This window comes from Mytilus edulis, chromosome 14, assembly GCF_963676685.1.
Source record: "Mytilus edulis chromosome 14, xbMytEdul2.2, whole genome shotgun sequence".
Classification (NCBI taxonomy): domain Eukaryota; kingdom Metazoa; phylum Mollusca; class Bivalvia; order Mytilida; family Mytilidae; genus Mytilus; species Mytilus edulis.
Genome location: NC_092357.1, coordinates 32,917,168 through 32,989,256, shown reverse-complemented (window position 1 = coordinate 32,989,256; position 72,089 = coordinate 32,917,168). Strand labels below are relative to the sequence as shown.

At 31.7% G+C, this 72,089-nt stretch overlaps 1 protein-coding gene across 1 annotated transcript; it reads left to right on the top strand.

The window, feature by feature from the left end:
* Positions 1 to 19,381: 19,381 nt before the first annotated feature.
* Positions 19,382 to 43,853, top strand: LOC139503093 (uncharacterized). The gene is made up of 8 exons (XM_071292770.1): positions 19,382 to 19,532; positions 26,950 to 27,296; positions 29,556 to 29,678; positions 33,197 to 33,415; positions 34,401 to 34,685; positions 37,081 to 37,647; positions 40,117 to 40,314; positions 43,295 to 43,853. Exons 1-8 carry the CDS (start codon positions 19,495 to 19,497, stop codon positions 43,585 to 43,587), a joined length of 2,070 nt encoding a protein of 689 aa, XP_071148871.1. The 5' UTR covers positions 19,382 to 19,494; the 3' UTR covers positions 43,588 to 43,853.
* The last annotated feature ends 28,236 nt before the right edge of the window (positions 43,854 to 72,089 follow it).

The following is a 72,089-nucleotide window of genomic DNA, read 5'->3' as shown; positions in this document are numbered from 1 at the left end:
TGATAGTGGTACTTTCAATGACAAATGCTTCTTACAATGTAATCATGGTACTTTCAATGACAGATTACCATACAATGTAAAAATGGTACTGTGAATGACAAATGTTTTCACAATGTAATGATATTTTTCAATGGAAATGTTTTTACAACGTAATCATGTTAGTTTCAATGACAAATGTTCTTCACAATATATAATCATCATACTTTTAATGACGTATGCTTTTACAATGGAATCATGGTACTTTCGATGACAATGTTTTTTTACAATTTAACCATGGTACTTTAAATTACAAATGTTCTCACAATGAAATCATGGTACTTTCAATGACAATTTTTTTATAATGTAATCATGGTACATTCAATGACAAATGTTCTCACAACGAAATCATGGTACATTCAATGACAAATGATCTCACAACGAAATCAAGGTACTTTCAATGACAAATGTTTTCACAATGTAATCATGATACTATCAATCACAAATATGCTCACAATGTTGTCATAATACTTTCAATGACAAATGTTCTTAACATGTAAGTATGGTATTTTAAATGACAAAATTTCATACGATCTAATTATGGTACTCCCAATGACAGATGTTCACACAGGTAGTTTCAATCGCACGACGAACTTTAGAATAATCTAACACCATAAAGTGTTGTTATGCTAACATACAATTACAATGTTCAATGGATTACACACAACATTTTTGTCATATGTCATTGTGTTGTCAAGATTCAAAATTATAAAACAATTAGCTCAGGCCTACACTCAGTGACAAACCATCATCCTGCTTTCATTCAATGATTAAGAGTTCTGAGGCTTTTATTGACCAAAGTTCAAACCTGCATATCAATGTTTTCAGTCTGAATGAATTCAGTTACGTTTAAATGTTTTCATAAAAGTTTTCCGAAATTGTGTACTCATTCCACAGTAAATAAAAAAGTTAATTGGAAAACTTAAAAAAATAAAGAAATTTGCTAGTATTGACACAAGTACAGTTTCTTTTGCATTAATCAAGGAAATATTTTCAAATGTATTTTGGATAAAATGAAGTATAAACATTATCCCAGTCGGTAATTCAGCCATCAGAAAAACTGCTACAACAATAATCAGCATTTGGTTAGTCCTGTTATTGGACTCACTGCTTCGATTCTGTGACACCATTTGTCTTCTTCTTCTATTGGCCTTTCGTATTTTTAATGTAAGCAGAACATTCATAACAAGTAAAACCGTACATGGTATGAACTGTATGAAAATAGCCCGGAACAAAATCTTTAATCTATAATAAATGTCAACATACCCATACAACCATGGTTTCACACTTACAATACATGTTATTATAGTGTCATTCGGGTTGATGTTAGACGGGGCATCTACTTGAATAATGTCGTCTTCTACGAAACTTAAACAATTACATATTATAGACATGCAAAAGACTATCAGAATGACAATAGCAATGTTTCGTATCGTGCACTTTTGTTTGACTTTTGAAGAACTACAAATATACAGATACCTGTGAATAGCCAGTGTCACTGTCAGCCATACGGAAGTTGTGTGGAAAATGACTGGAATATTTAGTCCAAAATGAAAGTAAATGCCACACCAGTCTATCGGTACCTTCTCTAAATAGTTGTCGAAAAAGAAAAAATAGATGTACAAAGGCAAAAGGAATATCCCAGTGCACATGTCAGATATAGCCAGTCCGGTGAGAATCATATTCGTCGGAGAGCGCATGTTTTTCTGCATGAGGACAACACAAGCCAATGAATTTGTAATCACAGTCAAGCTAATGACAATTGGTGACAAATACCCATATATAGGACCGGCATAGTCAATCGGATATAAGTTTCTGAGATCCAAGAATGGAGGAGTTCCTGTTTCGTTGTTACTTGTTGTATTGTCCACTGCCATTGCTATAATCAAAATAGTAAAAGTCGTAATTCCAATGTTTAAACGGGTTCACAAACAGTCTTTATTCAAATCTGTTAAAACATCCAATTATTTCTAGATCCACGTACAACTATATATGAGTAGTTATCAATGCTGTTTTACGATTAAATGTCAAATTGTGCGCATGCGTTCAACTTATGGTACGACATTTTAATGTCAGGATAATTAAATTATGTTTGCCAACAATAATTGTCAGTTGTATAAAGTAAAATAACAAAAATACCGAACTACTAGGAAAATTTAAAACGGAAAGTCCCTTATGAAATGGCAAATCCAAAAGCCCGAAACATCAAACGAATGGAATACAACTGTCATATTCCTGACCTGGTACATACATTTCCTTATGAAGAACATATTGGATTAAACCTTGTGTTATAGCTAGCGAAACCTCTCACTTGTATGACAGTCGCATATAAGTCCTTTATATTGACAACAATGTGTGAGCAAAACAAACAGACATAATAGGTAAACATGTCAACATTTGGGTTACAGCAGTCAGCATTGTAATAAAATCTTAATCACTCTAACACAAACAATTGTTTTAACAAAGAAAAAGAAAATTGCATATAAACACCCTATAAACAAAGTGTATAGCAAAAGTAAAAGACAAAAATACAAAATTGACCATAGCACAATAAAACACAATTGACAATAGCACAATAATACTAATATAAAAAAGCAAATATGATATGATTGCCAATGAGACAAATCTCCTTCAGAGAACAAATGACGTAGAATTGAACAACTATAGGTCACTGTACGGCCTTCATCAATGAGCAAAACCCATACCACATAGCAAGCTATAAAAAGCCCTAATATTCCACACGTTATAATGAATAATCTGAAATAGAAGTGTTTTATTTGGATTTTTTAAAGATTTATTTTAAACGAGTTTTCTTTTTTGTCCTCAAACAACACAAAGACACTAGAAAGACATAATTAAAAATTATACATCAATGATCAAACAAATAAATTAATTTCTCGCACATTGAATGAAAAATCATAACTTTCTTACTGCTTTCAATATTACCATTTATCGTATTTTTCAACATATATATATTATTCTTCTCGGCACTTCAGCAAATCTTTTATTACGGTATTATGACGTCAGAAAATATTTGACCAAAAAATATCATGTTTGACTTAAAAGACAGCTGTATTGTATTTCAAGGTTTGCCAACTGTTTCAAATTTATTTTAGCGGTGATAGGTCAACATATATGTACGACAGTAAAACAATGTTTTACGAACACAAAGCTTAAAATACAATATGGTTATCACCATTCTAATACAAAATAAGCAAAATATTACATTTTAATCATATGTTTGATTTAAAAAAAAATGATCTTTAAGAAGCTTGATTTCTCTATACTTATACATGTCAAAGTATGTGATTGAAACGTTCAGCTGATTATTAAGGAGTTATCTCCGTTATGTGTTCTATAAACCCATGATTGAATTCAAGACGGAATCCAGAAATGGTTGGAATCATGATGGGTTTTTAACCTTTATTGTTTTAACTGATGACAGGGAAGAATTAAAAAAATACTTTCAGTTTGCATGGAATGCCATTTAAGACTCATCTAAAAACTGTATTTGACCTGGTACTAATGTAGGAGTATGATGTATTGATCATAAAGCATTATAAGTATATATTCTTCATACAAGAAGAAAAAAAATAATCTTTAACATGTTATATTTAAGTAAAATGAATGTTATCAATATTTATTTGATTTTATAATAATACGGTAATGTCAATGAATCAGTGTGATGACGTGAAAAATTAAGAATCTTCGTTGAAAGTCCATACAGTTTAAGGTAAAAATAAGAATCTTCGTTGAAAGTCTATACAGTTTAAGGTTAAAATAAAGAATAATCGTTGAAAGTCTATACAGTTTAAGGTAAAAATTAAGAATCTTGAAGTTCGTTGAAAGTCTATATATATTCAGGGAAAAATCAAGAATCTTTGTTGAAAGTCTATACATATTAAGGGAAAAATCAAGAATCTTGAAGTTCGTTGAAAATCTGTATAATTTAAGGGGAAAATCAAGAATCTTGGTTGAAAGTCTATACATATTAAAGGGAAAATCAAGAATCTTGGTTGAAAGTTTATACATATGAATGGAAAAATCAAAAAACTTGGTTGAAAGTCTATACATATTAAGGTGAAATTCAAGAATCTCCGTTGGAGGTCTATACATTTTTGCCGTCATTTAATGACAAGTAAAACAAATTTTCGGCGGAGATTTTTTGTTTTATTACAATTTTAATCATTTTATCTAATGGTTCGTAGTGTATGAAAAAATGGTTCTATGTAATCAGCAAAACCGAAGAAAGAAATGTGGGGATATGCATCAAACAATTTTTTTCTTGATTACTTTTATTGAACCATCTGATTAAATGGTTTGAAATATAGAACGACTAATTAGTTAAATAACATAGACTACAGTGGTATATACCTTGAAAATTATCCATTTTGCACTAAATATTTTATCTAATTTTTTTTTTATACATTCAGTATTTATCTATCAGAAAAACATATTATCCATAAACCTAGATGCATGCATGAAATGATGTTTTTGAAACACTGGGAAAATTAAATACAAGAAAAACGTTCTTATCTTATGACTTATTGAATAGATCTGGATGCACTTTATTCAAAATCTTTTTATTGTGTTTATACTACTGTTCATTTAGAAAATATATCAAAGTGCTCCCGACCAATGAAATTGGTAGAATTTGATTTTCCTCAGAGCTGATAGCATAATGCTTGCAGAGTAAAACGGTGAAGTTAAACAAGTATACATTATATTTTAATTCCCAGCATCCAATCAAATTTACAGGTTTAACTCCGCTCGACAGACAACACACTGACCAGACACTATATTTAAAGTAAATGTACAGCTCAAGAGACAAGACTTTGCCATTATTGTGAATAATTTTGATGCGTTTGACACTTTATGGAACGTGTATAACTAGTTCATCATCAGAGGAGTCATGGTTTTCTGTTATAGAAGCTACATTCGTATTAATACAGGCCGATGATTGTTCGTTTTCCTTATTTTCTTCAACCTTCACTTCACTGCGAGATAAAGGCGGCTGTAAAGATTTGCTTATTCTATTATTCATTTCAAAACTCTGTCTTTTGTAAGTTTCAACAGCACTATATCTATGGCCACTTCTTGACATTATAGCAGCATTATCAAAACCCTTGTCGTATTAAGTTGTCACACAAGTTACCTTACCAGAGTGGTTTGATATATTACGGTCAGTGTGGTCTATACTTGCTAAATCAAACATGGTTGTATATATGTGGGAATTTCGTTCACACTAAGAACTTGTGCAGAGAACTTCGGTTTTCCAGAGGTTTTCAATACTAATTTTGAATCAGGTCTAAGGAAGAATAGACATGCTTTCGGGATAAGAGAAAGATCAGCAGAAAACAAATTTACAATATCCCGAGGATTATTTTCGTCTTCCCATTGTATAACTTTTTTGAGTTCTATCTTTCTATGAAAAAACACTCCCTGATGATTTTTACTAACACGGCCATATAATGTAAGGCATTTTTTCTTTTGAACTGAATACGTTACTATTTCAAATTGTGTAGCATCAAGGTCTCGATGTTCATCCATGTCCCGAAAATCAAACAGTTTACAGATATAATAGAATACGCCATAGCGTAAGCCCTGTGCAGAATCTACGCTCTTTACTGCTTTACACCATAACGTGTCCTCATCCTGTAGTGAAACGGCATCTGCTGTTTTTTTTTGTGAAATAAAATTTGTTTACAGAGATGTTGGGTATACGTAAATGAAACAGCAACCAAACAACAAAATTCAAATGGTCACATAGGGGTAACATACTTTCTGCAACAATAGACATGAATACACACTGTCCCAGGTTAGGGGGATGGGTCGCCCGCTAACATTTTTAACCCTGCTACATTCTTTATGTGCCTGTCCCATGTCAGGAACCTGTAATTCAGTTGTTGTCGTTTGTTGCTGTATATCATATTTGTTTTTCGTTCATTATTTTGTACATAAATCAGGCCGTTAGTTTTTTCTCATTTGAATTATTTTACATTTGTCATTTCGGGGCCTATTATAGCTGACTGTGCGGTATGGGTTTTACTCATTGTTGAAGCCCGTACGGTGACCTATAGTTGATTAAAACAAAAGCAATAATTTAAAAAAATAAAAACAAATAAAACATTAAACGTTTCGAGTGAAATGATGGCGTGTGCTTCTTAACTAATAAATTAAATTGAAAGTGAGGAAGCCAACCTTTCCAAGTTACTGGAAGGCAGTGGTGGTCTCCTGGATATACTTGTTAACTCACAGCGGAGTAGTTTGATTCATTGATTCATGTACGAGATCGAATGGATGAAGGTGAGTCAGGGAATGAGCTACCAAGAGTGGGTGAACGAGGTAGCAAGACTGTGTTAAAAACGAAGCAAGAGTCAGTGAACGAGCGAGAGTGAGTGACTGCGGGATAGTGAGCGACTGAATGTGCGATATGAAGTGAATGAGCAAGAGTAAGTGTATAAGCGAGTGTACGAGCGAGAGAGGTGTATTCGCGAGATTGGTGTATGCACGAGAGTAAGTGAATGCGCGCGAGTGAGTGAATGAGCGAGAGGGATAGAAAGAGCGTGGGTGAGTGAATAAGAGTGAGTTAATGGATGAATGTGCGTGAATCAGCAAGCGAGAGAGATTACATCACCGAGAGTGAGTGAGTGAATGATCGAAAAAGATTGAATGAGCGAGAGTGAGAAAAATAAACGAGTGACTGATCTGCTACTGATTGAATTATAAATAATTAAAACCAATCAAATGATTTTTTTCCAAATCTCATTGAATATAGTCGTATGTGGTTTGAGTAGTGTCAATATAATTATCTCTCAATAAAAAAACGTTATTTTGTCAAGGTTTTGGAGGGGTACTTGATGTCCCAGATGCATGAGTTAACACAATTTTTCTGTACGTGTGCATTCATATGTAACACTCAGAGACGTGTCCTCCCCCTCAAACGTGTTCTATTCCCCAAAACGTTTCTACATCGACGTCACTGAACTGCAAAACATGTCTAGTTGTAAAATAGCGCCAAAGCTTCTCATTTGTATAAATGCCCAAAACGTGTCCATTTAAAAAAAAACATCCAAACGTGTCCAATCCCCAAATGTGTCCCTATTTTTTTTTACTGGAATGATCATTCGTGTCAATATCATTAATACGTGAAGATAATAAATCAGACACCTCGTGAAGGAAGCATGTCCCATTTTCTGCGCGTTTCTTACTGAAGTCATAAAAAGTTTTTACTAACTCTTATTTTTTTTAGATTAAAATCCCAACTAGTGTTAATACCGATTAACCGTTAAAATTAAGGTCTTATTTAAAATTCCCGGTATGATAAAAGAACCTATCTACAGTATAGATAAGAAGATGTGGTATGATTACAAATGACACAGAAATTAACAGCTACTAGTATAGGTCATCGTACGACATTCAACAATGAACAAAGCCGTTTCCGCATATTCAGCTATAAAAGGCCCCGAACTGACATATGTATTTTATTGCTAACATGATATCTTTCAAATAATTCATTAAATATTTGGCACTGGACTTTATGTCTCTTGTTCGTGTGTCTTTATTGATTTTCGAAACTTAAAATTTATTGAAAAACCTGATTCCCAGCTGTTTATGATCTAAACTATCAGAAATGTTGAAAGAAAGGAAGTCAATTCTGCTGAATTAATATAAAATGCATCAACGGAGTTAACTAGTACAAAATAATTTACATATTAAACGACTAATTCAATTGTACAAGAATTAATTGTATGTTCGCTCTAAATGAGCATGAAATACTTGCAACTGGACAATAATCAATTTCAGTCATAAGTCAATTCATATGTTACAGATTAAATTTGCAATATTTTTTATGCTAATCATTAACAACTGGCATTGAACAAACTAATGCTAATAAATTCCCACTTCATCAACTTTGTCCCCCATCACATAATTGTGGTAAACGTTATTGATTTGGGACATGCATGCATCAGCGCTAAGAGACGTGAGGTGTTCTGGCGTGTAATAATGGACACGTTTTGGCGAAAAAAATTATCGGACACGTTTGGGAAATATTGAATATTACGGACACGTTTGGGGAGAAAAGACACGTTTGGGGAAATCGGACACGTTTGGGGGGAAGGACAAGTTTGGGAGCGTTACACATATATTAAAGATTTTTTACTTTTTCGAAAGTTATGTAATGGAAATCTCTCTGGCGACAATACATCGGAATTTTTCACGGTCATCGGGATGTAATAATTAAAACATTATGCTATGAAACATCTGCCAGCAACTCTCATTGTTTCCTGAATAATTTCGATTTCTAGCATTATTTCGTATTGCTTTCGGTTTGTGTATGGTAGCACATAAGGAAATATCACTTAGATCAAAATTTAAATAGTGCACAGCTTTATGTCTTGGAGGGATACAATGTTTTGTTAAAATGTGCTTGAATTTAATTCAAGAGTTTTCAAGGTGTTGCGGGTAACCAAAGAATGAAACGTTTCCAGAAAAAGATGATATCAAAACGGGTGGTTAGTTTAGTCAAACAATTCCTTTAACCTTTGGTTAAGCCAGGAAGCAGATTCTGCTCTATATGTGGCACCCGTCGTGTTGCCCATAAAAGAAAGGATTCGTGGACAGTTCTTGTTCGGCAACGTCAAATTAACGATAGCATGATACTATAAGAATCTTTGTTATGAAAATTGGAACAAATCCGTCGCCATCTGTGAAACGAATTTTCCAAAATGGTCAACCAACTCCAGCTGGCTTGCATCTGTTAATTTGTGAATAACCGGTTCAATCAAGTCCATTTAATCCTTTCTAACCTTAAAATATTATATCGTTCAAATGTATGAAGACGATGATGTTGATGATTTCGGATTGGTGTTTAATGGCCAGTGGCGAATATTGCATGCATGTCAGGACGGAAGCATGTTGATTTGATATGAATATTACCCCTCCTTTTTACTATACTAACACACACAATCGGATAATAAGGTACTATTTCACAAAGTTTACGTAACAGTCCACAGGAAAACCAGTCGACCTGTCTGCCTTACACTTAAATACCACGTGCTTAGAAGCAGCACATACGAGTTTTGAAGTCCATGGTTTAACCGGGCGGAAGATCAAACCAACGACCTCCTGTAGTTGAGACAAGCATGCTCACATGAGGAGATACAACATAAAAGGAAGCCAGGTAACGCCTATCAATTGTTTCAAAAATAGAAATAATACATATAGGAAGATGTGGTGTGAGTGCTAATGAGACAACTCTCCATCCAAATAACAATTTTAAAAAAGTAAACCATTATAGGTCAATGTACGGCATTCCACACGGAGCCTTGGCTCACACCGAACAACAAGCTATAAAGGGCCCAAAAATTACTAGTATAAAACCATTTAAACGGAAAACCAACGGTCTAATCTATATAAAAAATAAAAAAACGAGAAACGAGAAACACGTATAAATTACATAAACACACGACAACTACTGTACATCAGATTCCTGACTTAGGACAGGTGCAAACATTTGCAGCGGGATTAAACGTTTTAATGGATCCAAACCTTCTCCCTTTTTCTGAAACAATAGCATAACATCACAAAACAGAAAAACACACGATAAAATATCAATTGTCAGGCTTAACTCAATCAAAAAACGTACATGAATACATTATGAACGAATAAATTTGATCTGCGATATGTGAATGCAAATGCACAGTTAATAGAATATTAGTGAAAAACATTCAAGGCCAAGAAGCAAACAAACAAGTTTAAATAAAGCCATGTCAAGACACCACTGCGAAATTTTTAACCCTTCGAAAATATTCACTTTAGAAATAAAACCGGTTTTAAAGAAAATACAGGTAAATCTTGAAGTTTATACAAATGTAGTAAGAAGAAGTAAAACTCAGAAAATATTCCAAATAATCAAAGCTGATATATAGACAAGATCCATATAGAATAACAAAAAAGAATTATAAACAGTATCAATAGATCGAATTAACAAAAAAATCTGATTTGAGAGTACTTGCAGTTACTGACAGCTAGTTAAAAGCCAAACACAATTAGTAATAAAAAAAATCATGCATCAGAGATTAAAATCAACTAAAACACATCCCAGGAATTTAGTATTTTAACGTCATGAACAGTCAGAGAAGACATGACTTGTGCAATGCCAAAAATAAATGTATCGACAGGTAGTAGGATAGTGAGGAGCGACTTCTATTGAGATAAATTTTAACGTGTCTGAGTCTCTATACATCCCGCCGTTATTCCAAATTTCACCTGTGAATAATTTAAATAGTTTTTGTCATATACAGTACTTGCTTTCAATTGCAATTCATAATGCTTTTTCTACTTCAGACAATTGACTGGTGAAATTTAAAGTTTAATATTTTTTTAAAGGGTTAGATTTCATGTATGTTTGGAAAATAACTCTGTGAATCATTCGTTATTGATTCATGTCTTTTAAACATTATATGAATACAAATTATATGTTATTTGAAGTGTATGTAATTATTCAAATAAAGACAACAGTAGTATACCGCAGTGAGATGTTTAACAATTTCAGGAAAACAACAATATATATAACAAAAATCCGCTAATTACAATTAATATTCATATATATTTATGTATTGTATAGTTCATGATGTTCAAACTGTATGTATACTAGACTAGACTATTGTTGTTCCTTTTTGTTATTGTCTTATTTATGACTTATTGTACTTTGCTCCTTGTGAGCCCATTTAATGGAAATAAACTTCTGCTTCTATACACAGGTATATGAGAATAATTTTGTTGTCAGGTATACAGGTTAAATGGAGAAAGGAAATATTTAAAAAAAAAATTGTGTTGTTTATAGTTCGAAGAAATAAAAATTTATAGTCATATCAAACCCTTATCAAAGCTGGTATATAGACGGGATATAACCCTGAATGAGTAAACATTAAATAACAAAAAAAGCTCTACAAATAGAATCAACAGGTCAAATTAACAAGAAAGTACGATTTGAGAGTAGACTTCTCGCAGTTACTGACAGCAAGTTAAAAGCCAAAAACAATTAATAATAATAAAAAAATAATTTATTTAAAGTTTTAAGTAATTAATGGTAACGAAATCGCTGACTTAATAATTTACCAGTGATGCATCGGTTACGTTCGTTAAAATCTATGAGATCACTACACACATGGGCATAACGCATTCGGCAATTCTCGGTAGAATCCGCTACTCTCCTTCTATCCGATGTGTGTAGTGATTTCGTTCGTTAGATGAGAGTACGGAATCGGCCGAGTTGAGACGAATGGGGCATTACGAACGTGTTAGGATAAATAAACACCGTACAATGGTGCCAAAGGAACATAGCCGTCTCAAAAAATAAACTATAAGGAATGAAAAATCGTCTTTTTTGCCGTAAATTTTAGTATGAAGTTTCCCCTTTAGAAATTGAAATGGGTAAATCTAGAAAAGGACAACTACTGCTGTTTATGTTAGATTTAGTTTAAGTTAGTTCTTTGGGTAAATTTCGGTAGTATATTTAGTGAACTCTAGATTATTTAACAAAATAATATCATCCAGATAACGGTAGGTATTGTTGAATGTATCAAACAAATGTAACAATGACATGTCATAAACTGAGATTCATAGCAATGCAGGAATAAATCTGCTATTAAAGGAGCGCAGATAGTGCCCATTGGAATACCTACTACTTGTCGCTACACTTTATCGCCGAAACGTTTATATAAATTATGCTGTCCAGGAGAAAATTTAAAGCTTCAATCATATCTTTATATTTCCAGTAAGTGTATGTAGCATACCCACCCTTTTCTTTTCTGTCTAAATGTGGTTAACATCTTTTTCTTTCTTTTTGGAGAGTAACTGGAAAATCATTGTAAAAGAAAACCTGGAAATAGATCGTACCGTTTTACTTTCTTACACATATATTCATCAAATAGAAACTTTCACCTCTTGAGACATTCTAAATAATATACGAGGCGTCATAAGAACCTTGCTCCACCTACACTTTTTTTGTATTTTGATATTTTGCCATTATAATATTAAAAATGAAAGAAGTATAATGGAAAGAAACAACATTTAAACATGTACACACTTCTGGTCGAGTTACGTCAGTATCCTGGGACTAACCATTATAAGTATAACACTGACATTATTTGATTTGCAATTTAGATTTTCTTTATATTGACGTATAAATAATTTACAAATATCCTATATTATCGAAGTGAAACATCATAAATCGAATACACAAGTGGTAACTCTGGACATAATTGTTTTAAAATTGATCTGAATATAAAACTGCTTGTGAATCCCTTCAAATTTGATATTTCATCGAGTTTGCTATTTATTGGTTCCAGCAATGGCGGTCAAAAATATAACAAGGGACATTGCCAATATAAGACTACCAATTTTGGATCTTAGAAACTTAGAACCACTTGACTTCGCCGTACCTGTATATGGATATTTATCACCAATTGTTATTTGTTTGACTGTTTTTACAAATTTGTTTGCTTGTTTTGTTCTTCTGCAGAAAAACATGCGCTCTCCAACAAATATACTCTTCGCTGGAATGGCTATTTCGGACATGTGCACCGGTTTATGTCCCGTGCCATTGTACATTTATTTTTTCTCCTTCGGAAATTATGTGGAAAAGGTACCAATAAACTGGTGTGTTATCTATTTCTATTTTGGACAATATTTTCCAGCAATTTTCCATACCATTTCCATTTGACTTACAACGACACTGGTTATTCAAAGATATATTCATGTGTGTAGACCTTTTACAGCTCGAGTCGGAGAAAAGAATACGATGCGTAAAATTGTCTTTTTCATGGTCTTGATTTTTATCGTGGCTTTTATTAGCCATTTGATACGTTTCATAGAAGTCGACGATCGACTTTACTGACTCGGAGGTAGATGCTCCGTCTAATATTCATCCGAACAGTACTATCAAAACGTGTAGCGTAGCTATAAACCAATGGTTGTTGGATTATCAAGACATTTACTATAACGTATATATTTGGTTTCGGGCTATATTCATCCAGATAACTCCATGCATAGTTTTACTTGTATTGAATATTTTACTTATAATCAAAATCCAAAAATCTAATAACAGAAGAAGACAAATGACATCACAACACAAAAGCAATGAGTCCAATACTGGTACAAGAACAAACATAATGCTTGTTATCATTGTACATGTAGTAATGTTTTTTGTGGCTGAATTACCATCGTGTATTTTCATGATGCTGAATATTTTTCAATATACATTCGAACATATTTCAATTTTGAGTAAAAGGGAAACAAACTTCTTTCTTCTTTTAAGTTTTCCAGTTAACGGAATGAGCAAACAATTTCGGGAAACATTCAAAAGAACAATCAAATGTCATGTAGATTGAACAGAGACTGTAAGTGGACTTTTAAAACCCATTATCTTATCATGGGAAAGTTATACCGTGAGTCAAAGTCTGATAATACGAGTCATTGAATGTAAACGTGATAATACAATGGCAATGGATGGAAACTTTAAAGAATTTTGTCACTGAATGTCAACACTAGAAGTCAATGTGAAACCCGAACCAGTATGACACTGCATGCAATTCTGTGCACTTTATGTAATTTTGAAAATCATATCATGTGTAGTAATCATGTACAGCAAAATTATGTCGTATACTAAATCGAAGCAGAAACTTTAACAAAACAACATAGGTAAAATTGAATCATTATAATACGTTTTGAATAAAAGAAAGTGAGTCGCAGTTATCACCCATTAATATTAGTTATTTGCAATTTTACCTAAGCCAGTCAACGTATGAGTGGTGTACCTCCTGCTGGTCTCTACAAAGCAGTGGAAGATGTCCACGGAAAGGAGAATGATCTTGCAAGAGTGGGTGAGTAAATGAGCGAGTAAGAGTGCGTGAGCGGTTAAGAGTGAGTGAATGAGCAAATAAAAGGAAGTGAAAGAGCGAGGATGTGTGAGTGAACGACCGAGTATGAATGAGAGAGTGAGTGAACGATTGAGTATGTATGAATGAGTGAACGAGCGAGTATGAGTGAGTGAACGAGCCAGTTGGAGAGAGTGAGCGAGTATGAATGAGTGAAGAAGCAAGTATAAGTGGTTGAACGAGTATGAATGAGCGAGGTTGCGTGGTCGAATGAACGAGCAAGTTAACAAGCAATTAAGTGAGTGAACGAGTGAGTGAATGAGTATGAGTGAGTGAATAAGTAGGAATGAGTGAGTAAACGAGTAGGATGAGTGAGTGAAAGAGCAAATAAGAGGGAGTGAACAAGCGAGTATAAGTGAGTGAACGAGTATAAATGAGCGCGGTTGTGTGGGCGAATGAACGAGTGAGTGAACAAGCAATTAAGTGAGTGAACGAGTGGGAGAATGAGTAGGAATGAGTGAGAAAACGAGTAGGAGTGAGTGAGGGAACGAGCAAATAAAAGGGAGTGAACGAGCGATTATGAGTGAGTGAACGAGTATGAGTGGGTGCGTGGGCTAATGAACGAATGAGTGAATATTAAGTGAGTGAACGAGTTGGTGAATGAGTAGGAATGAGTGAGTGAACGAGAAGGAGTGAATAAGTGAACGAGCGAGTAAAAGGATGGGAGTGAATGAGCGAGTAAAACTGACCGAACGAGTGGGTTAGACCGAGTGAACAATTAAGTTATCATGATTCAGCATTTGTGAATAAACAAGCGAGTAAGAGTGAGTAAAAGCCCTGAACATGTATCAGAAAATTTACTAACTTCGGATTTGATTGACCTGTTAACAAAAATAGAATGATTTTTGCCATAGCAAATCTATTTTCTGCAACTCATATATAACTTTCTTCTGAACTAAAAAAGATGCATACGATAGATATTAATTGCGTTTTTATTTTAAAGGCGACTGAGGATATTAATTTTTTCATATCATTGTAATATTCCCCATGGATTGCCCTTTTATAGTTTCAAAGTTTTAATTTATATCTAAAGTAAACACAACATTTTAATATATTAAGAGGATAAGGAAACATGTACGGGTTAATAGTTTGATTTAGAGACATTATGTTAATTAGTTGCAATGGTTCTGAACTAGATTATAGAAACGACGAGTACACTCAGACCTGTTATTTGAGTCTTTTGTGATTTTGTTGTGTTTGTATTTTTTATTGCACGAGGCAAATCTTTTAAAAAAACTAACTTTGTTTGAATAACTGAATAATTTCAAATGTCTATGTAAAGTTATTTAAGCTCGTACATGCACGGGCAAAATCTGTTGTGTTAGTTCATGTAATCATGTACTAAGTTACCGTTAGTTGTTACCTTCGTCCATGCCTGCATGTTATAAGTTTGTTTTCAAGTTTTTATGTTAAAACAATATAAAAAGGTTCAGTCATACTATCAAGTGTTTCTTATTCATTGAATAAGCTAAGTAATAATGCACAATATGCCTTTAAATATTTAAATCTAGCGATTTCACTGCCGCCCTTGCAGCATCGGATCCAGAAATTGTCATGATGGGGATTGGCATGGACTGCCCAAGAGGGGTCCCATTTATTCCGTGATTCCCTACATAATCGACAACATGTTCCGCCTCCTTTCAACTAACGATGATGGTCTTAACACGTGCACTGTCAGTATCATTTCCTGTTTGATCTTGTCGGTCTTTTTGACTGTATTTACATTTAATAATTTTCTCAAACGTTTCACGAAATTGTTTGCTCATTCCGCAGTAAATGAAAAGTAAAGGTGAAAACTTAAAAGAAGAAAAGAATTTGTTAGCAGAGAAATAACAGCATATTCCTTGTTACTCAAAAAGGAAATATGATCCAATGAATTTTGAAAAACATGCAAAATTATTATTATAAAAAATGGTAATTCAGCTACAAGAAATATGCCTACAACAATAACAAGCATAAGGTTTGTTCTGCTATTGAGATCCTTGATTCTGTGCTGTGATGTCATTTGTCTCCTTCTGCTATTAGCCTTTCGGATTTTTATTATAAGTAGAACATTTACAAAAAGTAGAATTAAACATGAAATTAAATGAATAAATATAGCTCGAAACCAAAAATATAAATTATAGTATATTTTAAAATTATCCAACAGCCATGGGATTCGTTCGTTTTTAAAACACTTTCTTTCTAAATAAAACAAATTATGAAAAATGTAGGTTGAGTAAGGGCCTTATTTTGTCACTAATATTAACATGATAAGTTGAATAATTCGAATGAAAAATGTTTTGCAATTTTCTATCAATGTTCGCATAGTGACACTTCTTGATTGCAATAGGCTACCAATTTGTCAAATTTAGATCAATGAATAACATCGGAGAAAAAATTCAACAGAATTAGTGAAAACCTACATTAACCTATGTTTTATACCTTTCATTTATGGATTTTAACAAACCATATATAGATATAAGAAGATAAGGTATGAGTGCCAATGAGACAACTCTCCATCAAACTCACAATTGTCTTTCTATATAAAGTAAAGCAGATACGATAAACACTTTAAAACCACATCAACAAACGACAACTACTGAACATCAGGTTCCTGACTAAGGACATATGCAAACAAATGCAGCGGGGTTAAACATTTTAATAGATACAAACATTCACCCTTCCAAGAAACAATAGTTGAATATCACAACATTGAAAGACACAACGTTTACTTTTTATTTGCAATTCAGAAAAAATAGTTGATATGTCATATCCATGCACACTAGTACTACAAAAGTAAAACAAATCAGTAGATAGTATGTAGGAACAAATCAAATTAATATAGAAGTATTCACACCAATGAATCCAAATTATTTTAATTCAGTGTTTGATCGATTTGTTGCACGTACATATTTACTGATTTGGACTGACATTTTCGTTAAACCTAGTGCTTTTTTCCAAATTTCGTTCTAAAGTGGAACCTATTTATTACCGACTCGTACCTTTACCAAGTTGTACTTTTATTAAATCGAGCACAGTTTTCTAATCATGAGCAGCATACCATTCTCTCTAATTTAAAATGCTATACAACCAGGTTTAATCCACCATTTTGTACATTTGAGATGTACCAAATCAGTAATATGACAGTTGTTGTCAATTCGTTTGATGTGTTTTATCATTGATTTTGCCATTGGATTAGGAACTTTCCGTTTTGAAATTTCCTCGGAGTTCAGAATGTTTTGTTCCTCTTATTTCGTGGGTACTAATTTTCGTTGATTGAGACAATTTTCGTGGATATTTGATTTGTTGGTTCATGCAAATGTCTGCATACAACATTTTAGAAAATTTGTAATTCGTTGAAAGTTTTAATTTGTGGTTTATCTGTACCCACGAAACTCATGAAAATTGATGAATCCACAGTATTTAACTTTCTTTGTATATCTGTCCCGGTCTGTCCAATATAATTTTCGTGACAACCAGGACATGTGACGCAGTAAATAAGATTTGTTGTCTTACAAGTCATATTGGCGTTTACATGAAAATTTCTTATTTCAATGGAGTTGGGATCAAACTGTTTGATATCCCTGCAGCTTCATCTTGTTTATTTAGTAGGAACCAGATCATTTGAAATATCAATATCATTATCAATGGGTAGATAGGTGGTTTGAAGGGCTTAATGTGGTTCTTTTTGTGAATCATGAGGTGGCGGTTGTATTTTAGCCCCTGTTGTAATTAGCTGTATGTTTAATTTTAAAACGGAATGTTTTAGGCGTCAATTTGTATTAATGTGTCCTGCAAATCTTCGTCCATGTGGACATCCTCGAGACATTCTGAGAGAGACCAGTCCAATGCAAAATATGGAAGATATTCAGACTTAGATATATAAATTAGAAGATGTGGTATGAATGCCAATGAAACAACTCACTCATCCAAGTCACATTTTTTAAAAGTAAATCATCTTAAGTCAATGTTCATTCTTCAACACGGAGCCTTGTTTGCTTTGCGTCTTAGCTTGCAGGTGGCAGACAATAATCACAAACAGACGAATATAATTAGGTCTTTCAACCTTTCAGGTGAAAGACCTATAGGGTTTGTTCTGATTATTATTATTATTATTATTTTTTTTATTTTTTCTTCCGCCAACTTTTTTTTCCTTCGCTGTTTTTTTGTTTCACAAGATATCGCTTAGATATAAGGTAAATGATATCGAACAGTTAATACGCTTCTGAAACTGACACCGCGTAACAAAAAACTTTACCTTGTAAGAGTTATCTCCCCGAACACTGTTTTTCTTGTGGCCACTACTCCTTCGCAACCGTATAAGAAACTGACAATTTTTTTTTCCAAATTGCTCGTTATATCCTTAGGATGTTCTGTTTCATTTCAACCGAAGCTATCCGGAGACTCCATATGAGAGTTATCCCCCCTTTTATATATGATATCAGTGATATGCATTTCTAACTGGTAAACTATAAGTGATAGAGACCAAGTGTCTTTGATTTAAGAACCTTGGTCCAAAAAAATGAAAATTAGGTCAAGGTCAAAGGTCAAGGTCAAATTCTAAATTTTGGTTTATTTTCACTTATTCTCATTAACTTTATAAGATTTCGACAAATTCTTTTTACTAAATTGTTAGTTGCGACATGTCGTAACTTAAAATTTTTGATTGGAAGGGTGCGTAGACAATAAACGGGAGTTTTCGCCCCTCTTATATTTAGAATTATGCGTAAAGTGATATTACTCATAAACCATTCATACTACTGACCTAGGGTCTTTTGATTTGGGATCCTTGGTTTATGACCTTGAAATTGGAGTCAAGGTCATAGGTTAATTGGACGTTCTAGATTTTGACCTTTGCTCGAAATTCATATTTTCATATCATAAAGCCATAGCAACTGACATTTTCAACTGAATCTTAATATTTTCATATCAAAATAGATCCTTATTGGTTGAAAGACCTTCAATTGTTCTTTGAACAATTGGTTTTTAATTATATATGAGTTTTAAAAGATTTGGAATAAATATTTCAGAAACATCAATGAACCAAACACAAAGTAAATTCCAAGACAAATTTCAGAACATTTTATCTTAATAAATAGTTCACGTTAATAGCGAGTTAACGTTGGAAATACATTTGTTTACATTGGAAATAAAAGCAAGGTTGATGAAGTCGTCATGAATCATTAAAAAGTAGTTGCGGCAACTAATATTTAAATATTCAGGAAGGAAACTAATATCGGGACAGTGACTGCATATGAAATAGAAAAATACATCAATTTTTCGAAAGATCAGTTAATAATCGAAAGCTCTTTTGCAAAGCTATTACTTGTAAATTTTTGAATTCCTCTATTGATTGATTATATATAAATAGAAATTGTGTAATTGTTATCCTTTATTATGCATCAGTAATTCTATTTTGTAAGACCATTCTTTTGTCACGTGACATCAATGGGCGCTAAGTAACTTCCGTATAGCAGTATAAGGTTATAATTTCCCAAATGGAATAGTAGCGAGTAAAGGAGTTTACAGCTGTATGGTTATATATTTGAAGTTGGAATTTGTGGAATTCAGGTACGAAACAAAACGTAAAACGTTCGTTTTAACAGCTTACTTTCTATTTCCCCTGAGCAAACCCATAGTCGTGTATATGATTTGTATGTACATATCTAATTGTTGGTCCCATAGATAGAAATCCCCAGTGGCCCCAGGGGGAGACAATTTTTCTACGCCCAATCCGTGAAAATAACTGCTTTGATATCTATCATGTGTTACAGTTATGTGATAAAGGACGACCCTATAGATATAGATAAAATAGACGTCAAATACTGCCCGTATTAAGTTTTATTTTTATTCAGCTAGAACATAAAACAAAATGTATATACATTGTACCTTCATTTGCTTGTTTCTGTTTACTGGTAATCTCAAATATCGGATTTTCAACAACAAAATTTTACAAAAGATATATATTTTTTTAAATGACTCATGTTTAAAAACTGACAAATATATATTTATTAAAACCCACAGGTATTCAATGAACGGATGACTGGCGTTGAAAACCAACATTTCAAAGTAGAATGAGGTTAAGATATTTATAATTAATATCTAATTATATAATTTTATCTATATAAATACAGTACTTTTATTCCTTTGTTTTGATTTTGGTTTGCTATTTGATAAGAGAAGTGTACTTTTATTTTCAAATTTACAAAAATATCATCTCATACATGTAGATAGTTATCTAAATAGTAAAATATATAATATGACTATATGATATGAAAGTGTGTTGACTTTGAATTTTGTATGTTTGTAAATAATGTAATGTGTGTCTTGGTAACATTCCGACACGAAGCTCACAGTTGCTTTGGTACAGGATTTGGAAAATAATTTTCATTGTTTACACTGAATTTATAATTTTTTATTTTGACCGCAGAAGAAAAGCTGATAAGTACATTGTAGTGATCAGTAAGTGGTATAGAATTAGAAATATGAAAATTTAGTGCAAACAAAAAAATAACTTAATAGACAAAGAAATCAAATAAATGAAATAAATGAAACAAATGAAATAAATGAAATAAATGAAACAAATGAAATGAATGAATAAATGAAGAGAATAAATGAAATAAATAAAATAAATAAAAAATGTAAAATGAATAAAATAAATCAAATAAATAAAAAATGTAAATGAATAAATAAATAAAAAAAAGTATATAAAGTAGAATAAAGAAATAAAAATAAATCAATCAAATAATGAAATAAATAAATAAATAAAATAAATAGAATAAATAAATAAAATAAAATAAATAAAATAAAATAAAAAAATAAATAAAGTAAATGAAAGAAATAAAAGACATTAAGAAATAAATAGAATAAAGAAAATAAAGAAATAAATAAATGCCATTAATACAATAAATAGAACAAATAAGATAAATAAATAAAGAAAATAAAATAGATCAAGTAAATAAAATAAGGAAAATAAAGAAAATAAAGAAAATAAAGAGAACAAAGAAAATAAAAGAAAATCAAGAAAATAAATAAAGAAATAAATAAAGAGGATAAAGAAAATTAACAAAATTAATAAAATTAATTAAAAAAAAAAAAAAAAATAAATTAAATAAAATAAAAAAATAAATAAATAAATAGAATAAATAAAATGAATAGAATAAACAGAATAAAATAAATAAAATAGATAAAATAAATAAAATAAATAAAATAAATAAAATAAATAAAATAAATAAAATACATAAAATAAATAGAACAAATAAAATTAATAAAATAAATAAATTAATAAAATAAATAAAATTAATAATTAATAGATAAATAAATAGATGGTTAGGTAGATAAATTAATAAATAGATTAAAAAAGTCATAAAAGTGAAATGCAGGTGTTTATACTGAAATGTAGGACAAACCCTCCTTTGTCTCCCTGTTCATGTTTGTACTGTTAAATATGTATCGAAAAGGATTAAACTTTAATATGGAGGCTGATGGGCTATTTTGCCAAACATTTACTCTTAAAATAATCAGTTATGGATCGGAATTTCTTTTTGGAAAGCAATTACACAAGGTACAAGATTATTTATTCAATTACGAAATTCGTGGTTGAAGTTTGCATCGTCCATCGGCCAATATTACGTGATATAAAGGACGATGTTGTGTAATTAATTTTTTTTATCTTTCCTGTATCTTCGTCTTTTTCATAAAGCCCATTAGGTTATGAAGTAAGAAGTTGGTGAATCCAAAAGATTTCTTTTCTCCTTTTCGCCGTTGTGTTTTACTCAGTATTCACTTCTTTAATTTGGAAAGTAAACATATCAAATGATGTTTCTTTAAGCGAATATGACTTATGAGGGAGACAGTTCCTTTTGGTTTTGCACCATGATCGATGATTATAATAGCCGAATATCAAATTGGCCCATCGTTTCTCCCACATACTGAATGCCACAGGTGTCACATGATAATATATAAATTGATTTCTCCGTTTTAAAGTTGAAATTAGTGTATTGATATAACCTTCTTTTGTAAAGGAGCTGATGAAAGATCTGCTAGTATTGGCAGCTTGATTTAAAACATAAGCATTTCCTTCTCCAACATCGTATGTAGCAACAAGAGTTTGAGTGGATTGCTTTGTTAATACAGTTGTCACTAATTTGTCATGGATATATTTAGGTCTTCTAAAGGTCATGACTGGTGATGAGGAAAACATTTCTTTTTTAAATTGGAATCATTCTCCATAGTTTTCCGATGCTTTTGAACAACGGATGACACATTTTTAAATCAGGATGGTAATTGCGAACAAGAGGTGATCTGTTCTGTTTTTTGCGGCTAGTTCTGTTTGCTTTTTCGAAAACTGTATCAAAGTTATTGCTGTTGTATTATCGAACAACCAGTTTACGTAGTATAAGAAACAAGAGGCCCAATTTATACACTCCTGTGAAAAAATTGTTCACGTTCTTGGCAATTCATGCAACAAATATTTCAATAGTACTTCAATTTTTAGTTTCTATATTTTATTTTATCAAGCATATATGATATTTCATTTTCTACTGTTTGAAAGGACTTTTGTTTGAAATGAATACTCCAAAGGGACATAATTCCGTTTTTTTCGTAGATTAATACAGGTACCAAAGGCAACTTAACAGCTGAGTATTTTGCATATTTAATGTTTCGATCACAAGCCCAGTAGTCAACACTTCGGTGTTGACATGAATATCAATAATGTGGTCATTTTTATAAATTTCCTGTTTACAAAACTTTGATTTTTTTCGAAAAACTAAGGATTGTCTTATCCCAGGCATAGATTACCTTAGTCGCATTTGGCACAACGTTTTGGAATTTTGGATCCTCAATGCTCTTCAACTTTGTACTAGTTTGACTTTATAAATATTTTGATATGAGCGTCACTGATGAGTCGTATGTAGACGAAACGCGCGTCTGGCGTACTAAATTATAATCCTGGTACCTTTGATAACTATTCGAGTAGATTATATCTTTGTTTTTTATCATCACGACAAAACAATGGATTGTATAACAAGCTCATAAATTTTGAACCACAATATGAAATATACTAAAGCATGGAATGGTGATTAGTGTAAACATTCTTAAATATGTTCTTCTGTTGAAATATTCTAAACAAATGAATACAAATTGAATGGAATTGTGATTTTTTCTGTTTAAATGAAACAGTTTATTATTCTGTTTAAATAAGACAACAAATGATTGGAAACATGTCGTTTATTCAGCCGTATCTGAAAGAAGTACAGAAGGAGGTAAACCAGCATGTAGATTTGGGGAATCGGATCTCTGTTTCTTTAAATAATAGGGTTATATAATATTTATTTTAGCCGAGGTTCTGTCATTAACCCAGTATTGCATTAATGGTGTCATAAGAATTCTTTCTATCTTCATGTCACAGTATAGGGAAAACGGTAGTATAATATTGCCAGCATTAGGTTGGTTTTATGTGTACCCAAGGCAGGCGAAGCAAGACAACTAATGAACGTTGTTACAGGATGTAAGGGTGCAATATATAAATTTTCATTTATCTATGAATAACTGCAGGTTGAAAATATACAATATAAATTTGAAACATATTGCAATATTTTCTAGAGAATTATTCGAAAAGACTTCTAATTTCATAAATTTGGTGTAAAATGACGGTGGGCATGGATGAAATAAACAAGCAACATTGGAAGTTGGTCATGATGCTATTTGGACTCTTTTTTTAACAGAATAATACAGTACTAACACTACACATAACTATTTTATCCAGGTTTTTATCATAAAAAGTGGTAAATTTAGAAAATGTTAGTACTAAAGTACCGTTTTCCCTATAATTTTCCGAATGGAATAATAGACATTAGGGAGTGTAATAGTGTATGATTATTATACCTGTTTGTCGAGTTTGTGGAATGATTAAAATTCTACTTTGACATGATAATGTATGAAGCAAAACGTAAAATTTCTCTTTATTGTAATTCTGAATAAATTACTTTTTATTTCCCACGTATGAAACCTTGGTCGTCTAAATAATTTCTGAGTACATATTATATAGATGAAAATACATAGCGGGAAACATTTTGCCACATAGAATCCGTGATTTACTTGATCAATACATGTGCTTGTAAGAAGAAACGATTATCTTCAAATACTGCGCAGCACATATCAAGATTTAATAAATCATTCAAGGATTTGTTTAATCTCCAACATCAAATTTTTAACCATAAAAAATCACAAAACATATATATTTAGAAACTAATTTGTATTAAAAAACTTACACAGATATTGATAAAAAAAACCCACAGGAATTCAATGAACGAATCACTGGCGTCGAAAATCAACAGTGTAAAGTAGAATGAATATAAGATATTTATAACTTATATGCAACATCTATAGTAAAAAAATAGGACAATCGGAAAGACACTATTATGGCAAAGGCAATTCACGCCAGAAGGTAGACACACCGTAATATTTTGAATGATTAATGATTTTTATAAACAGTTCATTTAATTAAAAATAACACATTAATGATAGTTCTTGTCAACACAAAAGTTATATACTTTTTAGTAGACATGTTACGAAAAGGTATATATTCTCTACGCTGAGGTTGACAATTTAGACTTTAAATTTGGGGACGGTGTCAAAACATTGATTATAGATTTAAACAGGTAAAATTTAAATTCTGCACGTCTTGGTTACTTCAAATCACATTTATTTATTCTCATTAAGTAACATCCTATATGACAATTTCTTTTGTGTTATCATTTCTGGCAGGGACGGATCTAGCCATTTGAAAAAGGGGTATTCAAACCATATGTCCCCATTCAAATGCATTGATCTTCCAAAAAAAGGGGGGTTCCAACCCCCAGACCCCCACCCCTTTGATCCGCCACTGTCCAGCCTATCGTGACATGAAAGGTGTACGCGTGCAGGAATAGGCGGGCTAGAAATGGGAGGGCTGATAGTTATACAAGTTCATTCGATTCCAGATTGATAACATTAACATAGTAAGCTGGTTAGATATTAGTCAGTTTTATTTTGTTGTATTACAGTTCCTGACAAAGTTCAACCTGTCGCTCCACCAATCCCGCACAGAGCTCTACAGTCTGATTGATTCGTCAGTCTGGTGTTTCCATAAGCTTCCAATGACTCTGAAAGTTTTTAAGCGCCTTGTAGCGTGTTCGACATATACCCGATACTCTGATATACGCAAATTCATTTTTTTTTAATATTTTCTTCTTTCTGCTCGTGGTTTAGCTCTTAGTTGATGGCGCCTGTAGCGGATAAAGAGGGGCGATCGACATGGATGATTTTTTTCCCGCTAAGATGACAAAATTCTAGGGGAAATCGAACTCCAAACCTAGTCCAATTAAAGGCAATAAATTATACTGTTGGGCATATTTTTGGTGTCCTATATATGAAACCACTTCGAATAAATCTAATATGATTTCTGTTGTCCCCAATCACCTATGTATGAATGCAATGTCCGCAAAAGATGAAGTTAAGATGTAAATGCAAAGTCATCTACTGCTGCATTTACATGACCGTGCCCCTCCCCCCCACCATTTTTTTGCATTATAGTTTCTTAAAGAATATTATGGAATTTATTAATATCAATTTCCTATATTTCTTATGGTACAAATGTCATTGAATATTCGTTCCATACGAATTGCCTCAAAAAGGAGTAATGCAGTTTTAAAATTATATTCAATGTATACAGGTAATATATTTTGTGTTTTGATACAGTCCCCACATTTAAAATGTAATTTGTCAACCTCAGCGTCGTGAATATACCTTTTCGTAACATGTCTAGTGAAAATATATTTATGTATGAAACAACTGTTAAATAACTTGAAATGAATAATCATTACTGTATTTAAATGATTTAGTATTAACTATTGTATTACATATAACAAAGGTGTCGAGTTTTCAGATAAGATAACTACACAAATACAGAAACAACCGAGATATATAATATATTTTACCAAATTGGAACATATTTAACGTCGATCATAACAATCTAATGCGTTCTGTGACCGTCAGCTGATGTACACAGCGGTCGCTGTTAGTATTTTTGTTTATTTATCTCTCAACGTTTTAAACAGTCTGAAACCGAAAACAGTAAAAATTACTTATTTGCAGTTGAACAAAAAGCTTCGATATACAAAATACCATTAATCAACTTCATATCAATATAGTTATATAACTTAGACGACATTTGATTACTATGTTCACCTTTCCATCTTTTTTTGGAATGAACTGTTGTCGATGAATAAAAACTTTCTTCTTCAAAATCGATCCATACTATAAAATTTATAAATTAAACGTACTGTTGACTGAAACCATATTTACACTTTACACGTGTGTATGATTGCTTTCAATCCATTTTTTGACATTTAAAATATTAACCAATACATTGATTAAACAAAACATGCAAAAGTAGTACTTAGTAATCAGCCAAAATAATCAAGAATGATTATAATTGTTATTGGAGTTTTACAATTTACCTGATCACAAAATGAATATATTAAAAGGATACTGACATTCATTTTGATCCTAAAATTTGAGATTAAAGATATTGTAACATTATAAGTGACATTTATACACTTTCTTAATGTATGAACAGTTTTTTATTAGGTTGCTAGATTTAATCCTGTGTCAATCGTACGCATTTAAAAAAATGAATGTTCGAAACTATTTTGCAACATAATTATTAAAAGTGTATTTTGACGCAAATGAAATATGGTTTGTAGTGCAAAAAAAAATGTTATGGTAAAATGTGGAGCTGTTTTATTAAAATAAAATGCCAATGTTGAATACACATCGGATAATTTATAATCCGGTATAACCGAATATAGCGTATCATCTTTGGGTAGGCACAGTTATTGGTATTCCATTTGGTAAAATGATAATTTTTAGTTGAAGTATTAGGAGTAGATTTCAAGAAAATTTTATTTCAAACTGTTACCGTCACACTTTCTTTGTTTCTTAGAAAAATGGCTTCCATACAGGACATCCATAGAAGACTGCTTACTAAATTAGCGTCCTATATAGATCCTACAATAGATAAATCTGATTTCGAAAGTTTGAAAAAACTATTGACACAAACTCCAAAGGAAAGAAAAGATGCTTATGATATGTCATCTCTGCTGACCATATTAGAAAGGAATGATACTATAGCACCTGGAAAATATACAAAATTAAAAGACGCAGTATCAACCATTGATGTTACAATAAATAGAGAGGTAATAATACCAGCTGAAGCTGAAATCGAAAGTTTAGAATCAAGCATGTTAACTTCTCAAGGACAAACAGAGATTCTACCACGTACTTCTCAGGGTAAGTTTCCTCACTAAATTTAAACTCAACCTACTCTTAAGGGTTGTTTTAACTAAAACCATCACTTGGCGTTCACTGTCGTCCGTTGTAAAAATTTCAAAAACAAATTTTTTTCTTGAATATACTTGTGTCAAAGTATACAAAAACCCTCCACGACTACCAGGAAATATACCACAAAAATGAAATGGTTGCCAATGAGACCAACGTTATTCCCCCAAAGACCAAATAAGGTAGAAGTAAATAGATATAAGTAGCCATAATCCCTTTAACAATGAAACAAACTTTTAACATATCGAAATGAATGACAAATGTAAAACAATTCAAGCAAGTAATCTATCGGCCTAATGTATGAATCAAACAATAAATGAAAAGCACATATGGTATACGACAACCACTGAATTAGAGGCTGCTGACTTTGCAGAGACACAGACATATTGTGGGGATGTTAAAAGTTAGTAGGCGCATATTATCCCACTAACCTGGGACAGTGGTGAAACATCAAATCATAAAAAAACAAACTTTAGCGCAAATACCGTAAAGCGGGTAATTTTCGCGTGATGTTTATTTCCGTTTATTTTGGCGGGTCTGAGGAAATCGCGTAAATGAATTCCATGAATTTTTTTTGCATACGTTCGATACTTTCTGATAGCTAAAGCGTTTTGTAACCTATCAATGTTTTCCCATTCGACGGATCAATAACGGTTTAAGTTCATTCAAACAACATCAGGCAACTGTGCACTGACCATCAGGTGTTAATTAGTTTATTGGTTACAGAATAGAATAAATAATGATATAAGATTGTAAAGGTGGGGCTAAAAATACTAGAGGGATAGTTTAATCGTTTCTAAATATATTGTCATAAACAACACAGTAAAAAATAGGATGTGCCATAATAAGTTTCCAATAGATACAGACAATCTTCAACACCAAATCTTTGTATTAATGAAAGAATTTTGTAAAGGTTTCAAATGAATTGTGGTTACACAATCCTTGACTTAATATTTTAGCAGCAATACATAAATAAATTTCACAAAAACATAAAACGTCACTTCATACACAACCATAGCGAAAGCGTTGGGATATGATGATAATATGTCAAGGTCTACCTTCTTTTAGATGTTCAGTAAGATCATAAAATGATTCCTAAAAAGTGTTACGTGTATTGCACATATATGATAAATTTGTTTTTTCCGCTTTTGACATGAAAATCATTGTAGAATAGAGAAAAGCACTAATCAGAAAATGTCAACAGCAAATAACTGTATCAAAATTGACAATATGACAGGTATCATCTATTGTTCTTTAAAAATAAATAAATAAAATATTTTGATACATTTTAGCGTTTTTGGTTTTATTTGTAACATATTATCAACTATGAACAGAAACTAAATACAACATAAATGGTTAGCAATACATGTTCTGCAAATATGTCAATATCTTTACAAACCAGGAAACACATCTGGCTGGCATTGTATTTGGTTTAATGATTGATCTACATTTCAAGAACACTATACATTGTTATATAGTTCGAATCTGTAGATATTTCCCGATTGCAAATCGGATACGTTTCCTGATATTAGAACTAAAAACAAACACACTTGATTTTAAATATCTAGTATGGCTTCGTTGTAAAAGGAAACGTTCAAATAATTAAGTGATTTACCTTTACCTTTGCATTTGTTTGAATTTTCCACTTCCGCAATATTGTGAAAAACAATTTAAAAGAAATTGTAAATCTGTTCTGCATTAAACAGGTAAAATTGCAGTGTCAGCATACATTTAGATAAATATCTTAAAAGAAACTTCAATTCATGTTTTACATTATATGTATTATATGTAAATCTGACCATCAATACTCTCCACGAATCTTTAAAAGTATACAGAACATAGTACAGTAAGATCTGCAATTTTGTAAACATTTCAGACGTTTGTTTATTGCATGTATGTGTAGTTTGAGGTGTAAGAACTTCAAATCAACTATAATCAATTCTTAAAAAAAGTAACATTTATTTGACTCAAGACAAATTTATATTTTGAACTTCTTTGAAGATTATAAAAGGCTTTTTCGTAGTCCCCATGTGCACTGATTGATCAAACATTTTCCTCTCCTTTGTGGTACATTTAATTTTAATCTGCTGTTAACGAATCATGCCATCAAGTGAAGACTTAATCTATGTTTGACCTCTAGATCAAAGTTTTTGCATAGCTTCTCTTACCGTATTTGTGATCTAACGTTAGTCCGTACAATTTTTTTTTCAGAAACAGTTCCTTATTACAGTTTGGAGCATCCAGGTCTAGATTATCAACTCAATATTGTTTTAACAAAAATTGCGAGAGAACTGGTTTCAGATGATTTGGAAATTATGAAATTTCTTCTTAGAGGTAATTCTAAACATTAGATGTGGAGATCGTGAAGACAAACGTTGTACAGTTTGTGTTTGATAATTTAGAAGCCCGATCTATTTTCTTGTTGTCTAGTTTACTGTTATTGTAGAGTGCTTACCCTTTTTAGCCACCACCGTCGCGGCGAGGGCATTACATTTTACCCTTGCCCGTCTGTACTTCCGTCCGTCCATACGTCAATTGTACGTCTGATTTATGCCCCTTTATGAAAATAAGAATTGCTGAATTTTTCGTTTCCGTTCTCTTATTTAAGTGTGCCTCAACCAAATGTTATAAAACTTATACAATGCTATGCTCCTCATAACTCAGATCAAGTTCGAAATTGGGTGGCATCACTTTACTGTTCTATAATTGTGCACCTTTATCAACATAGAAAAAGGTGATTTTTCGTTCTCGTTTTTTTAACTTTAGTTTACCTCAACCAAATGTTATGAAACTTACACACAAAGTTTATTATCAAAACTTACATATCAAGTTTGAATTTAGGTACCGTACTAGAGTTATGCCCCTTAACACATTGATAAATTGCTGAATGTCTTGTTTCCATTCTCTAACTTTAGTTTGCCTATACCAAATGTTATGAAACTTAAACACAATGCTTATTGCTATATAACACAGATTAAGTTTGGATTTTGAGGGCGTCTCTTTTACCGTTCTACAGTTATGTCTCTTTAAAAATGAAAAAAATGCAGAATTTTTGTTTTTTTCCGTTTTTCTTACTTTGGTTTGACATTACCAAATGCAGTGAAAGTTAAACACTATGCTTATTTCCACATAACACAGATCAAGTTATAAATTTTGGTGGCGTCACTCTAACCGTTCTAGAGGTTTACCCCTTTACAAATGGAAAAATTGCTGATTTTGTAGTTTCCGTTCTATTATTCTATTTTGTTTCAACCAAATGTTATGATATGATTGCCAATGAGACGAAACTGCAAAATGTGTTTTCCCACATAACTCAAATCAAGAACAAGTTTTGGTAGTATCACTTTTACTGTTCTTGATTTATGTTTCTTTATAACGATTTATGCAAGGGGGGGCATCCTTTGTTTCCAATGGACACCGTCCAAATCCCCCTTCCCAAAACACAACGGTTATAACATCGACATTGTATAAGAATCTAAGCATGGTATTTTCTTCAACATAAATACAAGCATTTAAGGCAGACCTGCAGTGAAAACAATGTTGTTGCAACTTACTAAGTAACTATGTTTGACACTAAAACAAATATGTGTCTTATTCTTGAATAGTTTGTCGCTACATAAATTTAAAAATGTTTAAGAAAAAGAAATAATACTGGCACATTAAATAAATGCTGATAAATTTGCACTTCGAAAATATAAATCTTAAACAATCAATCAAGTAATAAACACTCGCAATTATTATGACTGGACATAAATTCAATGAAAAAGAAGACATGTTGGTACTTTTAGCGTTGTCAATAAAGGTTGGAAAATGTAGACTTGTATAGCTCAAAATTTGTGTATGTGAAATGTAAATAAGAGTAATATTGATTTATCCTCTGAATCTAAATGTATCTAAAACTGAAATATAAATCAATACAAATCCAGCACATTGGGAATTTATATAAATATTTAAAGAATACGTCTTATTTCACTTTACTATAGGTAGCTGACTATCATATGTGCTTTTGAGTATAGTTTTTTTCCCATTTTTGGGCCGTCGATTGTTCGTTTTCATAGTTTAGCATTGTATAAAGATGGGATATCTTAAATCGATTAGAGATATGGTTTTTGGTCATTGTTGAATCAGTACGTTGATGTTTGGTTGCTTTAATCTGCTTCATCTGAACTATGTTGGATGGCTGTCTCGTTGTGACAAAGCCTCCTTGTTTTTAAACTTAGAAAAGGATAATGTGTTATATAAAACAAAACCATTCCGATTCCAACAAATAATTTTCCGAAAATGAAATTTTCAAGACGCTTCTTTACTTTTTGACAACATTTACACATTTGTTACGAATATATGTTAATTAAATAGCAATCGACACTAACTTTGAATCAATCTGTATTCTTCTTATACAATTGTTCCTGCTCAAGAGATGCGAGATTTTTTAAAAGAACAAAAAGAGGGACGACAGATACCAAGGGACATTCAAATTTATAAATCGAAAATAAACTGAAATCGCCATTGCAAAAAAAACCAAAAAAAACCCAACAGTACATAAATAACTGTGGGTAATCACATGTGCAGCGGAAGGATAAGAAAATTGTGCACCTTACATGTCTCCTGTCGTGTTGCAAATGTTGACACAATTCCGAAATGTGATTGCGCAATCGTTTCACGTACTATGTTGTACTTTGCAATATGAACAATACGGATACGACTTTAAAGATGATGTCTGTACACTATATAATTAAAAGTTTACTATTTTGGACACTTCTATCCATTATAAAGTGAAATAAAGGATACAGTTAAAACTGCCTCATATCTGACTTTTATCTAGAAATTGACAATGAGAGCTGATTGAAAACTAACTTTATGAACTAAGGGGTTATATCATCTTCTCAGTAGTGAACATTCCAGCAGCACATACATGTAGAGGACATTTCTTAATGTTGATATTATGTCTATTATATTCAAAACTTCGCGCTTTGTTCCTGATTTCCTTGAACGCGTGAAGGTGTCTACAGAGATACTATTGCATGTGTATTGGTTAAGTTGAAGTCATCTCTTTGAATGCTATAAACCACTTGCTTGACCGTCATTGAACATGTTGAATTTCTGTGTCAAAAATGACTCCAGGTATATTCCAATTAACATCACTACTATCCCTTCCTCTTGTCCTCTATGCAAAAAGGTTAAATCACAAAAATACTGACCTCCGATGAAAATTCAAAACGGAAAGTCACTAATCAAATGGCAAAATCAAAAGCACAAACACGTCAAACGAATGGACAACAACTGTCAACTTCAAGATGTTTATCTAGTGTTGTATAGCAACATAGTGGGTGTCACTAATGAAACAGGGTTTGATTACTCTTCGTGAGCGCCTGTGATCAATCCCAGGTTTTGGTAGGGGTTTGCTATGTTATGTTTTGTGGACTGGTTTGTTCTTTCCTTTTTTTGTGATGGAATTGTTAGTTTCGCTTATAAGTTTCGAATGTTCCAATGGAAACTATCACATGTTGTTTTATAATCAGAAACTATCAACACTTTCAATGTTCATTAAATTAACAAAAATGGCAAAAACAGTAGACTGACCCCAAAGTTTCAGTTTTTACATTTAGTGGACAGTTTTATAATCTTTTTTCTTTCAATATTCTCTTGAAAGCAATAGTTCACACTTTGGTTATGTAACACCTTAACTATGTATTGTCTATAACATAAATCTGTCGCAGAAGATCCATCAAACTTATGTTTGTTGATTTAATTAAAGAACACTTGATAAACTAAATACTTGAAATTTATGAAAACATTCTTCTGTAAATATAAAGTATAAAAAGTTGCATCTTGTTTCTATTTACTTTCAACAGGAGAAGGTGGAACTGCAAGGTCAGTTTTAGAACAACTTTCAACGCCACTGAAGCTTTTTGACCATTTGATAAATGAAGGTAAATTGTCACGGGATAATATTTTATTCCTGCAAGCCATGTTATACCATGCTAGGAGGATCGATCTATTTAAACAGCTGATAGACTACGGAAAACAGAATAGAAATACTTTGCATTTTTATGAACCTATTGGTAATCCAGGTGAGGAAAATACATAGATATGTGTTAACTTTTTGGAATATAAGTCAACTCAACATTGTCAGAACTTCATTTCTGCAATTCAATTTTTTACTCAAGCATAATTCAAAAATGAGAAGTTTAATCATCAACGGCAACACTGTAGATATCTCCCTAAACTCAGCTATATACTACCAAAATGCTTTTTTTTTTTACATATTTCGTTTCCGTTTTATATAACAGTATAGTTCATAACAACAGTGGCATACATATAGTTTACCCAATCAATTAAATATGAAGATTATTGTTTAATAATGACATTATTAATGTCAAAAATATGTAAAATAACCGTACAAATCACCAAAACATAGAAAACGTGATTTATTGTATCACTCGAAATATGTGCATTGCAGACAATTTATACAAGTATTTTGTGTAAGGAAGGGTTAAATCCTAATTTAGAAAAAAATCCCTCTGAATCAAACAAATTCTCTGAAACTGAAATTATCAAGATGCTAGAGTTCTTGATTGACAACATACACAACGTTTAGAATGGCGGACGTGTTTGTCAATAAACTATCGGTCTTCCTATTGGAAGCAACTGTGTCCCTCCTCTTGTCAAGTTGTTTCCGAATTTTTATGAGGCTGACTTCATACAGGAACTTCTTAAAAAGAATGAAAAGAAGTTAACAATATCCTTTAACTGTACTTTGCTCTATAAAGATGATCTTCTCTCACTAAATAATTCAAAATTTGGTGACTATGTGGAACGCATCTATCCCATCGAAATAAAGATAAAGGATACAACAGATACAGTAAAGTTTGTTTACTATCTTTACTTAAAATTAGAAATTAACAATGATGGGCGGTTATAAACAAAACGTCACGACAAGACAAAAGAGATGATGTCACTTTCCCATTGTAAACTTTCAATTTTTATGTAGCAACATTCCAGAGCGCTGCATACGGAGTAGGATTAACTATAATAGCGATTACTTATCTATTTCAGCAAACGGGTACCGAGATGTCAAATTTCATGTTGCTTTTAAAGAAAATCTATGTACAAATGATGTGGAAGACATAAGGACCACGGCTGCTAAATACCTTGGTGTGGGAGTACATTTAGTATTTATCAGAAGTTGTGTGCTGACAAATAGCTTTTTAATTACATTAATGGTTCCTGAAGTATGTTTAGAGTTCCTGTTGAATTTAGATTCTTCTGCAAAACAGTCATTCTTGTCTCTTGGAATAGACTTTCTCGTGATCGATGACGAAACAGTTTTCATGAAAGAAGGTAGGTCCTTTAAATTGAGGCGAATTTGACTAGCATATTTCCATTTCATTTTATAGAATCCGGCACTCAACAAACTGACATATTTTTTTATCATACTGTTTGTTACCAAGTAAATGCTTTGTGTTTCTCAAATTGTTCTCATACATTTAAAATATTGAAAAAGATTGACTTTTTTTATTTTTTTGCATATACTTGAAATGCCTATTTCATAGATTTTATCTCCCTTGTCATTTCATTTAGTTTATCGACACAATAACCTCAACCCTAAAGTGGCAGATTGTTTTATGTTATCAGTATCCTTATGTTTCTTTACTTCACTTTCAACATTTTCAGTTTTCCATATGGTCGTTTTGTCGCACCATATGAGTATTAATCTTGTGTGTTTATGAACGGACCGGACCATATTTGGTTCAAACTCACTTAGCAGACGGCTCATTAACCGACCCAATCGAACCGATTCCTTTATTTTTATAAAATTGTCTGAATCTTGGCGTATCTGTGATTTATCCTTCGAAAGAATCATTTAACAGTGTTTCACCTAGTCTGCTTTTCGTCTGAAATTTAATCCTTATGCGTTTTGAACATGCACCTGTTTTTTCGTCTTTTTTCAAAGAGTTTAACTTATTATTTCAGAGAAACAAAAATGTTCTTATTTCAACGTGCTTTCAATCAGTTATTGGTTTCTTCCTCTTATTTTTACGTTTTATTTATGTTATTGTAAGATCGTATAAACTAGATCAAGAATAACTTAGATAAGTAAAAACATTTAAATATCTTAGAATTCTAATTCAATAAAAACACGAAAATAACTGTTGAATGAAACAGTGTCTCATCGGCACTCATACAACATCTTCTTATATCTATTGGCTGTCAAATTAATGATCATCGATTTAACTCAAATTTCTATATTCTATTTATAAAATATTAAAACGTATATCCAACTTATTAAACAGTCTAAAATACATAATTTACAAGACATGGGCTTTAAATATGTATCATCGTTTCATGTATATTTTAGTCTACTCATAAACTATGGAGTTGACCTACGAAGTGTGTCGACAATCTTATATGCGGTGTAAACATAAACATAAATATGAATAGATAACGAACTCATGCAATAAATTGTGTAAATCTGTTTAATTTCATATTATAGATTAAAAATAAATGTTAATCATCGTTTATACCTGTATAAGAATGCTAAGTTGGATCGAATCAGTCAATCAAATGATACACCTTTGTTTAATTTTCAATATTGAAATTATTTTCCTTTTAATACTCATAATTTATGCGTAATCGATCTCTAGCTACGGGGTTAAAGCGAAGGTCACATAACTACGGATTCATTGAGGTCAATTTATTTACTTGCAAGTGAATAATTCATCATAGATGGTTAGAAGCTTATTTTGACAAAATTAAACCATAACTTATGTAATTTTCGACCTATTGCGCTCGTATAAATTTAAGGACAAATCAATAATGACCATTTAAATTTTTTTTTTTACTATAATTCATACCTGAAAATAAAATTAAGAAATAATTCATGGGGGCTTAAATATATCGTGATTTTACCACGGGTTGGCCCTTTATGATAATTTTTTTACCCTGAGCGATAGCGTGGGGTAAAATATCGACATAAAGGGACAAATCGTGGTAAAATCACGATATGTTCAAGCCCCCATCAATTAATTTCGATTCTAATAGGACGAATACGACAATTGTTTTGGATCGAAGCGCTCTAGGTGAAGGCATTATTTGCTGTTCCCATAAATAAACGCACTATTAAATTGACGTAAAAGAACGGAGCAAACTGAGTAAGTGACATGCTCAAACTATTTACAATAATATATTTAGATATGTTTAGGTGAATCTAAATGACAATTGTTCTTATATGTCTTATAAGTATAAAAAAAATGGTTTATATGACACATTTTAACATCGTTTGTTTACGTTTCCTTGTTTGTGATGATTTTCGGTTTCACAAGCGTGTATTTTCATGTAAAATGCTTATATTCAGACGTCATACAAGTCATAGTATCTCATTCATAAAAAAAGCATATGACGTGGGAGTACGATCGGAACAGCCCTAACAATATATTCATATTTTACCACAGGTGTGTACTCAAAGTGTTTGAAGGACGTCATGTAAGAATTCACTTTATTTCAGTAATCGTATGTTACAATTATTGCAATCTGATTAACTAAATAATTGTTTCATTTATAGGCAACTTTTTCAACCGTCATATTGTCAACTTATCAGACACATGAACAGTTAGCATAACTGTATATAAGTCATTTTAACTTTGAATATTACATTTATCAACTGAGATTGTACACCATCTATATTCTTTATACATTTGTAATTGGTTTTTAATGTGTATACACAACTATTTTTTAGGCTTAATTGTAAAGGAGGAGCTAGCTTCTGACAATCAAATCGCCGTAGATCTTAAGCACTACATGGAGCAAACTGCATCGCTACGAAAAAAAATAGAAAAATACCAGCTGAAAGAAATGGAAAGACATGTACCGCATTGTTCTGCTTATTCCAGTATATCATGGACTGTAACAGCAGCGATGTTTTACCTCATTTTACAAGATCAACGAAAAGGTCCTTTGGAGTCTGATAGTATTAGTTCTAGCAACGTATATTTCAAGTTGATGGAAAAGATCAAATCCCTTAAATATGATATGAATTTAATTGAAAGTCTGCTTGAGGCAAGGAGTTTAGTTGAACGAAAATTAAACTCGAAAAGTTATCGACTACTAATTATGCAGCAGACGGCTCATATGCAAATGCTGGAACACATGTTAGAACGGGCCAAATTCAAAGAAAATAAGCTAAAATTTCTACTGCAAAGAGGATTAACTGATCCAATTCTATCAGAGAAAGATGAAATGATATTTCATCTGAAACAGCTGCAGCCATTTTTGCCTGAAAAGATACAAATTGAAGTTGGAGTGGGTAAGCTTAAAATAAATGTCTTTGTAATCTCCTTTTACTATATGTGATGTTTATTTGCTGCTATATAATCTCAATATCAGTCTCATAATGTGAATATCATTACATTCTTAATATTGGTAAAACATAAAATCAAATAAAATAATTTAGGGAATCGATGTTAGGTTATTCTGCATTAATTGTGTTATCATGAACGTGTTAGTCCTTTCAAAGATGTCACTTAATGTGACATAATCTGTATCATAGTCGAAAACTTTCTGGATAGTTTTCTTATGATAATGAGTTTAACTAACATACGGTGGGAATGATTGATGTCATTAAAATTACAATCTACTATGACAGAGTTATTGTCCTGAATTACTGTTTATTCATCTTTGAATACTAATATGTTCGTACATTGATAACTTCTTGTCTTTGATAACATTTATTTGTTTGTTTTTTATATATAAATAAAATACATTTAATGAGTACTGTTGCAACACTGTAGGAAACCAGGCATGGGGTAATGTAACTTTGTAATTGTAATGCATGATAATGCATTACATTTATCCAAGTAATTGTATAAATGTGTAATGCAGCAATTTTGGCATTACATTGTACATGTAATTGTAATTTAATGCATTACTTGATAAAATAAAAGTTGTGTAATTTGCATTACATGGCATTACTTTTGTTCACATACTACATATTTTTGACAGATTGTTGGACATTCAAGCTAAGCAGGATTTAAAATTTCTGGATTAATGAAGATCATAATCATTTGGATATTGCATTTTTTTATCTGAAAAACATAACTATTAAAGTGTTTTATTGTTGTGAAAACATCAATGAATTAATTTGATCATGATTAAATAAAAGAAAATTGACCATTGTCATAAACAATAATTAGTGTGTTTGACAATCAATCTATTCACCATTTTGACACTTGGTCATAAATTAAGCTCTTTGTTTATTATATAATTAGGAAAGAAATTCTCAATAAACATTTTTGATTGGAATAAATAAAACAAAAAGTATATTTATAAAAGTGAAGTTTGCATTAGTTAAAATAAACATTAAACTTCATCTCTGTAATTTCTGTTTAGAGAAAACACAGAGATGTATGTATTGAATAGACTTTTTACTTGTTACTTAAATTTAATAGGTATACGGAACAGTTATTGGACATTCTAGAATCTTTTGTGACTTCTTGTTGTTTTTCAAAATCTTTGATTTTTTTTTTCACTTAATAATAACATTTTCAAATGTAATGTGTAATTCAATGCATGACTTTGATAAATGCATGAAATTGTAATTGTAATTTAATGCATGTTTTTGTCAAAGTATTTGTAATATAATGCATTACATTGCAATGTAATTCGCCCAATGCCTGTAGGAAACCGATAGAAACTAACTATACAATACTGACGCATTTTAGTAATTTTAAGATACTTATATATTGTGTCTAAAGACAGAGGTAAACGAGGCTTAACTGTCAACTAGATAATAGTAATCGTAGCAATAACAGAAGGCGCGCTCGAGTAAACAAGTAAAATGATAATACTTTGTTTGACAACCATACTAAAACGTAAAGTGATTTGATTAGCTTAACTAAATGTTGCTGTCTTTCGAGATATTCTGAGGATTTAAAAAAACAAATACTAAGTCTTAAACTTAAGATTTGAAGTTGATAAAAGGTAAATCAATACAAAGTAGATTCTCCAAGAGGCCTGTGTCGCTCACCTGATATTTTAATTTACAGTTGGTGCATGAAATAATGCAACCGTTATACTTTTGCTTTAGTTTCAGAGATATAGGTAAAAAAAACTGCATTTTCTCCTATGTTCCATTTTTATTCATGGTGGTTGGCAAACAGGGTCGTCGGACACAATTGTTTTAACTAGATACCCTAATGCTTATTGTGGCCAAATTTGGTAAAATGTGATCCAGTTGTTATTGAAGAAAATTTTTGTAAAAGATCACGAAAATTTTCGAAAAATTGTTTAATTTGACTTTAAAGGGCAATAATTTCTTATTGTGTTGATTGACCATTTTGGTCAGTGACCATTATTGCTGTTTACAGTTTATCGCTACATGTATCTATAATAATATTCAAGGTGATAATCAAAAACGGCAAAATTTTCTTAAAAATACTAATTCTAGGAAAGCAACACAACAACGGCTTGTCTGATGCGTCTGAAAATTTCAGGACAGATAGATCTTAACCTAATGAACATTTTTACCCATTGTCATATTTGCTCTTAATGCTTTAGGTCCAGATATATTTGTTTGCTCAAATTACTTCATCATTTGTTAATCTTTAACCTCGCGGTGTATTCAGTAGTAACCAAATATGTATAAGTATTCTCAATGACAATGTATTCGTATAAACAAAATTAATAATACAATTGGATACTTATCAAATGTAAAACTAATATTCAATGAATTATCAGTGGGCAATTACATAGAATAATTGTATTGTATTCTTTTTAGGGCAGAGTATGGACAGAGATCAAATAGAACACATTTTTACGAAAATGAGTTCCGAACTTCAAGAAAAAGATATGCAAAGGCTACGAAAAAAATTTCTGGTTACTCCAGATGAAGAAATTATACTTAGGAATCTTAATCATTGTTTCATTAAAATCTTAGCTATTTCTGAAGCAAATCGAGATGGAATGGTTGATATAGGTGAGTGGAGTTATAAAAGTTTCCAAAACGATAACACATGATTTATTTCTTCTGTTTAGAAGGATTTAAATATCAAAACAAAATGTCTTAAGAGTAAAACAAATATAAAAGATGTGGCAGAATGCTGAACAAAAGGTTGGTTAATCGTAATATAGCTTTGATTTTTTTCTAAATCAATTATAGTGTTAGGTAAATTATATATATATGAATCCATCAGTTTTTATGGACCTCCCCTTTTTCAATTTACCATGCAGTTTAATTTTTTTGTTATTCTTTTTTACCAATTTTTTTCGGTCATATAATGTTATGGCGTTGTCAGCGTCGTCGTCGTCGTCAACCGAAGACATTTGGAATCCAGATGTTAACTTTACAATGAGTGCACGGATCTGTATGAAATTGTATCACAAGGTTCATACAACAAATGTAACATGTATATTTGGATTTAGATTTTGGGGGTTATGACCTAAATCATCTATAAAGAAGAGGCATAATAGGGGCCAAAAAATATACTTTTCAGGTTTCCGGTCAATTACTGGTCATAAATATAAGTCTATGAAATTGTACCATAAGGTTAAAAACCGAGGAATGTCAAGTTGGGATTGATCAGTGTAGGAAAACAGCTCTTGTATGATTACTTATTTTTTTAACTAGTTTCAATGGAGTTTAATTCAAAATCATGAATTCGTGGGGTTCTTAATACGCTGAATCTAACGGTATATTTAGAATTTGTAATTATGGCATTTTTTAATCAGTTCAACATGAGATCCAAAGGGTCTAGAAATAAACTATGTTTGATTTCTTCAATTATCGAATTATTGGGGTTCTTTAATATGTTGCATCTTTCTATGTATTTGAAAAAGTAGATGTTGGTCTCGTTTTTAAATTGGTTCACATTAAGGTTAAAATGATCCAAAATTAAACTTTGTTTTAAAAAAGAATCTTGGGGATCTTTGATATGTTGAATCTAATCCTGTATTAAGAATTTGTATGTTTGGACCGGTTGTCAATCGGGTCTTAAATAAGTTCCAAAGGGTTGAAAATTTATTTGCTTTTAACAAAATAATAATTCAAGGGTTCTTTGGTATTCTGAATCAATCATGTATTTAGATTTTTGATGTTTGGGCCCGGTTTTTAAGTTGATATACATCGGGGTCTAATCTTTTTTATATGTTTCAACCAAAAAAACAGTATATTAGATTATTTGTTATGCCAAATCTAACGGTGATAAATTTTGGATAGTGAGCCCTGTTATCAAATTGGTTCGCATTGAGTACCCAAGAGTCTATTACTAAACTTCATTAAAAACTCGATATGCTGATTCCTACCATATTTTAGACTTTATGTATTGAACTATAATAGGTAAATGTATAATTTCAAATCATTTAAGTACTTATATCAGATTCACTCTATGTCAGAGACTTTGCTCTGTCAAATATTTAATCAGACTCCAAATTCAGAGATGGACTATAAAATAAATAGAAGTTGAGTCATAGATATAACACCAGCAAATATAATCTAGAGAAGAAGTTTTCAACTGATATAGCTTGCAATTTACTGTTCAATATAATATATTTTGAAAAGTGATTAAAAGTAAGTTTGATACATTCCTTAAAAACTATATTAGTGAGGAAAATCATTTTTACCTGAATTTTGTTGATAATTTTTTGTTGTAGCGTTGTGTGTTATTCTGTAAAAATCAATTTCATATATTTTGTTTATGAAGCAAACCCCTTTAAAACCTTAGCTATTATTTTCCATTAATAAATAGATAAACAAAATTCGTCTTGTACTTGAATATACTAAATCTAACCATATATTTAGATTTTGGACTGTGGTCCATAATTAGAACAAGTCCAATTAAAGATTGTGTAGTTCTTTCATCAAATTCATAATGTTCATTTTGTGTCAAAACATAAACTGTCTCTAATACTTAATCACAATAAAAATTAATAGATGAACAATCTTGAATCTAGTGTCGTCAACTGTTCATGGTTCGACCTCTGCGGTCGTACCAAGCTGCGCCTTCAACTGCAGTTCAAAGCACAAGGTTATACAAAGATGATCACCAATATACCTGTAATATGTTAAATCAAATAGTCTAGCTCTTTCGATGTTCTCTTTTTGTAACAAGAGTCTTAATTAACACCAACTAATATGAAAATAAGAAAATGTCGGTCAGCAGAGGTGGATACTTGGTTCAAATAGGAATGCCGATAACCGGCTGGAAAATGTTATCTCCAAATCTAAAATATGCCGTAAATTCATACTGAACACTTGTTCGTCAGTGTATATATATAAGAAGATGTGGTATGCGTGTCAATGAGACAACTTTCCATCAAAGTGATAGTTTGTGAAAATTGAATCATTATAGGTCAATGTACGGTCTTAAACACGGAGCCTTGGCTCACACCGAAAAGCAAGTTATAAAGGGCCCCAAAAATGACTAGTGTAAAACCATTCAAAACAGGAAAACCAGCGGTCTAATCTGTATGAAAAACAAGAAACGAGAAACACTTATAAACCTCAACAAACGACAACTACTAAACAATGCATGTTATTTGGACTAATTTTAAACAAAATGTGTTGAATAAGATCCCAAAACAATACATTTGCAGCTTTTTTTCCGGAGAACTGCATGGTTGATTGTTGCTTTTATACGTGTGTTTAATTTCAATTGTTACACAGAAATGCAATCAGAAGAATTCATAGCTTATTTTGGTAAATTTGATAGGGTTGTAAAAGCCTTAATCTTAATCACTTATCTAGTATTTTACCACGGTATAATTCAAGTAAAATATTTGCATTCCAATATTGATCATACTGCTAGGCACATACATTATACTACATATGAACAAAACTCTACATATTAGTTTCATTATGACAAGGACAGTCTAAAGAAATAGATATTGCAACAAAGAAGAGCAAATTGTTATGTGTCGTTGTCGTTATGAAATCATTAAAAATAATGTTCATTTTCTAGGGAAATTTGGTGAAAAAATAATATCTGCTGTCGATCGGAAAGACTTTGAGGAAAAATGGAAAGCAAGTATGGAAGGTATTACAGAAGGTCAGAAGCAAAAAGGGACAGAAGTAATAAGGGATACAGAAAGTGAGGTTTTTCACCAGCTTGCGTCAGTGAATAAGAAAATGGCTAATGTCGAAAATCTAATAAGAAAGTCAAAAACATCATTCCAATTCGATGATAACGAGGACAATACTATAGAATTGATAAACTACCTATCTCGTAAGCCAACAACAGAACCTTGGGCATAATTCTGTCAATTTTTTATATTTCAGTTTCGTATTTACTAGTGTAATTCGTATAACATAGATAGATTATTGTACTGTAATGTTATTTATAGAAAAAAAACTCAAATATAACAAAATCTCTACGACCGAAATCTAAAAAGAAGCAAGTGCACATCAGTTCTATAATTCCTTTAGATACATACATGCACATTTGTATCCAGTGTGATTCTTTATTTTATATACATCATATGTATTGTGCTCATTTAAATCATTAAATGATTGTATTCAAATTTTTTTTATTTCACATAAGAAAGGGTTTTTTTTATTGTCCATTGCCATACATAAGTATAAATGATTTGTACATTATAATCCATTCAACCATTGCGAGACTTGTTTGAACAATATGTATCAAAGCAATAAATGTAAACACAAAGCGATATGATCTGATATTTAATTTCATAATTATTCAACAATAGGTACCAGGATTATAATTTAGTACGCCAGACGCGCGTTTCGTCTACATAAGACTCATCAGTGACGCTCAAATCAAAATTATTTATAAACCCAAACTAGTACAAAGTTGAAGAGCATTGAGGATCCAAAATTCCAAAAAGTTGTGCCAAATACGGCTAAGGTAATCTATGCCTGGGATAAGAAAATCCTTAGTTTTTCAAAAAGTTCAAAGTTTTTTATACGGGAAATTTATAAAAATTACCACATTATTGATATTCATGTCAACACCGAAGTGTTGACTACTGGGCTGGTGATACCCTCGGCACTTACTTGCCACTAACTAATGCAGGAAAGAAGTTAACAAAGCGTTCCAATCCTGAAAAAAATATTGAAAAACGATGTTTCACTGGTAAAACTAAAACAGTCAATTGTAATTTTTACCTTGTACACATTTATTTTCCCCAGTTTCCTTATTTTTCAAGGCCTTTGACCATTTCCGCCATTTTTAATTTCTATTTATTATAGATTTTTCTTGAAATAAAGAAAATCTGCTAATGTTTTTTCCTTCAAACTTCTGCATAAGTTGCAGCTTCAGGGGAGATTTTAAAAGCATAAATAAAACTTGGGGGTCACTGATATTTTAAATCCGCTAAAACGGAAATAATCTTATAATCGAATTGTGGCGGGAACTATAACTAACGTTATAGAACGACGTTGCTAGCATAGGAGCATTTATTGCAATGCTTGGAACTATTGGGTTGAATTAAACCTTTTCACTACAAAATATAATAACATTTTTTCAAGATATTTCGATTATTCATTGATATTTTTATCAATCTATCGAAACGTTAAACATTAAATACAGTAACAGTTTGTTAAAAGAATTGCCAAAGTTGAAGTCATCTTAATTTTTAAAAGGCATTTGTTGTAAAAGGAAAACGAATGTCTACCTTGTGCTATATTTTAAAACTTGCAGATTAAAAATCTTCTACTTCGGAAGACTGAGGGTATCCGGACTGAAAAGTAACACGTTCTATTTAGAATACAGACAGAATAAATTCATTACCTTGTCCATTCGCACCGGGAAGATATACCCTAAAATGCCGTGTTTAAAAATCCCCAAACTTGGCTCTTTAAAAAAAGGCCCTTAAAGACACCATTTTCGGAAAAAATCTAAAATTGGATAACATTTCCGTAATTACACAACGCTCCATAATCGAACCAAAATTAAGTTCCACTTCCAGTTAAATTTTGAGTTCACGATTTTTATTTTTATTTCGAACATTTATTCCAGTAAAGCCTCGGTCACACCTAACCGGATAGCACGAACGGACGCCTAACGGATGAAAATAGAAGTTATCCGTTGACAAAATTGTGATCCGTTGAGAGTCCGTTGAAATATTGAACGAATAAAACGGACGTGTTACGAATGCATAACGGACACACACCGGATATGCAACGTACGAGAAACGGAAACGTACCGGACAAAACGGATGTCGAACGTACATCCAACGGACGAATACTGCATAAAACGGACACCTAACGGAAGCGTACCGGATAAAACGGATGAACAAGATATACGGAAAAATTAAAGGTTTCAATAATAATACATGTACATCGCATAAATATTCAAATGTTTCTGTGTAACTCGTTTTGGTTCTTCAATATGCCACCAAAGGGCAGTGTCTGGCTTGAATAAGAGCTGCTTGATTGTGAAGACGTGCCTTACTCTATAAGATTGATTATGAATAATAAGAATTCATGAACTTTAAGAAATCTGACATACCAATAATTGGCATTTCTGACGCAAAATTTTCAATTAGCATTTATCCGTTTCAAATCCGTTCATCATCCGTTTTATCCGTTATACGTCCGGTAGAAGTCCGTTTCTCATTCTTTCAACATCCTTTTTATCCGTTAAACGTCCGGTAGAAGTCCGTTGGTGAATTTATCCTCCCGACCTTCAACGGATGTATAACGGATACAAAACGGAAACGAAACGGACGAGTACCGTACAAAACGGACACCTAACGGACGTTCAACGGACATTTTATCCGTTGGACGTCCGTTCAAAGTTTCCACCGGACAGAACGGACGTCATCGGATAAAACGTACGCTTAACGGACATGCAACGGATATGGACGAACTTCTAACGGATAAGAACGGATGTCTAACGGACATGAACGGATTGAAAAAAAAGTTATCCGTTAGGCGTCCGTTCGAGCTATCCGGTAAGGTGTGAACGAGGCTTAAGAGTTCTAGTCAAAGCTCAAGTTACACTAAGAAACTTCCGAGTTATACTGTTGGATAGTGTAAAAATTCTGGAAAGAGTTAACATTTTGAGATTCGATGAAATTAAGAATAAGATTGCAGTTTCTATTGTCTGTTGATGCATCTCTTTTTCTTGGAATGTATATTATTTTATCATATTTATCTTTCATCGCGGTATATGTACTTTTTCCCCCAAAAAACTGATTAATTTTAATGATAGTTAATTTGAAAATAACTGATTGAATCTCTGCTATATCATATTGTCCATTTTTTTTAAAGAACCAAAGAATCAAGAGTTAATCAGCTTAGCAGTACTCTGTGAGACATGTAACTCTACATGTGTGTGTGTTGGATATTTCTCTTGATGGAGACTTTTGTAGCCAAATGTATAGTACGTGTTAAATTTTTATACGCCCGTTTACGGGACGTCTATTATCATTTATTATTGTATACCGCTGTCCGTCCGTCCGTCGTCAAAATGTCGGACGCTTTAACCAGTTGGCATTAAACGTTGGTGATATCCCTTTTGTTGTTTATAAATTTAGATTTTATGTTTCCGAGTTGTAGTTTCCGAGGGTTTTATTCATTAAAAGAAGGGGTATTTTCAGTTTTCGTACAATAACTCAATTATGCTTTCAGCAGTTCTCATGAAACTTTGGTTAATTGTTCATATCTACTTATGTAAGCATTCGTAAATATAGCTCAACATGCAGACTTCTTATACGTTCAGGTATTTCACATCCAATTTTTTATGGAAATATTCTTTATAAAGGACAAAGGTGTCAGTATTCACCTCAAAAACTAACAAAACCTTTGAATAGACTTATTAAGATAGATTATCGCCCCTGATACCAAGGTCTCTCGTGGTGAGAACTCTCATATAAATATTGAACTTTTATGCTACAAAAAACCAACAAAATGTCTAAAGACTGGGAAAATGAATGGAAAAGTGACATATGCAGCAGACAATCAATGCAAACCAACCCATATTACGATGATAAACACTTAAAACCGAGTCGAAATGTATCTGACTCGACAGAAAACGTAAACAATATGGCGCCAACATATGCAAAAGTAACTGCTGGTAACCTTACAATCAATACAGGTACAAACGGAACAAAAACAAATGATACAAACGGTGTCAAACCTATATTTATCAAAGAAACAGACGTTTTTGGAGCCTCAAACCCACCCAAAGAACTTTGGCTCACCCACTTAGAAATATTCAGAGGAATGTCAATGTCAATAAAAAGAGAACATATAAAAGGAATTCAGAGAATAGGAAGAATGTGGAGGTTATACTTAGACGCAGAAGAAGACAGGCTTAAACTCCTAAGTGAAGGAGTAGTCCTCAGAGGAAAGACCATCCCCCTCCTTCCACATAACCCAAACAACCCCAACTATAAAAGCAATTTAAAAAAAGTTAGAGTAAAGAATGTGCCATTATCTGCAGATGATGGACAGATACAAAGAGAATTAGAGAAGAGAAATATCAAAGTTATATCCATAAACAGAGACAGATTAAGAGTAGATAATCAAATGACAGATTGTGAAACAGGAGACAGAGTGGTTTTCTGTGAGAAATTTGAGGAACAACTGCCAAAAACTATGCAATTTGGAAAATATCTTGCTAGAGTCTCACACTTTGGTCAAATAGACATAAACACTCATTTCATCTGCAGTAAATGCCTCCAACATGGCCACTTTAAAAGTGACTGTCCCAATGAATGGATGTGTAGAGGCTGCAACAAGTCAGGTCACAAATTAATAAACTGTCAAACATTTTTTGAAAATATGGGACAAACAGAAACAAAAGACCAACAAGAGAAGGAAAATCAAATAACAGAACCCGACAACATAATGCAAGAAACAACACAAAAAGAACACACAGAAGATATCACACATCAACACAATCAAGAAGTGGACAAAACAGATGGATGTACAGATCTTTCAATTCAATTAAGTGCTAATTTGGAACAGAACATAACAGTTACCACAGATGACAAACAAAATCTAACCCCAGAGAAGAAAAAAGAAAAAAAAAAGAAAAACATACCAGAAAAAAATGAAAGCCTTTCGCATAGTGCAGTCTCAAAAACCAACAATTCAGGTAAACAAACAAGTCAGAAACAATTGGACATAAACAGATTTACCACTCCAAATAGAAGACAAGAAAATCTAAAAGGAAGAACACCACCAACTCCACCAAGCCAAGACAAAGAAAACAAGGCTGCAAAGACTTAATCGAAAACTTTAATTATATCTTTTATCTTAATACAAAAAAAAAATTTAAAAAATGATGTCATTGTATATAATGTATATAATCTTTTCCATACTTAGTTATCCTTTATTACAAAAGAGTGATAACACAAATGAAATCTATATGTCATACATTCAGTATCAACATAAAATCAAATGCTATCTGAAGTATTCAACAGTGATGATGATACTAGTACTTTTGTATTTTATCAACAAACTTACTTGTAAGAAATGTATAAAATCAAATACATTTTCAAAAATGGGCTTTCCCATGTCTATTTTTAGTAACAATTCAAACCTTATTAACAACAGATATAATGCAACAAGATCGCAACAAAAAATATTAAAAGAAAAGAAAACAACAGTAATACTTACATTATCTGTTCTGACAAGTACCGACTGTCAAATCTTATCTAATAAACCTAAAAATAAATCAATAAAATTAAATAAAGTAATACATATTTACATAAATAAAATTTCATATTATTCGTACATGATGATACTGTTTGTAAAAAGATGTTTTCAGATGCACAAATACAAGCTACGTAATACAGTAAGGAAATCATGTAGTAAACGAATGACTTTGTGTTATAGAACTTGTTATATTACAATAACGCAATGTAAAGACTTACAGCTATATATACATTGGTTAATATGTAATTTGTTGTATACTATTTGTTACGAGAACACAACAGAGATACCAAAAGACTGTCTAACAACGTATAGGTATTCTCTGTTTTTATCATACATGTGTTACAGTTTGTATGTTACCATCATTGTACGCGCATGGTTTGCATGCTTGCGCTACTGTCATGTACTCGTATTTCTTTATTGTATACATTGTATAATATGTAAACACCTTATAACATGCATAAGATCAGAAAACATCATAAAGCATATATTTAAAGTTAGAACAAACATGCCAAACGATCACATACGGCTAGCGGAAACTTTAACTAAACTAGGCACTTTTGGGGAAAAAGCTAATATAATAAAAAATAAAAAATTGAAAGTCCCAGAAAAATATATTTATATAAACAACAACTGTTTATGTGTGAAGACAAAACAATGCCTATTTTTATCTTCACTTTTTAAAATTAAAAGTGCACTTAAAAAAGAAAGAATGCACAAACCACCTATGATTAGAATCAAAATAATAAACAACTTTGAAATTTTAATGAATGGTACTAAAAGTAACCCAACAGTTTTAAACAACTTTACCACCAGGCTGTCACGTGTTACACCTTTAGAATTTATCAACAAAGAAAGTAGTTACGAGTCAGTCAAGCGTACTTTAAATAAAATAAATAACAAATTTAAAATCAATCAATATGATAAAAGACATCCATATATGTACGCTAAATGTTAAAGGACTCAGAGATAAAGAGAAAAGAACAAGATTTTATCAATGGATAAAAAATCAAAAAAGTCTTATAACTTTTATACAAGAGAGTCACTTTGATGAAAATCTTGAAAAAAAAATTATATACTGAAACTAGTAACGTTATCTATTTTAGTCATGGTACAACCCAAAGTAGAGGGGTAGCCATTATAATTGATAATAAGTTAGAATGTAAAGTAATTAATGAAAACAAAGACAAAGACGGTAGAATACTAATGTTAAATATAGAAATAGAAAACATAATTTATTCGCTCATTAACATATATGCACCAAACATAGAAACGGAAAGAAACAAGTTCTTTAAAAATCTCTCTGATTTCATAAGTAATTATGCAATTGGAACAGTAATACTAGGCGGCGACATGAACGATGCATTGTCAAACTTAGATAGAAAACTTACTAATGGAAAACGAAAAAATATAAAACCAGTAAACAGCTTAAAATCTTTAATTAAAACACACAATCTAATCGATATATGGAGATATTTAAATCCGAAAAAAGTACAGTTTACCTGGAAAAGACAAAACTTCAGTCAAGCAAGTCGAATTGATTACTTTTTAATTAATAAAGATTTTGTGCTCAATACAAAATCAAGCGATATAAGACCCGCATTAATAAAAAGCACAGACCACCAAGGCGTATCTCTTAAATTACAAAGCGTAACGGCCGAAAGTAAAGGTCCAGGATACTGGAAATTAAATAATTCTATTTTAGAAGAAAATGAATATTGTAAAGAAATAGAAACAATAATTGCAAAATATAAAACTATCATGCAAGACACAACTACGGATGTGCATCTTCTTTGGGACGCGATTAAACTTGATATTAAACTATTTACAATAAATTATTGCAAAAGTAGAGCTTACAATAAAAATAACGAAATAAAGCAAATGGAAAAAAAATTAACACTCTTAACTGAAAAATACCGAAAAAATGAAAATAATGATATTTTGCAAAAAATAAATCAAATTGAAAATCAGCTAGAAACACATTATGAATATAAAGCTAATGGCGCCCAATTAAGGTCTAAACAAGATTGGGTAGAAAAAGGCGAAAAAAATACAGCTTACTTTTTAGGCCTAGAAAAAAATAAACAAACAAAAAAAACAATAATAAAACTAAAAGACGACCAAGGAAATATTGTTACAGATCAAAGTGAAATACTTCAAATTGAAAAGAAATTTTACGAAAAACTATATTCAAAAGAAAACGAAAACATAGCCCAATCATGGGAATATATTAACAGTACTGAAGTAAAAAATAAATTATCAAAAAATGAAAGTCAGACGTGCGATGGATATGTTACAATAGATGAACTAACACTAGCAGTAAACAATTTAAAACCCAATAAAAGCCCAGGTAAAGATGGTATCTCAACAAATTTCTATAAAAAGTTTTGGCAATCATTAGGTCCAATCCTTGTTAACATCTTTAATACAAGCTACGACAGGCAAAAGCTACCATTTTCTCAAAGACAAAGTATTCTTAATCTTATATACAAAAAGAATGATCCACTAGATCTTTCAAATTATAGGCCAATCTCCTTATTAAACTCGGACTATAAAATACTATCTTACACATTAGCTCAAAGAATAAAAAATGTACTAAATTTAATAATAAATGCAGACCAAACAGGATATATAAAAAAACGATATATTGGCTTCAATCTCAGACAAATACAAGACATCATAGATTACGCCGACAAATTTAATGTTGAAGGTGCAATTTTGTTTCTAGACTTTTCAAAAGCATTTGATACCTTAAAATGGACCTTTATGTACCAAACTCTCGAACATTTCGGTTTTAATAGTTCATTTATTAACTGGATCAAGACGTTATATTCTGATATAAATAGCTCAGTGTTCAATAATGGATGGATTTCTGCACCAATTAGTCTAAAAAGGGGGGTGCGTCAAGGATGCCCCTGCTCTTCCATGATCTTCGTGATCGCAGTTGAAATTATGGCATGTAAATTAAGGAATGATTATAACATTAAAGGTTTTGAAATCAACCTTGACCATTCAAAACATAATTTGAAAATTTCCCAGTTAGCAGATGATACCACTCTTTTTCTTAAATCAAAAAATGAAATTATAGCAGCATTAAACGTTATTGAAATATTTGGCACATTTTCTGGTCTCAAATTAAATAAAAACAAAACGGAAGGCATTTGGATAGGAAAACTAAAAAATTGTAAAGATAAGGTAGATAATATAAAATTCACAGATAAACCCGTTAAAGTGTTGGGATTGTATTTCGGCACAAATAAAGCAGAATGCGCAAAACTAAATTGGGAAAATAAGTTTGAAAAAGCAAAAAAACTCATGAAATCTTGGGAAAAAAGACATCTTACGATCATCGGTAAAATTCTTATTATCAAATCACTTATCATCCCACAATTTACATACTTAGCAAGTATGACAGTCATAAATAAAATGTATAGCGACAACCTAGAAAAAGAAATTTTTAATTTCATCTGGAACGGTAAACAAGATAAATTAAAAAGGTCAACTCTCATAGCAGATTACAGTACGGGAGGACTTAATATGATAGATATCGACAGCTACTTCAACACACTTAAAATTAAATGGGTATCAAGACTAATGGAGTCAAAACATGAAAATTGGTCAATTATTCCGAGATTCTTTTTTGATAAATACGGGAAAAACTTCCTTATCTTCAAAATGAATTTAGAACTTAAAAATTTAAAACCACTTAAAACAACAACTGAACTACCAGAATTTTATCTGGATATTGTAAAATGTTGGATACGGAAAGGTGGAGGTCAAACTAAATCACCCACTAACTTTAGAGAAATACGCAAAGAAATTATATGGGGTAATAAAAACATAAAAATAAAAAATAAACCATTATTGATGCTCAATTGGATCGGAAGCAATATAATCTATATAAATGAAATAATTGACGAAAACGGTCAAATCAACGAAAAGACAATACTGCGTAAGTTAGAAATAAAACACAACTGGATAGCCGAACTATCAATATTAAAAAAAGCTATTCCAAAATGTTGGATAGATATCCTGAAAACAAATAAATCTGTTAAAACCCGCGTTAATATTAACGAAAAAATAATCAGAATGAATGAAACAGAAATAAATTTAGCAGATCTAGATAACAAAACCGTATATCAATATTTTTTAAAAAGCAAAATAACTCCAAACATTGTATTAATAAAATGGCAAAAATTATTAGACGTAAAACCATTACAAATTAAACACTCCTTATCATTTACAAACAAAGAAATATACACAAACAAACTTAAAGTATATAAATGGAAACTATTTAGCTATATATTGCCGAACACAGAAAATCTTTTTAAATGGAAAATATATAATACGTCAGAGTGTACTTTATGCAAATGCACAGACAATTATCAACATTTTTTTATCGACTGTAAATTTTTAAAAGATTTGTGGAATAAAATAACAGAAAAAATGAATATCATAAACTTCTGTAAGAAAATAAACTTAATAGATATAGTCTTTGGATATAAAATAGGAGACCGACATTATAATGACATAAATCTTATTATAACGTTGATAGGTTTCTCAATTTACAAATCATTTTACACGTCGAAGCAAAGAACAAAATCCGCCGACATATACAATATCTTTAAAAAAGAATTTGAATTATATTTTGAAGTTAACAGATGTGTAAAAAAAAGTAAAAGTAATTTAATTCGCAAATTTCAAAAAAATCTTTAAACTGTTAGATTATAAAATATAAAAATCGACACCTCAGCGGCCGTAAAGAAAAACCCTTAAATTACACCTATTCTAAAGATAATAAATTCATATTTCTATAATAATAAACATAAAATATCTCACCTTTTGATAATAATCCAAAAGCGAAAAGATTAACACGTGAAGTATATTATCCCTCAATCACGTCAAGTTACGATTATCTGATCACATTAAGGCATCTGCACGATTTTTCTAAACGAGCAATATGTGTCAGGTAGATTGATTCAATAATGAGGATGTTAAAGTAAGGGTCAAATACGGTACAAAATTACGTAATTATAAATGTGAATGATTTGCAATTATATATGCTTATATTGTATTTTTTTTCTATTTGTAATTGACTAACAATCAGTCAGATTATATTATAATTAAAAATGTATGTTTCAAACACAAATTAAACTAACAAATACTAACAAAATTTATTATATACTGCTAACGGTTAACGAGGCCGGGATAAGGTACCGGTATTTGATGTATCAACTACCAAATGTGAAAAACTATCAATAAAACATGAGAACTGTAAAAAAAAAAGAAGGAATATAGTTACAATACTGTTGTCAGGTCATTAAAGATTGCATATTTTGGCGTTACTATTGATTCACTTATAGGGTCTTTGCATCCGAACTAAACACATTTATTCACAAACCAGTTGTTGGCATGACACGGGTTATGTTCTTCTCATATATGTTATGATGGTATGATACTAAACACCTAACGGGAAGGATTGTGCCTGATGTTCATATGATGAAATCATAATCTTTCAGTCAGTTTAATTGAAGTCTGGAGCTGGCATGTCAATTAACTGCTAGTAGTCTGTTGTTATTTATGTATTATTGTCATTTTGTTTATTTTCTTTGGTTACATCTTCTGACATCAGACTCGGACTTCTCTTGAACTGAATTTTAAAGTGCGTATTGTTATGCGTTTACTTTTCTACATTGGCTAGAGGTATAGGGGGAGGGTTGAGATCTCACAAACATGTTTGCGCCTGTCCCAAGTCAGTAGCCTCTGGCCTCTGGCCTTTGTTATGTCTTGTATTATTTTAATTTTAGTTTCTTGTGTACAATTTGGAAATTAGTATGGCGTTCATTATCACTGAACTAGTATATATTTGTTTAAGGGCCAGTTGAAGGACGCCTCCGGGTGCTGGAATTGCTCGCTACATTGAAGACCTGTTGGTGACCTTCTGCTGTTGTTTTTTTCTATGGTCGGGTTGTTGTCTGTTTGGCACATTCCCCATTTCCATTCTCAATTTTATTCCCTTTAAAATTTTATAGATTTCCAATTTTACGTTTCCGAGATATTCTAGCTCTAAAATGCTTTCACCAATTTTCGTTATGATTTTCATAAATTTCTTATATGACATTGAGTAGTAATGGATCTCTCTGAAATTGTACAAGGTTTCATATCACAAGTGAACGGCTGAAATTGAGTATGGGGGTACATGTAATTGCTCTAATGGTTCAGGAATTAGGGGCCAACAACAAGCATTTTCCTAGTTTTACTATTTTACAAGTGTATGGATCTATCTAACATTGTACTACAATGTTCCATACCACTAAGGGAAGGCTGGGATTAACTTTGCGGGTATTTACTGAAGGTCACAATTTTTTTCTGCAAATTTTTGAAATTTTAAATTTTTCGAAATATGTCGATCAAGAAGAAAATTCTAATTGCACAGTAGTGCACAATAGATTTTTAAGACCTTCGAGCACATTTATTTTGTATCAAAAACCTGAATTATGTCAAAAATTTGATCACAATCCAAATTCAGACGTATCAAGTTTGAATATTGTGTCCAAACGTGCCCCAACTGTTCAACCTCTGCGGGCGTATCAGGCTGCGCTTAGCGACGCATTTTATTATTGTTGTTGTTGTTGGTCACCAAAATATATAATGAGGCATAGTGTTTGATATTTCAAGATTATTTGACGTCTAGCGGCCTTATATTTTAACTTGCTGGTACTACAGTTCGCTAACGACAGTCTAAAGAAATACTACAAAATATGGTTTTTTTTGTGCCCAAATTATGTAAGCCTGAAAAAAGCATTGAAGAAAGATTGAGTATCATGTACAATATAATACGGTGCGATATTTTCTTTGATTTTGACAGCCATCAACCGATGTAAAACTGGTGATGATTTTCAACTAGCGTTAGTTTATTAACGTTTAATATTTCAATATATATGATTACTAATATATGTGGATACTCTACGAATCACTTCTGTTTATGCTGCTTCCCCCCCCCCCCCAAAAAAAAAGGCGTTAGATATCAAAGGAACATTTGAGAAAGATGGACGACACTTGGCACTTGGATAATTTCTGTCGTCACTTGAGAAATAAATAACGATTTGAAAAAATACTTCACAGATAATTTGCGTTCAGTGGCAAGTATAATGCATACTATTAATCAGAACTAGAACAAATTAATTTTGACCCTGCTTTGTATTAATCCGACAGACTGAGCCGGATAAATACAAATATAAAATGAGATTTTTTGATGAATTATTTATACATGCAGTATGGAAGACTATGGTAGAGATACACAGTTAGGAGTTAAGTTTCGCATTTTGGACCCTGTGGATTTTTCAAATAGGTAAGTTATTGTGTAATAAAATTCAATATTATTTTTTACATGTTTTATTGGCTGTTTTCTGTTTGACAATCCGTATTATCATAGCTAGACCGGCCATCGGTCCAGAAATTAATGTACTGTTTACAAACACTTTTTTTCTACACGAAGTTTTTGACGCAATTTTACAAAAAAAAATGAGATGAAAGACATATGATTTTCATTGGATTTGCTGAATGATATATGTTCACAGTTTCAGAAAAGGTATTACTTCAAGCGATTGAAATTCTACTTTTAGTCACATTTTGGGAAAATATTTGACATCTTTTCCCCCCTTTTTGCAATATTTTATAACAAATAAATGCAGATTGTTGCCATGGATACACTCAAAAGAAATTATATTTTACAATTTTATATACTGGAAATAAAATCTATGGTAGATTCTGATAACATACATATGCCCATATGACACAAACAGGAAGCTTGATATTGCAAGAAAGCAATGAAAAGGGGATGGTAAAATTTATAAGGGCAAATTTTAATATTTTTCCTAACTGTTTATTGCTACCTAAGTAGGGTGTGTCTATTTTTTATGTTAGTCTTCATAATGTATCCGGGTTTTGTTTTCTGTAATTAATAAAAATACTTCAGTTTTATCATGTATATCTTTTATATTCATTTGATAACATTTACTGTTTGCAATAGCATAAATTGTTCTAAATAATAAGGATGATCTAATCTCAAGCAGAAAACGCTAGCCGTATTTGGCACAACCTTTTTGAACTTTTGATCATCAGAGCTGTACAACTTTTTTACTTTTTTTACATTCGAACTTTTATATCTGGGCGCCACGGTTGAGTCTTGTGTAGACGAGGCGCGTTTCTGGCGTATTGAATTTTAAACCTGATGCCTTTTGTGAGCTATTATTCATGTGTTTCTTTGTCTAAAATGTTATTCTTTTTAATTGTATTGTAGTCCTGTAATATTAAGTTGTCATTTTAATGTTATATTTAATATTGCCATTAAAGTGCGAGGTTTGGCATGCCACAGAACCAGGTTCAATCCACCATTTTTTTCTTTAAAAATGTCCTGTATTAAGTCAGGAAAAAAGCCATTGTTATATTATAATTCATTTCTGTGTGTGTTACATTTTAACGTTGCGTTTCCGTTGTATCGCTTGTTTTCTCTTATATTTGAGTGTAAATTCACATTACTATAAGACGTGTCACGGTTCATTTCTATCCCAAATTCTTGTATTTTGTTTTGATGTTATTTTCATCGGATTTTGTCTAATGCTTAGTCCGTTTCTGTGTGTGTTACATTTTAATGTTGTGTCGTTGTTCTTCTCTTGTATTTAATGCGTTTCCCTCTAAAAATAGTTTTGAAAATAAAAAAACTATTATGTAAAATGCGAGTAAGTGACCATTTCTTGGACATAGAGAAGGGTAGATATAATAGAATGCAGAGAAAATAGAATATGTAAACATTGTAATATAAATGCGGTTGAGGATGAAACCCTTTTTTTTCTTAAAATGTGAAATGTATAAATCTTTACGTAATCAGCTTGGTTCCCACAACGTAATGATGGTACTTTCAATGACAAACGTTTTCACAATGTAATCATGGTACTTTTAATGACAAATGTTCTCACATTGTAATCATGGTACTGTCAACGACAATTTTTTCACAATGGAATCATCATACTTTCAATAGCAAATGTTCTCACAATGTAATCATGGTACTTTCATTAACAAATGCTTTCACAATGCAATCCTGGTATTTTAAATAACAATTTTTTTCACGATGTAATAATGGTACTTTCAAGGCCAAATGTTCTCACAACGTAATCATGGTACTTTTAATGAGAAATGTTTTCACAATGTAATCATGGTACTTTCAATGACGAATATTCTCACAATGTAATCATGGTAGTTTCAATGACAAAATTTCTCACAACGTAATCATAGTACTTTTAATGACAATTTTTTTCACAATGTAATCATGGTACTTTTAATGACAAATGTTTTCACAACGTTATCATGGTACTTTCAATGACAAATGTTTTCACATTGTAATCATGATACTTTCAATAACAAATGTTTTCACAATGTAGTCCTGGCACTTTCTATGACAAATGTTCTCACAACGTAATCATGGTACTTTCAATGACAAATGTTTTCACAATCTAATCATGGTACTTTCAATTACAAACGTTTTCACAATGTAATCATGGTATTTCAATGACAAATGTTCTCACAAACGTAATCATGCTACTTTCAATAACAAACGTTATCACACTGTAATCATGGTAATTTCAATGACAAATCTTCTCACAACGTAATCATGGTACTTTCAATGAAAAATGTTCTCACAACTTAATCATGGTACTTTTAATGGCAATTGTTCTCACAATATAATCATGGGACTTTCAATGACCAATGTTCTCACAATGTAATCATGGTTCTCCTAATGACAGATGGCCGGATGAACTTAAGATTAATCTAACAACATATACTAAATAAAGCTAACAGTAGTATACCGCTGTTCAAAATTCATAAATCGATAGAGAAAAAACAAATCGGGGTTACAAACTAAAACTGAGGGAAACGTATCAAATATGAGAGAACTATGACACAACAGAAACACAACACTAAAATAGAACACACACAGAAACGAACTTCAATGTAACAATGGCCATTTTTCTGACTTCGTACAGGGCATTTTATGAAAAAATGGTGAGTTGAACCTGGTTTTGTGGCATGCCAAACCTCCCGCTTTAAAATGACAACATTATACGACAGGGCTACAATAAATAAATGGAAGAAAATATAGGACAGAGAAACAAATGAATAATAGCCATAAAAAAGTACCAGGTTAAATAAGATTTACGCGAGACGTGTGTTACGTCCACACAAAACTATGCTTAGGTGACAAAAGTTTCAAAGCCAAAACAAGTACAAAGTTGAAGATAGCCGAGGACCAAAAGTTCCAAAACGTGGTGACCGATACGGCCAGGGTTAGTAATTAAACAAAATGTCTATATAATAGAAATACATGATTAAACTGAAGTGGTGACTATCTATAAAGTAAAAACGAATATATACAAAATCACAGCCGTGTTAGCAGAAGCCATTGCAACGCCCAAAGTGACGTCACATTTGAATTTCTAAAACGTGTTCCGAAAATAAAGTAAGAATTTGGATGAAATTTAGATTTGTATGACTTTTTTAACAATGTCTAACTTTATTGATAACAGTGAAAATTATAATACTAATTAATATCTAATTGTAGTTACTGTAGTAATTAGATAATTAATTGTATTATTTAGCTTTGTCGGTGTTTCTTTTGATCAAACTGGAAACCAACTATATCGTGTACATTTCGTTGATCCAAAATAAAATGTACAATGTACCAAATGAACTGGATGATTAGTTATCCACAACAAAACACACGAATACAACAGAAAAAATACGATTTACAACTACAAACGTTAAGACATTTGACAAAATCTGATGACAACAACAAACACTACATCAAAACCCAACAAATGAATTTGGGATGGAAATGTACCGAACCACGTCTTAAAGCAATACTAAGTGCTGTCATGCTAACCTACAATCACAGTGTTCCATGGATTACACACTATTTATTTTTTATGTCATTGTGTTGCCAATATGCATAATTATAAATTAATTAGCGCAGGGGCACAGTCAGTGCCATTATACTGCTTACTTTCAATGATCAAGAGTTCGGAGGCTTTCGATTATTTACCAAAGGTCAAAACTGCACTTTTAATCTAAATGAATTCAGTCACGTCTAATTATTTTCATAAAACTTTTTCACAATTGTTTACTCATTCCACAGTAAATAAAAAAGTCAATTGGAAAACTCAAAAGAAGAAAGAAATTTGTTAGATGGATAGATAGTTTATTCTCATAAAACCATGCAAGTACAAAGGTTAGCATAAAAATAACTGCAGCGGAAATATTTTCGAATGTATTTTGGATTTTGATAAGTATAACAGTTATCCCTGCTACAAGAATAGCCAGTATTAGGTTAGTACTGTTATTGGTCGCACTGCTTCGATTCTCATTCGTCACAGAGGGAGAGTAGCGGAGTCAACCGAGGATTGCCGATTGCTTCGATTTTGTGATACTCCTTGTTATATTGGCCCTTCGTATTTTTAATATAAACAGAACATTCAAAACAAGTAGAACCACACATGGTATGAACTGGATGAAAATAGCCTAGAACTAATACTTTGAACTATAATAAATGTCAACATACCCATACAACCATGATTTCACACTTACAATACATGTTGTTATAGTGTCATTCGGGTTAATATTAGACGGGGCATCTATTTTAATAATGTCGTCTTCCACGAAACTTGAACGATTACATACAAAAGACTATCAGAATGACAATAGTAATGTTTCGTATCGTGCACATTTGTTTGACTTTTGAAGAACTACAAACATACAGATATCTGTGAATAGCCAGTGTCACTGTCAGCCATACGGAAGTTGTATGGAAAATGACTGGAATATGTAGTCCAAAATTAAGGTAAATGACACACCAGTCTATCGGTTCCTTCTCCAAATAATTTCCGAAGGAGAAAAAATAAATGTACAAAGGCAAAGGGAATATCCCAGTGCACATGTCAGATATAGCCAGTCCTGTGAGCATCATATTCGTCGGAGATCGCATGTTTTTCTGCATGAGGACAACACAAGCCAATAAATTTGTAATCAGAGTCAAGCTAATGACAATTGTTGACAAATACCCATATATAGGACCGGCGTAGTCAATTGATACTCTGTTTCTGAGATCCAAAAATGGAGGAAATCCTATTTCGTTGTTACTTGTTGTGTTGTCAACTGCCATTGTTATAAACAAAATATTAAATGCTGTTATATCAAATACCTACACGGGTTTACAACGAGTATTAATTAAAATCTGTTTAAAACCATCAAATTAATTCCAGATCCACACACATCTATATGCGTAGTTATCAATGCTGTTTTACATTTCATCAAATTTCAAATTGTGCGCATGCGACCACTCTATGGTATGACGTTTTAATGTCAGGGCAACTGTGTAGCAACGATAATTATAGAAATAGGCAAAAGTGGTATGATTGTAAAGGAGACAACTCCTCAAAAGTGAACAAATGACGTAAAATTTACCATCGTTCGGCCTTCAACAATGAGCAAAACTAGTTCCATATAGCAAGCAATAAATGGTCCCATAAATTCACATATAGTAACGTTGAATACTATACTCTGAATTTCGGATAAAAAAGGGCAAAACGGTATTATTACCAATGAGAAAAATCGGCATCAGAGAATGAAATGCGTAGAATTTAACAACTACATGTCATCGTATGGCCAACAAAGGGAAACCCCCTTTATTGCATTGCAAACTATAAATGGTCCCAATAAACCACACATATTTATGAATATAACCTGAATATCTGATATCCATTTGTACAAATAAGCAAATGCTTATGATTGCCAATGAGGCAACTCTCTATCAGAAAACAAATGACGTATAACTTAACTATAGGTCATGTACGGCCTTCAACAATATGCAAATCTCTTCCCAGAACGCAAGCTATAAAAGCCTCTCCATACCACACCTACCAATGAAAAATCACAGAAAAAATAAGTGTTTCTTAAGGGTTTTCTGCAGGTTTATGTTAATGTGCGATCTTTTTTTCCCCAAAAAAATGAAAAATGCCAGAAGAAATAATTACTTGCGCATCGAATGAAAAATCGTAACTTTCTTACTGCTTGTAATATGTCCATTTAATATATTTTGTTACACCTATATGATTATCTTATTACGGTATTATGACATCAGAAATAATTAGAGCAAAAATTATCAGGTTTGATTTTGAAGATAGCTGTTCTGTAAAAAGTAAAATCACAAAAATACTGAACTTAGAGGAAGATCAATTGGGTAAGTCCATAATCACATGGCAAAATCAAATAACAAAACGCATCAAAAACGAATGGACAAAAACTGTCATATTCCTGACTTGGTACAGGCATTTTCAAATGTAATTTAAGGTTGGCAAACTGTCACAAAGTTACTTTAATGGTACTAGGTAAACAAATATTAAAGACAGTAAAACAACGTTGTATGTAGACATAATTTATAGTACATTTCATAAATTCAGAACACTCTTTTCCATCGTTCTATTTCACAAAAATATCGAAAAGAAGCAATAAAAGAGTTTGTCTTAATATTTCATATATTTATAAGTTAATTGATGTATTATACAGAAATCCTGAATGTGAATTAATATCAAATATCAGGTGAAATCTTGTGAAATACGGGGTATATATCTCTCAATTGATACGATATCCGTGCGTGCATTTCCTATCATGATTTTCTTGATAGAGGGTTACTGCTCACAAGGAAGCTATTAAATCAAGAGTTCCAAATGGTGAAGTTGAAATCATCCCTTCGTAAATTTTACGGACGCCATCACGAGTTGGTTGACCGTTATGGAATAACCATTTCACAAATGATATCGGATATGTTCCTCAAGTCGTAACTACAATCCCCTTCCCTTTCATGAATTTGACCTACCGAATTAGACTATTTACCGGATTTGTAATCCCATAAGCAACACGACGGGTGCCGCATGTGGAGCAGGATCTGCTTACCCTTCCGGAGCACCTGAGATCACCCCTAGTTTTTGGTGGGGTTCGTGTTGTTTATTCTTTAGTTTTCTATGTTGTGTCATGTGTACTATTGTTTTTCTGTTTGTCTTTTTCATTTTTAGCCATGGCGTTGTCAGTTTGTTTTAGATTTATGAGTTTGACTGTCCCTTTGGTATCTTTCGTCCCTCTTTAATAACGAAGAAAATATATAAAAACAAGTACCAAAGTATCACAATTATAAAATACGACATACGTTCCATTTTTACTGATTAATAGGCCGAGATAAGTGATTTCAGCTACTAAAAGTAATGTTAATGTCCTTCATAATAAAAATAAAAAGATGTTGTTTGATGACTAATGAGACAGTTAGAGACAAAATGACGTAGAATTTACCATTTGTAAAACAAATGCCAGAAAGATATAAAATGCTGCAGGTAATATTTTTTTCTAATTGATAAAATAACCAATTAAAAATAAAACTTAGAAAGGAAATGGAAATGTCAAAAATACCTATAGCATTCGTTTAAATATTCATTAAAATTCTAAATTATATGTATCTTTTTAAGATATCAAGGAAATCAGCAAATAGAAAAAACAGTTTGATATGTGTTACCCTGACACTGTACGCACATACAATGCAATAGATCAAAATTATGTTTATTATCGCTGTATCGACTTAAAAATCCCACGAAATTAAAAAAAAAGTGAGAAAGGTACCGGGTGTAATGAAAATACGACATTTTTCTTAAATGATCCATACATTAAATATTTATAAAAAAAAATGATATTAAAATCTATTATATCGAACAAAACAAATGTCACAGAGATAAATAATTGGCGAATTTATCTAATTCAATTAATTCGTATTGATCCATTGCAGTTAAATTATTTATGAAAATTTAGATAGTATCATCTATTGTATTTTCAAGATATTCGATATTTTTATTTTATTTTAGTTGTTTAGTATTCGTTTCGATTGGTTTATTATATTATATTATATTTTATAGTATATACTTTCAATTCTTTTTGCAAATAGAGTTAAATTCGCAGTAAAAATTCCAAATACAAACTATACATTTAAATCGATCGTTAAATTGAAACAAAGACTGTAACATGACCATTGATAATATAAAATAAAATTAAATATTGAATAGGGCATTTATTTAAAAAAAAAAACTAAAGTAAATGGTAACACATTTAAGTTTATTTCTCAAAACGACTGTTTCAGACTAGAAACATCTAACTCTAACTACAACAAACGAATAAAAGAGGGGATATGATTTCAATTGGAAACCTATCCATCAGACACCAAAAGGTCGAAGACGTTAACAACAATAAGACACTGTGTATCCTTTAACAACGAGCAAATCTGTACCGTATGAAAGAGGAACAAAAGATACCAGAGGTACAGTCAAACTCATAAATTGAAAATATACTCACAACGCCATGGCTCAAAAGAAAAGACAAACATACAAATAAAAGTACATACTATCAAAGTTCACGCCATAAAAAAGTGTGGAACAACATTAAAATTAAAGCCTTTAACCAAAGGGTCTGTACAAAATGACTGTCATTTAAACAAACAACGAGAAGACTGACTATTATCATCTTGTTCGAATGTATATAGATTGGCATGGTTAGTGGGTTTTTACAGAGTTATTGTCCTTTGCATAAGTTCTTGCATATTATGTTTTGTGCATTGTTTTGTAATTAGAGTTCAGAATGAGAACCATGCGTTACTGTATGTGCCTTTACGCCTACTAAGAAAAATTTGAGCAAGATTCCTCAGATAGTGGAGGACCCGGGATTTGTTTCTTTCTATGTAATGGTGAAACCATAGGTTGTTAGTGTATTTTGTTATTATAATAGTTTTCAACAGCTAATAGATATATACAATTTGACTATGAGTTAGATAATTACATTGATTTAGAAATAAGGAAATGTGATTTAATTGGCAATCAGACAGGTATCTACTGGTTACGGAATGACGTTTAATAATGTTAGTAACTTATATAATGTAACCGCCTTCAACAATAAGCATAACCCATACCGTTAAGTTATATTCAATCTAGAAGCGATCCCGATATGAAAAATAATAAAAAAAAAAAATTGAAAATGTGTTCATTATCCGCTATGACCATGATGACGACTGTCCGTAGAAGTTTGGTTGCGTTGCATGAACAGGTTTCAAAGGATATGGAATCTGTCCAGTTGGCATGATTTCTATATTAGTTTGTTGTGATTGATTGCTATAATAGTTTGTTGTGGTTGATTGCTATAATATTGCCAGTAAGGTTGTTGGCCGTAACTGTTAGCCATATGATGTGGTTGGTTAACAATAATTGAAGGAGTTGCAATGTTGTTATTGTTAACTTTATTACAGTACTATCCTTTCTTCACCTAAAATGACAAATACAATTATATTTAATAATAATCATCAGTATTACTTTTTTAACATAATATTACCAAGCAAACTGTACGTTGTGTTTTGTTTGATTTATATATGCGACAATATACATAACTAATATTTCTAAGATAAGGGTTGGTTCTTGTCTAAAAGATCCGATGCAAGACGAGACTGAAAATGCACGTTAAACAAAGTATTTCAACATGTATAATATATCCAGCTAAGCATTATTTGCCTGTCTTGCGATTCAATTTATGCCTTACTAATGTTATAAAAGTATTCCATTTGACTTGAATGTTTAGTTCTTATTGTGTGTTTTTTTATAATAGTTTTCAACAGCTAATAGATATATACAATTTGACAATAAATAAAATAATAACATTTCATTAAAAAGAAGGGAAATGTGGCATAGTTGCCAATCAGACTATCAGACTACTGTGTCTACTAGAAGCCAAATAGTGTTTGATGCAACTACTGCTTTGTCATCGCCTACAACAATTAGCATAAACCATACCGTTTTGTAATTTTAACTAGAAGAGACCGCAATATTAAAAAAACAAACAAAAAACTTGAAATTTGTTTATTATTCGCTATGACGACTGTCTATAAATGTTTGGTTGCTTTACATGAAGGTGTCAAAGGATATGAAATCTGCCCAGTTGGCATGAGTTACATATTGGGTTGTTGTGAGTGATTGCTATAACATGGCTGGTAAGGTTGTTGGCCGTATCTGTTAGTCATAAGCTCTTGTTGTTTGACGATATTTAAAGGAGTTGCAACATTGTTATGATGCTCTTTATTACTATCTTTTTTTTCACCGAAAATGACAAAAACAAATATATCAAATAATAATCGTCGGTATTAATTGTTAATATTACCAACTGTACGTTGTATAATTTTTCATTTTTTTATCCAACAATATACATAACCATTAGTTCTAAGATAAGGATTCAATTTGGTTCTTTTCTAAATCATCTGACTCAAGACTAAAGTGAAAATGCACGTTAAAAGAGGGACGAAAGATACCAAAGGGACAGTCTAACTCATAAATCTAAAATAAACTGACAACGCCATGGCTAAAAATAAAAAAGACAAACAGATAAACAATAGTACACATGACACAACATATAAAACTAAAGAATAAACAACACGAACCCCACCAAAAACTAGGGGTGATAAAATAGATGTTAATAATTTAGAAAAAAGGTTTCGTGGAGCACTTGGGAGACCCAGCAATATACTGTTGTTTGTAAGGACACTTATATAGTTTAGGTATCCAATACAGTGATGGAAGATCCAGTTCTTCATCTTTGGTTGAAATTCCAAAGGAACATAGAACAGACCTATGATTATCCAGGATTTCCTCTTTGGTAAGTGTCGTGAGGGTATTTGTTGAGTTTCCAAGTGAATTGTATGAATTTGATGTTTTTGCACCCCATTTATGTTGTCTCCCTTATTAGGGAAACCATTTTTTTTTTGACAATGGAGGACTAGGGGAAAGAGCAAATTTGTCTGTGAAAAATGTGAGAAACTTTTATAAGTTTTTTTAAATCTTTTAATTACATTTATTCGTTGTTTAGCTAAATACATTTGTAATCAGAAATTATTTTTCATGAAAGGTTATATCAACCGTCGACACATCATTTCAACTTATCATGCTTTGCATTTACAAAAGGCAATTTTGTCCTGTATAGAATCAGTATATAATTGGCCATTGGAAGTAATCTATTCATTAAGTGTGTAATAACAGAGTCAATTCGGTAATAAGCAAATGGAAGGCCGTACGGTGACCTATAGTTGTTAATGTCTGTGTCATTTTGGTCTCTTGTAGACAGTTGTCTCATTAGCAATCATACCACATCTTCTTTTTTATATATTGAGATATCCATAAAACAAGGTGTAACTTTAGTAAATGTTAACTATCGAACGTTGTTGTTTTACTGCAAGACTTTAAACTTGGTTGAAAATTTGAACATTTGGAAAGTTGCACGTGGTAAATGCACAATTCAAAATAACGTATACCTGGATAATATGAAGTTGAGCTGAAAATTTAATATTTAGAAAGCTGTTGAAATTTAAAAAAAAAACCAAACAAACACGGTTGATTGTAGGTCATGGTATGGTAAACATGTATGTTGTATACAAGATGTAAGTTTGTACAAACTATAATTTGTACAGTGTTTTTGTTGTGTATACAAGATGTAAATTTGTACAAACTACAAGGTACAAGGTATAGGGCTTTTGACACATACCTATTGGAACCAGGTGATAAAAGTTTATCTCATAAAATGTATCAGTTTCATTCAAATGTATATACTTTCACCTAACATTTACATGATTTATTAAAACTATTCTCCTTGTCTTCAACCTGGAAACCTGAATGGTTTAAATTCTAATTTTATTTTTGTGCTTATACCAAACGAATATCAATAAACGTCTTTTTGTGTTTTTATAATGTTTCTGTATCAATGTAAAGTAATAAACTGTGACAAAAATAAGCGAAACAAAAAACTGTGTACTTGCATCATCCATATGTGTTAATAGTTATCAAGGATACCAAGATTATAATCTAATACGTCATTGACGCTCAGATCAAAATATGAAACCAAACAAGTCAAAGTTGAAGAGCATTAAGTACCCTAAATTGCAATAAATTGTGCCAATTACGGCTAAGGTAATCTATGACTGGGAGGAGAAAATCCTTAGTATTTCGAAAAATTCAAAAAGATCCTTAATACATAATGTTATGTTATCTTAAGGAGGTAGACCTAGGTTAAGGGAGATAACTCTTTAAATCAGTCAAGCGTTTGTAAAAGTCAAGTTCACCAATGTATTTTAAGCATTTGCCTGAAACAGATTGAAAATAATCTATGCAACCTAGAAGCTTAAAATATGTTTTTGGAAATGGTTGACACAAACGTACTGATGATTTTAAGAGTTATTTCCCTTAACCTAGGTCTACCACCTTAAGCAGAGCAAAATAATTGTGTAAACTTTAAATCTAATGACCAATAGCAACCTTCCATACTAATAATTTTTTCTACATGTTATTCTTACTGGTAAATAGATTGGATTTTATCTACACATGCTGTTAAGGGTCATAAATTGAAAATCCCTATGGAACATTATTTCGATGGTTTGGACTCAAAATACAGATATGTATATGTTTTAATCACCAGGTGGCCTTTACCGAAGGTATATGTATACTGTCCCACAAGTTATGCGTAAGAATAGAAATAAAATTAGTGTTCTCAATATTAATATAATACTAAAGAGAGGAAGCAAACAACAACGAAATCCTAATCATTATATACAATTTTGATCTTTCGCTGAATAAAATTACTCTTTCTTTCACTTTGTCAAATTATTGCTTTTGCCGTTACTATCAAACATTTTAACCTTTTCCCTACTGAAAACTAATTACCCGGGACACAACAAACATGAAATCCATGAAAGACTATGCTGATCCACTATCGAAATGTTATTTGTCGGTACGTTATTATTTTTGTATGTGTTTATTTTAATTTATTTTTGTTGTTGCTGTTGTTTATTGTTTTGTTTTTTTGTTGTTTTTTTTTTCGGGGAGGGGGGTGTATGTACAATGCTGATCGAAAGATATACGATACAAAAAAGTATGCAAATCTCAATAGACAAAAAGAAACACAACACGGATTCGAGCTTGCTATATTTTTTTTGAATCGCAAGTGTTTTTAAACTATTTCATCAAATCTAAAAAATACACAAACATAAACAGGTATTAATACAATGAGTCCTGAAAACAAAATGATTTGCATTTGAAATACTTGAAATACAAACTAAGTTGAACTCACCTTTAAACAACAGTCAACTTTTAACTGGATTGCATGGTTTACGGTTAAATTAACGTAAATTCCATATTTTTCGAATTGGTGCTTAGCAGACTGATGTGAAAATTTCACATGCTTCGACTGTTATCACATGCCTTTCCGTCGCACTACGGTGATACTCGGCAAATTCCGGACAATACAACTCAATGCTACGTTTTCAGTAAAAAACATTACAAAGTAATGTACAAAACAATTATTTGGATACTGGAAAGTATATTGTGTAAAACAATATAAAAAAATAATCCAAAAAAAAATATTAAATAAATGCATTTTTTAAAAGTATGAAACATAATTTTGAAAGTGTTCATTATGTACATGTATATTGTTGAATTAATCTTTTTGTCAATTCGTCCATATTGAAGTGTTTTTCTTCTCTGTTGAGTCATATAATAGAAAGATTTCATATCGAATGTACTAAATTTGGGGTCCGACGTTCGTGAAATGTTCACTCTTTGCTCTTATTTAGTAACCACGTAAAAGGATCAATATATAAATATGTTATTTTTCTCAGTTGTTGAAGCATATGATAAAAAAATCATAACATGTCATTTTTCATATCGCATGTATTATCAGCCCTCGGTCAATATCAGCCCTCGAGCCATGCGGCTCTTTGGCTGATATTGAACCTAGGACTGATAATACATGCGATATGAAAAATACCATGTAATAATCTGATAATAGGACATATAATCCTAGGTTCTGTGCTTTAAAGACGTATACAGATTTTTTGGGTCTGAAATATCGACATTTGTTGGTGTTTTTGTTATTAAAGATTGAACAATTATAATGTATTTTCCTTGTCATGCTTTCACATGATTCCTGTCCTCTAATACCAGTATGTTGAAAAGGAGAAACACCGCCTATAACGATACTAACACATGGAATGTCCATGTGAATACCTTCATCTCTCCGCGCCAGAAGTCGCATAAGGCCTTCACGATGTTTTCCAGCCCTTTGTCGCTGTTCTGGCTACGTTCCAACTTGTCCATCCATGTTGGTTCCTTTCTCTCTCTGTTCTTCTCCATGTAGTTTTTGGCCCTCCTCTAGTTCTTTTCCCTTCGGGTGCCCATTGTAGTGCTAAATAGCTGTTGTTGTCCCTTTCACGCCTTAATATATGTCCTATCCAGGGTTTCCGCTGGCAATTTGCGAAAAAATAATAATTGTGGCGATTAAAATTCGTCATTGGCGAAAGAATTTGGCGACAGAAATATATATAACGATTTATTTTCCTCCATCTTGTTTATTTACTTTTTATTCGAGTTTCTCGGACTTTACCCGATCAGACAATACTCAGAATTCACCTTAACCTCATTAAGGATCATTAAGATTTGGACAGAAAATCAATAATCAGCTGACTGCATTTTATACCTATCGACAACAAAAGACTAATTTAATAAAGGTGTTGATTGAATTGTTCGACAAAATGATAAATAGCTAAATGTCACATACATAATTTACCACTTTACGACGCACGTGTTTGAAGCAAACTTTTGACGTCTCCTCTCCTTTTAAAGATAGTTTAGAAAAGAAAGCTGTTGTTCTGACGAAAAATTTTCAAAAGCAAGAAAAGATTTAAAACTTAAATTATCCTTTGACTTTAATATAGGTTATTGATTAGGGAGACTACTTTAAAGTCGTTTTAGTGAAACACGTGTTTCAAGCATAGTTTTACGTCTCAACTTTTTCATTTTCGATGGTCAAGAAAAGAAAACTGTCGTTATGAAGAAATCTATCTAAAAGGTTAAGAACAACCCCTCGAATGAGAGTAACCCTTCAATGTAATGACTACACATGAGTTGAGGGATCAACTCATGTGATACAAGGTTTTGTTTTGTTGTAAAAACCACTTCTTAGTACAAAACTTGAAAAGGACACATCAGTATTTTTCTTTTAAAGAAACTTTCCCTACTACGAACTATACTGGTATTATATGATAAAAATATGTCCATTAATTGCGTTATATTCCAGGGCTTATATCTTCTTTATAATTAAAAGTATAGTGGCCCCCTCATTTAGAAAAGTTGTTTAAAATACAATGAATATTTTTCCCTTTTACTAAGTTAAAAAAAAATTCTGTTGTTTTAAAGTAAATGTTTAGTGTTTATTCGTTAAAATGCAGACTCTAAAATAAGTTTGAGAGGATAATCATAGACACAATGGGGCAAAATCATCTTATTGAAGGGAAAAAGGGGGGGGGGGTAGAAAAAAAAGAGATAAATTTTAAACGAAAAATATATTTATGTTACTTGGCGAAAAAAATAATAAAGTGGCGAAAGAGGTGGCGAAAAAATAATTGACCCAGGGGAAACCCTGGTCCTATCCATGTCCACCGTCTCCTTCTGATTTCACAACCGATGTTTCTGGTGTTGGCAATTTCGTTTACTGTTTTGTTTGATGTTTTACTTTGCCATCTTATTTTAAGGATCTTTCTTAAGCATTGATGTTCTACAGTATTTAGTTTCTTTTCTTCAATGTTTGTTAGTTTCCATGTTTCGCATCCATACAATAATACAGGTCTAACTAATGATTTATATAGGTGTATTTTTGTTTTTCGGGCGATGGAATGTCCCTCTTGCTTTCTGTATTCTGTTCTTGATGTCACAACTTCCTCCTTCCTCTTTGTCCATGACTACTCGAGCTCCAAGGTATGTGAACGTGTCTACATCTTTTACTTTCTGGTCGTATACTGTTATCAACTCTTTACTCTTTGTTTGATTGGATCTCAGAGTTTTACACTTTTTGGGGTTAAGTTTCACTCCAACTCTTTCAGCTTTATTTGTTTATTTCTGTGTTTTTTTCATCAAGGTAGCTAAATTTTGAGGAAAGTAGTGCAATGTCGTCTCCTAGATCGGTCTCGT

Excerpts from the sequence above, each read along its gene's own strand:
- LOC139503093 (XM_071292770.1), top strand. The coding sequence starts at position 19,495 with ATGGTTATATATTTGAAGTTGGAATTTGTGGAATTCAG. Across the intron at positions 27,297-29,555 it reads TCTACCACGTACTTCTCAGG|AAACAGTTCCTTATTACAGT; the intron begins GTAAGTTTCCTC and ends TTTTTTTTTCAG. Across the intron at positions 34,686-37,080 it reads AACAGTTTTCATGAAAGAAG|GCTTAATTGTAAAGGAGGAG; the intron begins GTAGGTCCTTTA and ends ACTATTTTTTAG.